This window comes from Mustela nigripes, chromosome 16 (assembly GCF_022355385.1).
Source record: "Mustela nigripes isolate SB6536 chromosome 16, MUSNIG.SB6536, whole genome shotgun sequence".
NCBI lineage: Eukaryota > Metazoa > Chordata > Mammalia > Carnivora > Mustelidae > Mustela > Mustela nigripes.
In genome coordinates this window covers 356720-419736 of record NC_081572.1, presented here as the reverse complement: position 1 = coordinate 419736, position 63017 = coordinate 356720, and the positions used below count along the sequence as shown (strand labels likewise).

The following is a 63017-nucleotide window of genomic DNA, read 5'->3' as shown; positions in this document are numbered from 1 at the left end:
GACACACAGCCCTCCCTCCCGGGACACACAGACCCCACAGGACACACAGCCCTCCCTCCCGGGACACACAGACCCCACAGGACACACAGACCAGCCCTCGAGGGACAAAGTCTGGACTTTCGGGCCCAGAGCAGCTGGACTGTGGTTCTGCTCCAACGTGAGGGGCCACAAAGACCAGAGTGGTGGCCCTCTGAGCCTCTACTTAGTCCTCTGGTCTCTCCCTCACAGTCCCCTGTCCATTTCCCCTGCGCCTGGATACCCACAGTCCAGGCACCATCCCTTCCTGCCTCTCCTACTGTCCTCTCCTCTGCACCCTTGGTCTGCTGACTCACCCTACAGGGTGATGACCTTTCTGCCCTGGGGCCCTGGGGTCTGAATTTCCCCACACACCCCATGCTGGCAGTGTCAAATAACTCAGTTCCCGTCTGTGGGGGGAATCTCGGGCTGAGGCCCGTGGTTTAGGACGGGGCCAGGACTAATCACAGACCTGGGGCTCTTCAGCACAGTCCATGGACTTGGAAAGAACCCTGCTGGTGGAGAGCCTTGCCCCGGCTGCACACAGTCTTCTGTGGTCACCAAAGCGGGCACTTGGGGGAATGAGAGTCTGAGCCCTTCCTTTGGTCCGAGGCCTCCTGAGGTCCTATCTCACCGCAGGTCCTTCTGTGACAGTAGCCAGCTGGGCGTGCTGGTGAGGGGGCCCCTTGCCACAGCTGCTCTATCTTATCCGCAGAAGCTCAAAGCTGTGCCTCCTGGAATGGGTTGACTGGTGACCCCCAGAGACATGCCTGCCCAGAACCTGTAACCCTACTTAGAGAAGCTTTGCAGATGTGAGGAAGGGTGCCAAGATGAGATCACCCGGACGGAGGGTGGGCCTTAAACCCGTGGCGAGTGCCATCCTTCGTGGAGAAGAACGGGGGTGGCCGCGTGATGGGAAGGCTGAAACTGGCGCCATGTGCCGGCAACTGCAGTCACCCTGGGGGGGGGAGCCCCCCCAGGGCCCCCAGATGGTGAGGACTTGGGTGTTCCTTGTTGGAACCATTTCTGGCAGCCCTAGGAAGCCAGCACAGCCTGTTGGTAGCTGACCTGTCTTGGAGCAGATGATGGGACAAGTGGCTCAAATGACCGCCAGGCTCCGTGCTGACTCCCTCTCCAGGTGGGGGGGCACGTCCTCCCCCTGGGCACACAGATTGCAGTTTGAGCCAGGGACGGAGGGCATAGGCATTACGTGTATTCCCTATTAAGGCCCAGCTTCCTATTTGTTGATTTTTTTTTTTTTTCTAGCTTCCTATTTGTAAGAGGAAAATCACATCCAGTGTGTTAACATAGGCCACAGAGAGAAATGCTTCGCAGAATCTCAGAACGCCCTGCTTGTCCCCATGAGCCAAGGAGGGTCTCCACTGGGGACAGGCTGCTCCGCAAGGTGTCTGTGTCTATTATGGGTTATTAAAGGTTTTCAGACAAGGGTGGAAATGCTGCCAGCCCAGGACCCAGCTGAGCCTCTGCTCAGAGAGCCCTGGGGCCCCATGCCAGGATAGAGAACTTCACCAGGCACCTGCCAGCCTGCTTCCATGAAGCCACCCCATTACCTACCACTGACTGGTCTGCCCCTGCCTGGCTGATGTGTCTGCTGATCATCCTGTGCCAAAACTCTGCTCAGCCTCATCCAATGCCTCAGTCGGCCAAGGGCCTCCAGTAGCTCAGCACAGTGAGGACAGTCCCTGAGGAGAACGTGTGCTGGGAGTGAACCAGGTGAGCACCAGGTGTCCCCCCACCCCGCCCCCCGCCCCCTGGCTGGGACCTCCTCCACCTGCTGCTTCGCAGCAGGAGGACTGCCTCCCCCATCCCCTAGCACTTGCTTTAATGGGGTGGTTTTCCAGCAAAGGGCAGCCACTCCACCTCTGACTCCAGCAGACAGATGTTACGGAGCCTGAAATGGATGCTTTTTTCCAGATTCAGTATTTGCCTATGTGGTCCGTCATCAAAGTTGTGAGTTCTCCGTCTGGAAGATAATTCTGCAAGGCAGTCATTTTCACAGGGCAGTTGAGGACATAATTGTACATAACATGTTTTGAATCTAGATGCTTAAGAAGAACATTACCAACATCTGGGGCATAATGTGGCACCCCTGTTTACACTTTGGGTGGGTTTTGTCCCCGGGGAGGGCCATGGAAGGGACAGACAACGTGTAAGAGCAGTTTTTCTAGGGTTCAGTTTCCATTTGATTGTGTTTTCAGTGTATTCACCACTAAAATATGCATGTTTTGCTTCATAACGCATTCCATAGGGATGCCTGGGTGGCTCAGCGGCTCAGGTCATGATCGCAGCGTCCTGAGATGGAGTCCTGCATCGGGCCCCCAGCTCAGCGGGGAGCCTGCTTCCCTCTCTCTGCCCCTGCCTGTCACTCGGCCTGCTTGTGCTCGCTCGCTCTGACAAATAAATAAATAAAATCTTAAAAAAAAATAATGCATTCCATATTTCGGTTTATTTGTTCCTCTTTCCTAGGAATGCCACTGGATTTGCTAAAGCACTTTGTACTGTGAGGTATAACCTCTTGCTGAGACATGTCCTGGGGCCCCCATAACAAAGTGCCCCACACAGTGGAGATTTATCCCCTCACGGCTCTGGGGGTTCTGGGGCCCGGGTCTGAGGTCCACGTCCGGTGACACCCATCCCGGGCACCCAGCTGTCCCTGCATCGATGGTCAGTGGGTCAACCTCTTTCTCTCCATCCACTGCCGGGTGGAGAGAAGGTGCTGTGGCCCCAGCAGGACCCCCTCCCAGGCTGCAGCCATGGCAGAGGCAAGGTCCCTTCAGGGTTTACCTGCTGTCCCCTAGCCCGCTCCCCTGTGGACATGGGTCCCCCTCATGCTCGCGGGGCAGGTAGAGCTCAAGCCTGGCCCTAGCCCTTCAGCAGCTGGGGGCACCAGCCTCATTTCTGCTCTCTGGCTCTGTGAATAGAGATATTGCTTCCAGTTCTCAAGCCCTCCGATTTCTAAAAATCTGTAAATGCTAACAGGAACTGAGGACTCGGCATTTTCTCACTGTTGGTTACTTTTTAAAGATTCCTCCTTGTACCCACCGGCTGCTGCAGGAGATGTGGAGCAGCTACAGCCAGTGAGGTGAGACCCTGTGTGTGGCCGTCTGTGAGCCTCTTGTGAATGGTGGTAAGGACCTTGTGGGATTGTCCGTCGGTCCGGGGTGCCTACCAGATCTGTGAGCACCCCAGGAGGTATCAAGAGCCCTGTCTGCTGTTGTCCCCGACAGGCGCACCTTACAGGGTCGCCCTTCACACTTCCTACTTCCGGCCACGGCCTTTCTTCCCAGGGAAGGAATCTAGAACCGCAGCCATGTTCAGGACGGGCGACGACCCACGTGAATACACAGAATCAGAAAGAGCCGGCCCACCGTCCTACCAAGAAACAAGTGTACATTTTATTGTCGAGAAACATTTTCTTGAGTAACAGTGTCCACTTCTTTCCTTACTGAAACGGCTCCGGGTGATAATTTCCTTGCCGGTCTGGGTCTGCTGTGACTATGCTGTGGCCGTCGGACACAACAAGAGATATCTTTGGCATTTTCTTCCCTTTGCTTCATAATTTGTGGAACATCTTGTACAAAAAATGTAGATTTACAGAAAAATATGCATGTAAACACTTATTAATTCCCAAACATGGTAAACAACATAGCAAAACCTTTATCAGATCCGTGTTGGACCCGCGGGCACCCCCTCTGGGGACTCGCACTTCACTGTAAAGAGGAGGTTTACAGAAAGGCCCTCGGCAGGTCGAGGACTGAAGTCTCTCCCGTTGCCTCCCAGAGTCCCTGGAGTCACACTCGTCACACGCGTGTGGCTGCTCCTGGAAAAGCAGTCGTGCTGAGGACAAGCTGTGCCGCTGTCCTCCAGAGCAGAGCAGACGGCCCGTCCCCGGGACAACATTTAAACACACGTTTAAAACGAGAGCTTCATGCACGTCCACAGGGAACCGTCGGTCGGGCTGTGTTTCCGCTGCACGGAGGGGCTCGGTCACCGCGACAGGTCTTACCGCGAGACCGGCAGGTGCTTTCCCGGGCCTGGGCCGGGCTCCCGGGGCCCTCCGACCCGTCCGTCCGCCCCGCGTGGGGCTGCTCCGTGTCTGTGCCGGCGCCGTCTTCAAGAGACCTTACAGCTGTTCCGGGGGCAGCGCTTGGGCGGGCTCTGGGGCGGCCGGGCGGCCTTCACTTTACGGAGGCCACTCCTCTTGTGCGCGGAGCTGGCGGCCAGCGAGTAGGAGCGGCCATGCATCATCCTGGCGTTGAGGCCGCTGGCCATGGAGAAGGACTTGAGGTGGCCCCTCAAGGCCATGGGCAGCGGCAGCTTGTCCACCAGGTGCACGGGCGTGCAGGACACCACTGCGCGGCAGCACAGGTCCTGCAGGCTGAGCACTGCAGGGAAGGGACCGGGCTCAGCGGCTCCTGGACGCCAGGGAAGCCCGCTCGCCTCCCCGCCTCCCTTCCCGGGACTCAGGCCGCGCTCTCCACCCACTGTGCCCATGCGTGGCCCGGGGCAGGGCCAGAGAAGGGTCACCCTGCTTTAGTCACCTGGGACTGGAGACCCGTCGTGTCTCCCTCTAGGCCCAAGAAGGGGGCAGACCTGGAGTACAGACATGGCCGGTGAAGTCCTCCTACAGGACTCTCCGGGCTGCGGTTTGTGGTGAGACAGTGAGGGTGTCAGGCATGACCTTGCAAACCAGACTGCTGGCACCAGAAGCACGTATGACCAGCTCACAGGGACACGCTTGAGAGCGCGGCTGAGAAGTGAATGTTTCAGTCTCATCCACACCGTCCCTCGCATGCGTCAGGCTCCCTGGATGGAGCCCTCGGGGGCCTGAGAGGGGGCCATTCCCAGATGACCCCATCACCACCCCAGACCCTAAGGGCTCAGGCCTGGGGGCTCCCAGCAGAGAGCTGTCTCCACACAGTGGCCCTCGGCCAGGGGTGGCATGGACTCCCCGGGACACGTGGGGTTCCCACCGCGGGGCAGCAGGAGCACAGCACTCTGAACATCCCACCCGCCCGAGCAAAGGGCCCTATCCAAGTTGGCAGCTGTGCTGAGGCCAAGGAACCCTAATGAGGCAGAATCCAGCTCCACTCCCTCAACCCTGCACTGCCCAATTCAATAACTAGATTTTGTCCTTTTTTTCTTGTAACGGTCACACACTACCAGGTCCCTGTGAGGAAATCCGTGACAGCGACCGTCACCATAAAGGCCCCAACAAAGCAGATGAAATCAGAGGACCCAGGGCTTTGGAGGGATTCACACCAAGGGGCCGGGTTCTAGGGCACCAGCAATGCTCCATGCGCCTCTGCCTCTCAGGTCCCCTCTTTGCAAACAAGATGAGCTGAAAGTGAATCATTCCTGAGAGGACATCCTCTTCCAAAACCGTGAAATGACACCTGGCCAGCCGGCCCTGGTGGGGGGGTCCTGCTCCATGGGGTGGTGCCACCCCTCACTCAGTGCACATGCTACCCCCCCAGCTCTGCCACATGCAGACCCAGAAAGGGCTCTGCGAGCTACCCGACAAAACTGTCCCTAGGGATCCCTCTCGAGTTAAACGCATTCACCCTGAGGATGGCCAGGACGCCCTGGCACAAGGCGAGTCCTGGGCCGCAGGCCAGGGGCGGGGGCTCTGGGACCGGACGGCCTCCCGGCTGCCTACCCTTGCTCGGCCTCCAGAGCCGGTCTATCCCGTGCCGCAGCAGCACGGTTCTGGCCAGCTCTGTGAAGGACTCGGTGATGTTGAAGTTGCACAGAGGGCTGACCTCGAAGAAGGTGACGCCCAGCCGCTCCGCGTAGGCCTGCGCTTGCTCTGTGGGGACCTGCCGCTTGAAGGCCAGATGCAGGCGGTTCCCCACTAGGATTTTAGGGACGCCAGGGGCGTGCTGAAGGGCGAGACAAAAGCAAAGGGGTTACTTGGGCGAGCTTTTGGAGTTGCTGATGCCTTCGGTTATAGGGTAAGTAGCCTTCTCCCAAAGTTCACCCAGAACATCAGGATGTGTCTTTGTTGGAAACGGGACTTTTGCAGAGTGTAATCAGTTAAGACGAGGTCACTGGAGTGGGCCCTGAATCCAGTCACCAGAGTCCTTGCAAGAAGAGGACACAGAACTCACAGCGGGAAAGCCACGTGCCAGCAGAGGCAGGGACTAGGGTTACGGTCCACAGGCCAAGGACCACTGGCAGACCCCCGAAGCTGGAGGAGGCCAGATGGACCCTCCTCGAGAGCCTCTGCAGGGAGCCGATCCTGCTGACGCTAGATTTTGGGCTTCTGGGCTCCAAACTGGGAGAGCGTACATTCCCGCTGTTTATGCCCACGTATTTCTGCGGCTGCGGGAAATAACACCGTGCACACGGTTCTGACCACATCGTGTCCACACCAGCAGCCCCAGGTGCGGGCAGTGGCCCACACAGCAGGTGGGGCCCAGCTCCAGCCCCCGGGACTGGGCAGGGCTCCAGGTGAGGGCCCGGTCCTGTTCTGATAGGGGCACAGCCCCCATGTTGCTGAGGCCTCGTGTCTTGGTTCACATGCCCGCCCCCCCCGCATGCCCACGTGGACGGTGCCTGGCACCACGTCGTACCTCGTCTATTTCCTTGATCCACCGGTCGATGCCATCAAAGGACCAGCGGTTTGCGATGTCATAGACCAGGATCACACCCTGGGGGAGAGACAGCAGACTTACCTGACGGGTCAGAGGCGAGCACAGGGACCATGCTGGCCCGTGTGCAGGCCACTCCGTCCTCGACCACTTGACTCATTTTAACAGAAACATATTATTTTGTTTATCTACCAACTGTAGTAGTTAAATAAGTATTTCTGATGATGTTTCATGAGCTCATTACTCAGCCCTGTGATGTCAAGGTGAGTTGGGGTCTGGCTCTCCGTCCCCCACAGCCACCAGCTGTTGTAGGGACCCAGGATTCAGAGGGACCGTGAGGATCACCTCCTCCCCAGCAGCATTCCCACCCGCCCGGAAAGCGCGTTCTGTGGAGCATGCACAGACACACACGATCACATGGGCACAGGTGCACACACGGCCCACCACACGCACATGTGTGCACAGACACGCGCAGACACGGGTGCACACACAGCCCACGTGCACACACAGCACGTGCAGGTGTTCACGCACACGCACGTTCCTGGGGCTGAGGCAGGCTCATGCGCCCCAACACCACGGGGCGCGGCCCTCTTGGACCAGCTCCTCTGTGAGCAGAACGGCCTTCTCCTCCAGGCAGCCGTTAGAGGACATTCCGAATGGGAGTTTCAGTCCGTTTGACCTCCTGGCTCAGGGGATGTTACCTGTGCGCCCCGAGAGTAGGAGCGGAATATGGTACAAAATCTTCCCTGCCCGGATGTATCCCTGGAAAAGACGTTAGGGCCAGTGAGAAGAAATCACTGCTTCTTCCCGACAACCAGGTTTGGAACTCGAGAGCCACAGCGAGAACATTCTAACTGCCAGTCAGTGGCCATCCCACTGCAGACACATCCCTGAGTTTATCAAAACAAGGAACGGACCCAGGGGTGCAGACACCCGGAAGGGCCGGGATGGAGCTCCAAGCATCCAAAATCAGGATTAAAAAAAAAAACATTCCCGTGGGGTGGATTCCAGCGGCCTGTTCGCATGGCGGTGGCTCCGAGCACTGGTGGGCGCTGATTCCCTTCCTGGCATCTTTGGTCAGGACAGCACACCTCTGCGTGGGCCACAAACACACCCACGCCCACAGGTGGTTCCTTGGGGGGGGGGGGGGGCGGCAGGTCCAGGCCTGTCACTACAAACAGTGCAGTTTCTCCCTTTTCTTCTGCAGGTGGTGACCTGCCCCTGCCTTCTGAGTCCCAGGGCGCTCCCTGAGGGAGGGCAGGGCCTGGGGCTCAGGAGGGCCCTGAGGTGCTGACCAGTGTGGTCCAGGACATGGGAGGAGCCTCCTTAGAGCTGAGGAGCAGATTGGGGGGGGGACTCCCAGCCTGCGGAGTTTCAGCTCCGCAGCACATGGAAGTGAGCAGGGAGCCTGCGGGCAAGGAGACACCTGAGAACAGCGCAGGGCGTGAATCACGAGCTCTCATGGGAGATGGGTGGCTGTCGTGAAGTGGGGCCGTCCCTGGACACGGGGTGCTGTGGATCGCGGCAGGGTGAGGCAGGGGGCCATGAGGGGTGGGCCCGTGACGGCTTTCATGAGGATGAGCCACTCGGACGAAACGCGCCATCAAGAGACCTCTCGCTGCTCAGGGGAGACATGGGGCAGCCTTCGGAGGCCGGGGCAAGCGTGGGCTGTGAGTGGATCCTTTGAGGGTCTCAGGGAGGGAGGGAGCCAGGACGAGATAAGCCCCTGCCCCACGGGCCTCAGGGCTGGGCGGAGTTTGCGAGGAGAGCCCAGGAGTCTGAGGACAGCAAGTGGGAACAGGAGGCCGGAGGCTCGCTGACCCACAGCAGCGGGCAGCCCAGAGGACAGAGGCTACAGGGAGGCCCCAGCCACAACCTCAAACATCCTGGGGGCGCGGGAAAGGATGGGTGCTAAGGGACGTTGTGGAGAGAGGCTCCCTGCTGACCGCCCCCGGGAAGGGGCAGGTGGGGACGGCGCCAGGACAGGCTGCCCACATCCCGAGGCTGGTGCGGCTGGGGGCTTGGTCACACGTGGGCAGAGAAGAGGGCCATGCAGGTGGCCCAGGAGAAGGATGACCCAGGGACGGGAACAGCGGTCAGGCAAGTTGCGTGGGGTGGTCGAAGCAGGAAATCCCAGTTCTCTATCCCCAACCCCCCCAAGAGCAGGGGGTGGGCAGAGGTCCGGAGGTGGGACCTGAATCTCAGAGCCAGGGCTGCCAGGTGGGACGTGAGAAAGAGACCAAGTCCATCCAGACCCCAGGAGAGGGCCTCGAGCTCCCAGCCTCCCACGCCTGCCATGGGTCTGTCCCCATCACCCTCATGGGCCCCTCCTGGAGCTGGGGAAGCAGAAGGTCTCAGTAAGGCCACGTTCTGGACAGACCCCTGGGGACCCACCAAGGCCCCAGCGTTCCCTGCCATGGATGAAGCCTCGGTGGCCCAGACAAGTGGGTCACCACCTCCTGTGGGGCAGCCCTGGGTCTGCTGGGCCGGGGGGGCGGTCCTCCCACAGGCGGTAAGGTGCACTCCGAGGGCCAAGAGAGCCTCTACCCCCGGGGGCCGGCGCATCCTGCTGAGAGCCCGGGGTGGGCCCCAACTCACCAGAGCTGTAGCTTCACCCTCCGGCCGTCCAGCAGGATGGTGGTGGTCTTGTAGTCGATGCCTGTGGGAGGGGGTAGGCCAGCTTAAGTGTTGCTGGCCTCAGAGTTACTCTCAAGCAAATGGCACCAGAGAGGAGAACTCTCCTGGGAGGAGAGAAAGGACTTCTCACCAGGGAAGAGTCATGGTTTTGAGGTAGACGGACTAGACCTTGTTTTGGGTCTCCCTGGATTCGCACGGACCCTGCCCACCAGGGCCACTGCCCACTCCGTGGGGGCCACTGCCCACTCTGTGGGGACCTCCCAGCTTCCTCTCCTCCCTCGGCACCAGCCACCTCGGCCCCGGGCCTCGGGAGGCTCTGGCTGCTGCATGCTGCCCCAGGCGCGGGGACGCGGCCTTGGGCTTCGGCCCCTGGAGTGTTCGGCACGAGGCCCCCCGTTTGCAGGCAGCTCTGAGCAGCCCCACGTCCGGCCCCCCCATCTGTGCGACTCTCCCTCCCGCCCTGGGACTGCTCCCTCTGAGCTCCACTCCCAGGCTAAAACCCCGAGATCGTTCCGCCAAATTATCACACTAAGAACGTCAAGAAAAATGTGTTGCGTATAAAATGAGATAGGAAGCATGACCTCAGCTAGGTAAAGAAAATACACGCGTTGTGTGTGTGTGGATGTGCGTGGAGGGGTGACGCGGGACCAGCCCCACGTTGCAACTGGAAATTTCTCAGTGGTGTTTGCTTTGTTTATCCAAACCTTTCCTTAGTTTAAGTTTCTTCAATGTGCATGCATTCTTTTCCTAAGATCAGAAAAAGCAATAAGCATTTTTAAAAAGGAAAAATATTCCTCCCCGTTCCATCAGAAACCAATTTTCTGCTCCTTTTAGAAATCAGTCCCGTGGGTGCCTGGGTGGCTCAGTGGGTGAAGCCGCTGCCTTCGGCTCAGGTCATGATCCCAGGGTCCTGGGATCAAGCCCCACATCGGGCTCTCTGCTCAGCGGGGAGCCTGCTTCTCTCTCTCTCTCCGCCTGCCTCTCTGCCTGCTTGTGATCTCTGTCTGTCAAATAAATAAATAAAATCTTTAAAAAAAAAAAAAAAGAAATCAATCCCGTGTTGACAGAGCAAGTCCCCAGAATGCTTCTGCCCCGTCTGTGGCCAAGCCGGCGCACTCAGCGGGACCCAGGGAGGGAGAGGCCGAGACTGACACCATGGCCATGAAGGGGCAGAGAAAGCAAGAGAGGAGTTCTCCCATCCAAGAAACACACCCAACACAATTTATGACCACAAGGACCCAGCCAGGTTTGGGGCGCTGGATTTAGGCCATTTTTAGACTTACTCAGGAATGTCTCTCAGAGCAAGCCCAGCCTTGGAAACATTCTGGGATGTGGCCAGACTTCAGCTATCTTGACAAGGAAAGCAGGATTAGGAGTTACAGATCTAAAGGGGAATGGGCTCCTGGGGGTCAGACAGAAGAAGAGAGAGGAACCCCTACCTGGGGGCCTTGCCCTGAGAAAGTCCTGGAACGGGTGTGAAATCTTACTTTCCACCAAAAGAAAACCCCCACAGCCACGGCTCAGAAGGAAACCCCCTGAATGCATTCGAAGGAAGGAGCCATTCCCAACTAGCTTACAGATCCTCTGGAAGGATCTGTAGCACTCGGCCTTAGCGAACCCCCCACCCGACACACCGTATTCATACACCCTCCTTTCCTTAAAGTCAGTTGAGGGCTGTGCAGCATGCAGGCGGAAGGCAACAACAGATTTGCTTCGCATTCTGAGGACATGCTGCCGAGGCTTTAGGGCAGAGCACAGATATTCTGGAAGCTGCTTAGGTCAGTAGCTTTGGGCTCTGGGAAATTACTTTTGGGGGCGACCCACCAAGGGCCTCTTCACAGTCCATTAAAACCCTACAGAACTATCTGGAAGGCAACTTCAAATGCCTGTATTCTTCCTTTTGCAGCGGCCAGCATTGGGCATATGTGATGTGCGACACACACGTGCAATAAAACAGGGTATAAGTGCCTGTAATGGAACATGGATACACACATACATTGAATGGAATATATGACACAGAATACAATGTATAATTACATAATAAGTAGAATATATACACATATAATCAAACATACATAAACACATGAAGACATATACAGAGAGCAACTTCAAAGTTAATTTTGGAGATATCTAATCTTCCCCTGCGAACACTAAAGGTTTTATACCATCTACGTAAAGCAACAAATGAGCACACTTGGGAACCTATTTTCGAGTCCAGAGAGAATGTGGCTTCGGCACGTCCGTTTCCAGACAGCAGAAGAGAGTTCTCACCATTCACAGGCTGGAGAGGGTTTTCATTTTTAACCTTTAGGACAGTAACTCACTGTTTGAAATGGGTTGGCGCCTTTGATTTACAAGGCACCCTCACGTACCTTATTTTTTACTTATTTTTTAGGTCCACAGTAAAAATAAGTTTTCATAAATTTAAAAGAACTCATTCCTAATGGTCTTTTTAAGTCCCCATAAGGGTTTTTTTTTTTTTCCAGTTTATTTTTTTATTTTTTTATTTTAGTAATCTCTATACCCAACACGGGGCTTGAACCCACAACCCTTAGATCAAGAGTCCCATGTTTCACCAACGGAGCCGGCCAGGCACCCCAAGCACCCTATGAGTTTTTAAAACTATACTTGACTTTTGTTTTCATCACTCACAGATGCACATGGTTTTAAGTGTCAGAAACTTAACATGGACAACAGGACCCGATGCACACCCCCGCAGCACCGCATCCATTTTCATCCTCTGGGTACTTGTCTGCTTTGTGTCTCCCAATTTGTAAGCGACATACGTGTATTCCTACTTTCTGACTTTTCAGGGTTAGACATTAATCAAATTCCCACTGTGGAAAGTGAAAATGTAGTTCTCTTTCACCAACATGCTCCACATGTCTCTCTCTCTCTCTCTCTCTCTCCCCCTACACACACACACACACACACAGTACAGTCATTTGTCGTCTTAGCTAGACCAATATCCAATTTTATATCAATATGACCAAGTAAACACTATCCGCAGCTGGAACGCGTCTTCATTTGTCCTTCACGTACAACTTTTTGTTTTTACTGGAGTTAAAAATTGCCTTTTTGTTTATTTGCTTAGTTTTCGCTGCACGTATCACTAACATATCCTTAAAGTCTCCTCCAGTTATCCAGCCTTCCCTTAGTACTTCCAAACATGCGGGTGTCTCGCCTTCTTGGCAGCATCTTCTCAGGCTTCTGTCCCGCCCCCTCGCAGACTAGGAGTGCGCTGACTTCCTGGACCTCTTTTCTCCTGCTGTGGAAGCCCACGTCTCCCTCTCTGTCGGTTTACAACCGCATTTTTCTTCCTGAGAACGGTGTGTGGAAGATAGTTTTCAAGACTCTGCAAGTCTGTAATGTCTGTAGTCTGCACTCGTTCTTCAGTCAGAGTGGATGGGCACCCAACTGAAGCAGGAAATAGTTTTTACTCAGAAATGTGCAGGTCTACCTTCTGGAGTTCCTGTTGAGAAGTCAGATGTCAAACACTGATTCTTGATCCTTTGAAATGCAGTCTGGTCTTTCCTCGTATAAGGTATGGAGGGTCTTTGCCTAGTATGCTGCAATCTCATGCATTATTATGGGGCACTTTCATTGTTGGGCGGCCCACTCAACAGGCTCTTTCAATCTGATAATGCAAATCTTTGAATTCTGGGAAATAGTCTTGGATTGTTCACTTTTTTCTTCCTGCTGGGGTTTTGTTCATAAGATGTTAGGCCACCTGAACGTACTTCATGATTTTCTTACTTTCTCTTATTTTGCATTTCTCTTTTTTCCTCAACATTCTGGAAAATGGTCTCCGTGTTATCTTTTATCCTTCCTTTGAAATTCTTATTCTGCCATCACATTTTAAATTTCCAATATCTTTACTGTTTTTGGATTTCTTTCTTTCTTTCTTTCTTTCTCTCTTTCTTTCAGATTTTATTGATTTATTTGACAGACAGAGAGAGACACCAAGAGAGGGAGCACAAGCAGGGGGAGTGGGAGAGGAGAAGCAGGGTGCCTGACACAGGGCGATCCCAGAACCCTGGGATCATGACCTGAGCTGAAGACAGATGCTTCACCACCACCGAAGGAGCTACCCAGGCACCCCTCAAATAAATATATGAAATGTTTTTTTAATGGGTTTTTCTCTTTAAGTTGTAATTTTCTTTCTTTTTTTTTTTAATATTTATTTATTTGACAAGGAGAAAGATCACAAGTAGGCAGAGAGGCAGGCAGAGAGAGGGAGAAGCAGGCTCCCCGCTGAGCAGAGCCCCATGCGAGGCTCGATCCCAAGACCCTGGGATCATGACTTGAGCCGAACGCAGAGGCTTAACCCACCGAGCCACCCAGGCGCCCAAGTTGTGATTTTCTAACTAAACCTCAAATTAGTGGACATCAGTTTCAGAATTCAGCCTTTAGGGTCACTCAGAAGTTTTCTTATCTTTCGTTTGTTTTTCTCATAACCTCGCCCGCAATTTTTCATTTGCTCTTTTAATTTTTTCATTTAATTTCACATTTTCCTCCTGAAACGGCACTTCAGAAATGACAGCAAGGCCTGGTTCGGGGCAGTAAGGTGAACAGTCTGCTTTCTCTCATTTCGGTGCCCTGTTGTGTTGCTAAGCCTGTTTGCTCTGAAGATATAAATTCACAGCTCAATCCCAGGACCTGAGCCAAAGGCAGATGCTTAACAACTTAGCTACCCAGGCGTCCTGCTCTCTTTCTTTTTAAAAAAATATTTTATTTCTTCATTTGAGAAAAAGAGAGCACATGAGGGAGGGAGGAGAGGCAGAGGGAGCAGCAGACCTCCTGCTGAGCCGAGGGCAGACACTCAGGCACCCCTGGATTGCTCTCTGTGGAGACTCTGCTTCTGGCCATGGCTGCACAGGTCCTACCGGACCAGTCCTCCCGCAGATAGCAACTCTCAGTGACAGAAATAATCTAAAGACCAGTGACCCCAAAACACCGGAGAGTGACTGGCTGTGTGGGAAGGGTCCCCCCACTTTCTCCACTCTGGTGTCGCACCTCGCAGCAACCATACAGTTCGGGTTCACCAGGGGAAGAGGAGCTGGGACGGAAGCTGACGGACGGAAACACAGACGGGGGAAAAGAGCAGTAGAGAATCCAGGAAGGCTCAGGCACCAGGACCCAGGCTGGGCTCAGAGACCTACCCTCCAACTGTCAGGCAGGTAAGGCCGTAACCTCCTGTCTGCTGAAGCTGCTTGGAGCTTTGTTAAAACTCAGCTTAGTTAACATAGAGTGTAGTAGTGGCTTCGGGAGCAGAATTTAGTGATTCGTCTCTTACACGCACTACTCAGTACTTATCCCACCAAGTGCGCGATTTAATGCCCGTCACCCACTTTGTGCAGCCCCCGCCCTCCCCTCCAGCAGAACTCACTGTTCTCTAGAGTTAAGAGTCTGTTACGGTTTGCTTCCCTCTCTGTTCTTATTTTATTTCCCCTTCCCTTCCCCTATGCTCATCTGTCTGGCTTCTTCAATTCCCCACTAGTGAGATCATATAATTGTCTTTCCCGGACTTACTTCAGTCAGCGTGATCCCCTCCAGCCCCACCCACTTGGTCGCAAAAAACAAGACTTCATTCTTCTGGTGGCTGCGTGACATTCCATTATACACATGCACGTGTGTGTGTAAACACACAGCACACACCTATATGTACACATGTGATACACAGATACATGCCTGCACATATAATGGGATATAGTATATGTGTACACACACACACACACACACGATAGCTTCTTTATCCATACATCCAGTCAGTGGACATCTGGGCTCTTTCCATAGTTCGGCTGCTGCGGACATTGCTGCTATGGACATTGGGGTGCACGTGCCCCCTCGGATCACTGCATCTGTATCTTTAGGGTAAATACCCAGTAGTGCGATTGCTGGGTCATAGGGAAGCTCTATTTTCAACTTTTTGAGGAACCAACATGCTGTTTTCCAGAGTGGCCGCACCAGCTTGCATTCCCACCAGCAGTGTAGGAGGGTTCCCCTTTCTCCGCATCCTCGCCAGCATCTGTCGTTTCCTGACTGGTTAATTTTAGCCGTTCTGACTGGTGTGAGGTGGGATCTCATCGTGGTTTTGATCTGTATTTCCCTGATGCCGAGTGAGGTGGAGCACTTTCCCATGTGTCTGTTGGCCGTCTGGATGTCTTCTCTGCAGAAATGTCTGTCTGTGTCCTCTGCCCATTTCTTAACTACATCATTTATTTTGGGGTGCTCATTTTGATGAGCTCTTTATAGACTGAATGCCAGTCCTCTGTCCGCATTGTCATTCGCAAACACCTTCTTCCATCCTGTCGTCTGCCTTTTAGTCTTGATGACCGTCTCCTTCGCTGCACAGAAGCTTTGATCTTGAGGAAGTCCCAGTAGTTCATTTTCACCCTTGCTTCCCTTGCCTTTGGCGACGTTCCTAGGAAGAAGTGGCTGTGGCTGAGGTCGAAGAGGTCGCTGCCTGTGTCCTCTAGGATCTGGACGGCTTCCTGTGTCACACTGAGGTCTTTCATCCACTTGGAGTCTGTTTTTGTGTGTGGTGTAAGGAAATGGTCTGGTTTTGCTCTTCCGCACGTGGCTGTCCTGTGTTCCCGGCACCATTTGTTGAAGAGACTGACTTGTTTCCATCGGACGTTGTTCCCTGCTGTGTCGCAGATGCGCTGGCGGCAGAGCTGCGGGTCCAGGTCCGGGCTCTGTTCCGTTCACCGGGTCTGTGTGTCCGCTTCCGGGCCGGTACCAGGCTGCCGTCTGCAACTGACTTTTTTGTTTGCACCAGAGGCGTCCAGTATGACAGAAACCCACAGAGTACCGTGAATGGAGAATGTCTGACATACAAATCCTAGAAAAAGCTACAAAAGATACATTTCAACACCTTCCCAAAGCAAAGTACAACGACCCGTGTCTCCGCACTGCACTAAGGGACAAGCACTGAAAAGCGCGACCGTCGGGACTTGCCTATCCGCCAGCCTGACGCAGACTGAACGCACTGTGCAGCTGGTAGTTCCCGCCGCGGTGCAGAGGAAGCTGTCCTCGGCGAGGCTGACCCTGACCCCGGAGCCCCGGGAACGCACAGCCCGTGGTCTCCACTGCGGCTGGCTCGTTGAGAGCAGCGAGCGCCCCCCTTCTCCAGCCCGTGGGCTCCGCTGCGCGTCCCTCTGCCACCCACGGCACCTCCCTTTCGCCCCGCGTGGAGACTCCGGGATGGGCCGGGGCCAGGCAAGCGGGGTGGGACAGGAGACCAGGCTGGAGGAAGCACTGCTTCGCGTGTGAGTGTGCCTCGGTTTCCCCAGCTGGGGAGAAGAGAGGGGTCACAGCCACCGGGCCACCTGGGTTCCCACGGTGAAGGCCCCACAGGGAGGAGCTCTGAGGGATCCAATCCCAGTCCTGACAAGCAGCAATATCCTCGTGCTCCCCGAGCCTCGGTCTCCCCCGCCACCTGGAGGAACGCACTGGCCACAGCGGTTCACAGACTGCCAAGCGCGGAGAGAGCCTGGCCGCCTGGGAGCCCCGGTCTCCGGAGACGACCCACTGCTCACCAGCTCCACGCCCCCCGCCCACTCCTCGCAAACTTCCTCACTGAACCCTTGCCCTCAGCCCTGCGCTGCTTCCTTTCTCCTGACTCAGTGTTTGCTCTTCTCTTATTCAGTGTCTCTCCGCCTCCCTGACGGCTGCTGGCTGCCGGCCAGTCCCCGAGAACCAGCGCGCTGACGTTAGCAATGTCATGGTCAGGATCAAAAGGTGTAATTCTGTTCGCTGCACAGAACGAATTCAACGAAAACTCTGTCCATCAAAATGCAAGAAAAACATGCGAAAGCTCCTAGAGCAAAGCCTGCAGGAATGCTCATTGAGTCAGAATAACCGAGAGAAGAGGAGATATAATTTTAGCCTTCTTAAAACAAAACAAAACAAAAAAGGAAGCATCAGATGCCAAGCCGTTCGCTCCACTTTTAGCTCCGCGTGAGGAATAGATATTTTAGCTCAGCTCAAGCAGCACCTGCTTGTGTCTATTTTACGGCCTGAGCAGGTGAAAATGTATGCCGTCACATAGAAGAATGCTCCTCTGGTGTAAATACTGGTTAAAATCACTTGCGAACACATTCATCTTCGAGCAGCTGACTTCTGAGAAATGTGTCTAATGCTGAATGAAAACGTCAGAGAGCAGACCAGGGATCGCCAGAGGCTGGGACGAGGGGTTCCCTCTGCAAGTGGTAGCGGTTGGACAAAATTGTGGACGTACTAAATGCTACTAACTTACTTTAAAATGGTTCATTTGGGGGCACCCGGCTAGCTCAGTCAGTGGAGCGTGTGACTCTCGATTTTGGGATTGTGAGTTCGAGTCCCACATTGTTGTAGACATTACTTAAAAATAAAATCTTGAGGGGTGCCTGGGTGGCTCAGTGGGTTGAGCCTCTGCCTTTGGCTCAGGTCATGATCCCAAGGTCCTGGGATCGAGTCCCGCATCGGGCTCTCTGCTCAGCGGGGAGCCTGCTTCCCCCTCTCTCTGCCTGCCTCTGCCTACTTGTGATCTCTGTCTCTGAAATAAATAAATAAAATCTTAAAAAAAAATCTTGAGGGGTCCCTGTGTGGCTCAGTGGATTAAGCTTCTGCCTTCGGCTTGGGTCATGATCTCAGGGTCCTGGGATGGAGCCCCACATCAGGCTCTCTGCTCGGCGGGGAGCCTGTTTCCTCCTCTCTCTCTGCCTACTCGTGATCTCTCTGTCAAATAAATAAATAAGATCTTTTAAAAAAATAAAATAAAATATTGAAAATATAAAAATAAAAACAAAATGATCATTTTATATTATGTGAATTTCACCCCAAAGAAATTGTGTACATGTGTGTCCTTCCCAGAACTAGGTCTGCTTGGCTCTTTGGATCGGAGGACAGTCTGCTAGATAGTCTGCTAGACAATGCGGGGTGTCTTGCAGGGCCAAAGGGTGGGCAGGGTTTGGGGCAGGCACCCTGCTGCACCCACAGCCACAGCCAGCACTGGCCCCTCGGGGCACCCTTGCATTTCTGGATGCTCTAAAAGAAAGTCCCATTCTAGACAGGGATCTGAACTGTGTTCATCACCTTTAACGAAGGGCACTACTGAAATTAACACCAACTCTCTCTCTGCAGATCTCCTTTTTGAGAAGCATGATCCCTGAACCTCTCTTTCCTCAATTTCTCTTTGAAATGGCAAAGCAGTGGATTCAGGTGCCCCCCCCGGTGAGGGACAGTCCAGGGGCCTCCGGTCTCCTCATGGCCTGGCTGCCCCAGCTTGTCCGCGCGGCTCCCACTTCTGGCGGCCCTGAACTACTCATTCCCTACTGTGGGAGCTGAATCTTCCCACCTGCCTGGCAGGGACGGGACCACCACCATGCTACCTCAGCCCTGGGCACCCAGTGCTCTGTGCTGACCAGCCGTGTGCAGGAACACTGAGTTCTCAGAGTGGGGCCCAGTGCCCCAGCACGAGTGAGATCAGGGCATAGCCTAGAGGGTCTCTGGACCATTGTTTGGGTGTGGCCAGACAACAGCCCTGTTTCCAGAGGCCCAACACTTTCAAATCATGGGGCTCCCCTCCCTGTGTCTCAGGGTCACCCCTGAACTTGGGACACTGCTGGAACGTGGACTCAGGCCACCGCCAGGGCCTGGCAGGTCCGGCCAGCAGGGGCTCTTCCCTGCTCTCACAGGCCTGCTCTCACAGGAGACACAGCTGGGAAACCCTCACTGTCCCCCAGGGGAGGAGAGGGGCAGCATCTCTGATGTTCAAGGGCACAGTTCTCGATGCTGTTGGCACCGTTTTTGTAAAGCCCACTCAGCCAGGGGCTGCCCACCTGGCCCATGAGGCGCTGGGGACTGAGGCCAACACCTCCTCTGTCTAGGACACTCTGCTCACGTAGGCGGTCAGTTCAGTCAGCCAGCGGCACTGTATTCTAGCCCGTTCCCACCCCCTGGGGCTGCATGTGTCCCCAGAAGGAGCCCTGAGCCTCCCCGGATCAGCCTCCTACCTCTGCAGCTGCAGAAGATGTGGCGAGAAGACAGCTTGGGGAAAGGCATGCCCTCCTCACTGGTCGTGCCCATGCCCGGCTAAGGGACTGCCCCACGGGCACAGTAAACTGTTCACCTGTCTGTGCTCCTGAAGACAGTTTAGGATGAACCACTGGGAACTAGGACTTATTATCCCCACTCACCTGAGAGAGGCCAGGGGCCTTCTTATACAGTAAGTAACCATGATGTCAGGCACGAAGCACGAGAGGTGCCTGTGTGTCACTATGGCTAGAGGGAAAGGAAGTGGGGGACCAGCCAGGGAGGGGAAGGGCACATGGGGGTCCCTCTGCTGAGCAGTTATCATCACAGGACAACCAGAAACAGCCACACTGGCTTCCCTGAAAAGCGCACAGAAGAGGCAGATGTCTGCGGGTGGCAGCAGGGGCTCTGGGATGGATGCTAGGGGAGGCCACATGGCTCTGCTGGGCACAGAGCACCCACGGCCCCAAGCTGCCTCCTAGGTTCATGCTCAACCAGGCCCTCACTGCCTATGGGAGTGGTGGGCGCCCTGAGTTGGGTCGCCGAGTGGGACACCTTTGAGAGCAGTTTCCTGTCTAAGGGAAGAGGGTGGTCTCTTCAGCTGGGCCAGCCCTGATGCCACCATTCTGCTTAGCTAGGAGGTACAGTGCGGACTCAGCCAACATCATTACCAGCTGGGCCCTAAGCTCGAGGGCTGGGCAATTTTTCTCATAGAGGCCATGACCACCCCAGAGACCTCAGCAGGGCCTGGGTCACTCCCAGGCTTCCCCATGCCCAGTGGCACCTCCTTTGGGCCAAGTGTGATGAGCCCAAGACAGTGTGGGAGGGCAGGATAGAGTCCCATAAGTCATCTCATCTGGCCCAGGAGGGCCAGGGGCCAGCTCCTGGTGACCGCCACCTGCCGGGGAGGAGCAGAGGATGAGGGCGCTTGACCACTCAGGAGACAGAGCACGACGGCAAGGTCCATTCCCTCCCTCACTCAAACCTCACACAATGGCAGCCACCAGCAGCTGGCCAGAAGATTCCCAAAAGGGTTCTCACTGGCAGCCCTGGCAGTGGCGGGGCAGGGGTGTGGGCAGCGTGGCCCTGCCCACACCTCAATTTCGGACCACTGGCCTTCAGAGCCTAGAGAGAACAAACATCCGTGTTGTTAGGCCCCCGGCTCTGGCTGTGTTACAGCTGCATCCAGAAACGGACATGCGTCCGCGGCATTCCCGTACTGCTCCTCCAGTGCCCGCCCCACCCGTGCCCACAAACAGCTCCCGGCTCGGTGCGGGTGCCCAGCCTCACAGGATGGGTCCCAGGCCTAATGCCTCTGGCCTGGCCTCTCCCAGACATCTAACCAGCATGACACTATTTAAACCCATGAGGCAATGGTCTACCTTCCAGAATGAACACATCACTCTAGACTGGAAGAAATAGATTCTACTCCCACATGAAGTTTCTTAATCTAAAAGAGAGTTTAAGGGGTGCCTGGGTGGCTCAGTTGGTGAAGCCTCTGCCTTCAGCCCAGGTCATGATCCCAGGGTCCTGGGATGGTGCCCCGCATCGGGCTCCCTGCTCAGCGGGGGGCCTGCTTCCTTCTCCCCCTGCTCCTTTCTCCTCTTGCTTGTGCTCTCTCTCTCTCACTCGCTCTCTCAAAGAAATAAAATATTTTAAAAAAGAGAGAGAGAATTTAATGTTCCTCAAATTTACCTATTTATTTTCCCCATTAAGATAATACCTTTCAGCCTACTGTATTAGGGTTCACTATAATTTAATACGCATATTTATGATTCTGCCTCTGTAAATTTCTTTTCCTTCCTAATCAAACAAGATGCTATGCGTCAGGAGTCCCAGTATTGTTCAAATCCACAAACAAACTCGCTGAGTCCCATTTCGGGGAAGTAAATCCATCAATTTTTATCTGCAAGAGGAGGGGACACACAGTCCACAAAACCCAAAAACAGCCTGAGGTTCACATTCAGCCAAGGAAGCCCCAGGACAGTGATGACAACCTTCGTGGCTCTCCGCTGCCACTTTATGGGACTATCTCCCAGGGGACGACCGTTGGCAGGTGGTTTCAGGCATGAAACTCAGGTGTCCGTGGAGAGATTGGGAAACCAGGCTGAGTCCCAGCTGGATCCTGCTGCGACAGGTGGCAGAGAGGTGGCTCCACGGGCCCAGGGCACCTGCCTTCTTCTCCCACCATGCGGGTCCAGCAGCATGGCAGCCTCCCGCTCTCCCCGGCAGTGTCTCCCAACACAGTCCCGGGTGAGTTCCCCACGAGCCAAGGACATGTGCTGGGTTGCTCACGGCCTGGATTCCAAACTGTGCGCTCCGCTAAACAGACCTAAACTCCTGGAATGCGGGCCTGCTCAGGAAAACATGGACCACATGGCCAGCTTTCCGCCCTGGGGCTGGGGTCACTGGAAAGTCCGCGAAGGGCGACCATATACTTGAGCAAATGAAACCGTCCAATACCCATACAGTCGCTTGAGGTTGGACAAGTCTCTGCGCGCGACCAGAACAAAGAAGAGTCTGCTTCCTCATTGATACCCTCTTCAAAAGGTTTATACCTTAATCAGAGCCACAGAAATGATGCACACTGGGTCTGTGTATACGTGCGTGTGCTTACGTACACAAGTACTGTGCACACGTGCATGTGCTCTGCCTAGAGAGTATATTATGTAGACACGTGTCAAACACACTCGGATATGCCGTGTTTCTGAAGTATGTGAAGTCGAGCCCTGTTTTCTCTAAAACCTGTAGCTGGGAAGTCTCCCACTGCGGGGAACGTGCCTCACCTCAGTGGCTGGTGGAGACCAGAAGGAAGAAGTGATTGTGAACCAGAAGACATGCGCCACCGAGGCTAGCCCTCCAGTCCTGCTGGGGGGGGAGGCGGGGGGGGGGTTGGGGCAGGCAGCACCCCAGGAACCCAGGTGTTTACAAACGAAGGGGCAGTGATCTGCTCCCAGAAGCCTGAAGGGTGGCAGCCCAGCAGGGACGGGCAGCGGGTGGCGCAGGCCAGCGTGGGCCAGTCCCCATCACTTCAGTGGCTCCCACAGCCTGCGGACGCGCCAGGTCTCGGCCGGAATCCGGGGGCAGCTCGGAGAGGAAAGCAAAAGCAAGGCCCTCTGAGGACGGTAGCCCTGGGGACCTTGGTGCTGTCTCATGCAGTGACTGCCTTTCCCGTGGTTTTGCTTGTGGATCTGATAAAACAACATCTCCGATGTTTTTATGCCCGATCCCCTGGATATGGCGACTTCTTTCAGTTTTTGTTTATGCACAAGTCCTTCTCTGAGGCTAAATAAGCTGAAGAAGCCAGGGAAGAAAGCATCAAACAAACTTTTAAAAAAAAATCTCTTAACGGGAAATCAGTTCACAGCCTGTGATGGGAGTGATGGGCTCCATCGCCTCGAACCTTGCTGCTTCCCTCACCCCAAAAGGCCGGATCGAGGAGTAAGCCAGTGTAGCCAGCAAGACTAAGGCAGGACCAAGGCCGTCATCCTACAGCCACTGAGGCACCCAGAGCTAGTGACAGAGGATATGGTGGGTGCTTGGTGGGTCTCCAGCCAGAAGCTGACCCTCTGCCCAGCAGGAACCTGGCCTGGCTGGATCTGAGCCCCTCCTTGCCCATCACCCCAAATCAGGGCCACCTTGAGTTGGAGTTAGAGGCTGAACAAGAGGGGAAGTCCCCACTGCAGGGAGGAGGCACCACAGGACACGAGTGGGTAGAGCTTAAAGACTGGCTCTTAAGGAGAAAATCTGATACAAAGGCAGTTTTCTTATTGTCAAATACATGGAAGCACTTACACGTAGTTTTAAAAATGGATACATTGAAGAAAGTTACCATATGCTCTTGGTGGCACCACGGGAGGTAAGGAATAGAAGAGGGTCTCCGTAAGGAATTACAGTGTAAAGAACTAGAAAGGACTCACCACCTCTCAATTCAAACTTGAATGTGATGGCTTTATAAATCGTGTTTTAAATCTTGAACTGGTTGCCAAGGGAAACCGCAGAGTAGCTGCGAAATCAGCAAATCTACCTCTCTCTGATGAAGGCAGCGCGGTGGGGAGGGCGTGCATGGAGCTCCTGGCAGAACACTGGTCAAAGGCAAACAGAAAGGCAAAAAAAACCCCATAACAAGGTCAGTAAGGAAAAGCATTTTGATGGTTCTCACAGGGAAGAAAAGCCACTGCTCTGAGCCAGAGGGGCCACGGAGCCAACCACACCATCACACTCCGGCTCTCACTCAGGCTGTGTGATCTTGAGAGAGTAACTCACCCTCTCCGGGCCTAACAACATAACCTACCTCAGGAGATGGTTCTTCTACACGCTCAATAAAAGGGGTGGGCAGTACTACAACCGGCTGTCAGCAGAAATGAAACAGAGAAAGAAAGATGGGGTTTTCCTGCTGGCAAAAGGAAGCTGGAGGTGTAGCCAGGAGAAAGTAACCAGAAAACAGCTGCGAGGCAAGAGATTCCTCTCCCAGCAATCGGAGGTGGACGGGTAATGCCGTGCTGGCAACACCACCAGCTGGGCCACGGGGAGAGACCCTGACCAGGGACCAGAGAAGAGGAGCCCAGCAGCGGCCTGGACTGCACTCTCCTCACAGAGCTGAGCTGTCCAGGCCTTTCTCTCACCACTTCTTCCTGGGAGAAGAGGCCAAACGAGGTACTAACCCTCCAGATCCGAGGGAGGCTCCGGGGCCAGAGGCCCCAAAGTGGGAGATGGGTCCCTCAGCTATTCTGCGTGCATATCACACTTTAACAGAAAGTTATACGAGGAGAAAGAGACAAAGAACCCAACCTGAAAGGACACAGGACCCAGGGAACAAAAGGACGTTCGTCCCAATTACTTCATGCAGTGGAACAACTTCATGAAGTTGGCAAAATAAGAGATGTATTAATGAAATAAATTATTTAAAGAAAAATTTTAAAGATTTATTTATTTACTGGAGAGAGACAGAAAGCACAAGCAGGAGGGGCAGAGGCAGAGAGAATCTCAAACTGACTCCCCACTGAGTGTGGAGCCCAATGTGGGGCTCGCACTCATTACCCTGAGATCAGGACCTGAGCGGACACTGAGTCAGATGCCCAACCACCTGTGCCACCCAGGTACCCCATTCAAAGAAATTTTTGAAAGTTGTAAATGAGGGGCACCTGGGTGGCTCAGTTGGTTAAGCAACTGCCTTTGGCTCAGGTCATGATCCTGGAGTCCCAGGATCAAGTCCCGCATCTGGCTCCGAGCTCCATGGGGAGTCTGCTTCTCCCTCTGACCTCCCCAACTCATGCTCTCTCTCTCTCAAATAAATAAATAAAATCTTTTTTTTTTTTAAGATTTTATTTATTTATTTGACAGACAGAAATCACAAGTAGATGGAGGCAGGCAGAGAGAGAGAGAGAGAAGCAGGCTCCCTGCTGAGCAGAGAGCCCGATGCGGGACTCGATCCCAGGACTCTGAGATCATGACCTAAGCCGAAGGCAGCGGCTTAACCCACTGAGCCACCCAGGCGCCCCAATAAATAAAATCTTTAAAAAAAAAAAAAGAAAATTGTAAATGAGAGTTGTAGAAGGAAAAAATTGCAGAACACAGCAATATCATTTACTAAACTAACAAGGAAGTTAGAAACAGCTAGAAACAGTTTACTAAAATAAAAATTACCAACAAATCAGAAAGGCTTGAGATATCCACAGAAATTCAGAAGAGAGAGACGAAAAGGACGGCCGCAGCATCGCGGCGCCCCAAAGGTGACCACGTTGTGATCCTCAGAATATGTGTCTCCAGGAGGTTATGGCAAAGGGGAGTGAAGGCTGCAGAAGGAATTAGGTCTGCTACTCAGTTGACCTTTTTTTTTTTTAAGATTTTATTTATTTATTTGACAGAGAGAAATCACAAGTAGATGGAGAGGCAGGCAGAGAGAGAGAGAGGGAAGCAGGCTCTCTGCTGAGCAGAGAGCCCGATGCGGGGCTCGATTCCAGGACCCTGAGATCATGACCTGAGCTGAAGGCAGAGGCTTAACCCACTGAGCCCCCCAGGCGCCCCTCAGTTGACCTTTAAGTACAGAGATTATCCTGCATTAACAAACGGGCCCAGCACCATCACAAAGGCTCCTAAAAGCAGAAGTGGGAGACCGAGTCAGGCTGGAGTGGTGCAGTGTGAGACGGGCAGCATCACCTTTGCAGGAGGGCTCTAGAAGCTGGAAAAGGCAAGCAAAGCAGACTCACCACTGGCACCTCCAGAAAGGACACAGCCCTACCAACACCTCAGTTTCATCCCAGGGCCCAGTGGCCCTCTAGAACTGTCAGATAATAAATCTGTTTTAAGCCACTAAGTTTGTGGCAATTTGCCCAGCAGCACTTGGAAAACTGACATCAACACCAATCAATGTAACAGAAGTTTTAGGGACATGAAGTAAATTTCCCTGAAATTAAATACAAAATCTACAAATTCAAAGAGTGCACCGTGTACCAGAAGTTCAACACCAAGCATCCAACTTTGAGACACGGTCCGCTTGAACTGAGGGTCTCTGAAGAAAAGGCAACTCATCCACAAGGAGAGACTTTCTGACCTCAGGCTCTGAGGCAGCTCAGAACAAGCGAGAGAGCCCAGAGGGGTCGTTGGGAGGAAGAAAGAACGTGCGGCCTCAGGATACATGCTAACCTGCACAAGAGACTGCTCATGGGTAAAGACAGTGCACAGACACTCTCAAACATGAACACACTCAGGAAATACTCATGACCCCTTCCTGGAGAATGGCCGGAAATGAAATGTAGCTAATTGGAGGGACAGCAAAATACAGAAGACACAGACACATTGGTGGTCAGCGCCGAAGCCAGGTAAACATCTAAGACTGAGGGACTGCGGACACTGTACCCCCAAACCTGGGCAAAGTCAGAGCAACAGGGCATGCGCACTCGGAGTGGGGGACGAAAACAGGAGGCTGGAAATGCCCTCTCCTTCCTCCAAGTATTATGAATAATAACAATACTGACCATGATTCCAACGTCTTACAGTCTCCTGAGAAGTGCCTTTTTAACCTAAATCCTTTAGAAGAAAGAGTTAACTAGTTGCTTGAACAAGTGCTCAGTTTGCATATAAAAGGGAGTAACACAACAGAGGGTACCCAAGCCTCTGTTCAAACAACCCAGTCTGGAGCAGACTGCGCACATTCCTGCCATCTGCGCCTGCGCACGTCACTTGCCCACTGTAAGAAATCAGAACTCCAGCTTGTCCCCCCCAGGCGCACAGTTTTTAAAAGCAGGTGCTTGATTTCTTCCTCCACCGCTGCACCCCCGGCCCTGGGGACCCTCTGCCCTCCTAGAGCTGAAGCCCCAGAGCAGAGCTGTCTGGAGGGGCTCTGCCACACCCCTCACAAACCAAGTGTCAGTCAGGTGTCACTGCTGAGCATTTGAAATGCAGCTAATACAACCCTTTCATTTTATCTCATTTTCATTCCTTTAAATTTAAAAAACTGTCATGTGGCTGATGGCATCACTTTGAATAACACAGATCTGGGACTAGAGACACAATCCAAACGCAATTTTCCCAAGTGCCCTGGGTGACTCTCGGGCTGGCAGCTTCAAGAAGAGCCCAGGTTCTTGGCATCAGTTCTCCAGAACCAACCAAAATTCTCCCAAACTTTCTCCCCACCCCCACGCCTCCAATCTTTTTTATTTTTTTAAGATTTTATTTATTTGTTTAACACAGAGAGAGAGATCACAAGCAGGCAGAGAGGCAGGCAGAGAGGGGGAAGCAGGGGCTCGATCCCAGGACCCTGAGATCATGACCTGAGCCGAAGGCACCCATCTTAAAGGCCTGTCCCAAGCCATGCCACTCAAGCTGCTCACATGCCCGCACAGAAGCCACAGGCTCCCTCCCTCCGCCAGCTCTGCAGACCCACTTTCTCTCTTTACATCGCTCACCCCCAGAGAGCCCACCTTGCTTCCCGCCCTAACCTTCGCCCTGCACCTCCTGCTGCTCTTGCCTCAACCCAAGTTGATCCCCCCAGTGAGGCCCGCTGGACCCAGAGCTTCCTTCTCTGCACTTTCCTCTCCAGTCCCTGCTTGCGGATCAGGGCAGAAGCACACCTGGGCTGGCTTGAACATCAAGACTGGACTTCTGGACTGCCCTCCTCCGTTTCTGGAGAGCCCAAACGCAAGCCCAGGAGGCAGAAAGGAGCAAGACCCTGAGCAGTCAGTTTGCTCTGGAAGTGCGCCTGGAGCCCCCAACGTGACAGCGAAAAGGTGATCGCGGCGGGGACCCCTCACAGCCCCAGGACCGGACTCTTCCTGCCTGCTGGCCCAGCTCTGCCCACCTCACTTTCCTCTGCTCTCCCCGCCCTTCTTTCTTCCTAACGTCCACCCCGTCTTGGGGCCTGCGCCCCTCAAACCTCAAACTTCAGGGACCCTCTGCCCACTGTCCTCAAGCTCTGAGTCCTCCGGCTCCACCCCGCCCCTGGAACCCACACTCCTTCACTTTCTATAGCGCTTCCCTTCCTCGCCCTCAGGCCGCATTTTCATGGGTCATTTGGGTTTCTTGCCGTCCCGGGCCTTTTCGCCAGGATGAGGAGCCCCTTCCCTTGGACACGCCAGGAACCTCGGAGAACCTTCCGGACTAGTTCTCTTGCTCCCATTCACGCTCCGCTTCTATCTCGCCCACGCGCAGAGCCACCACCTGGGAGCCTCTGCTCGCTGCGCTCGGATCCCGCGCACCGTTCCCTCCCGCCCCCTCCGTACCCCCCACGCATCCTTTCCAAACGCGTCGCACGCGCTGGTGGCTTCCTGGCTGGGCCCCCCCGCAGCAGCCCGGCTACCTCCTTCTCAAACTCCACCTGCGTGATCCGTGCGTTCCCCTCCGCCTCGCGGTCATCGGGGTCAGCAGTACCCCAGCACCCTGCTCAGCCGCGAGCTCCCGCGGGAGGCGGACCTTGGTGAGACTAAGGAGGACGCTCTGTGCTCCCCACGTGCGGAACTGGGGGTGCAGCGGGGGATTCCCTCCAAGCGCGCGCCCGGCTCACGCAGAGGGGCGGGCGGTGAACCCCGCCCTCCTTGATCCGCGGCCCTTCGCACACTCCACAGCTTCTCCTCCCAGCGCCTGGTCGGGCTCGCTCCCAGTCCCGGCACCCCCAGCTCCTCGCCGCGCTACTCAGGTGCCTGCGTCCCGCTCCACGGTGCCCACCGTGCGCTCCCCCTGGTCTCCTATGAGCTCTCTGGCTCGCAGCGCCCTCCCCTGATCCCGGGGGCGCTCCCAGGCCCTCGGCTCGCTCCCCTGGTCCCCCCTTGCGCTCCCGGGCCCGCTGCGCCTTCCTCAGCCTCAGAGCGCTCCTCCGGCCCCTCTCCTCCCGGCCCACTGCGCGCTCCCCCGTGCGCTCCCTGGCCCTCTGCGCGCTCCCCGGGTCCCCCATCAGCTGCCTGCCCCGCTGCGCGCTCCCTTGGTACCTCCGGAACTCCCCGGCCCGCCGCACACACCCCCGGCCCCGCCCCCACCCCACCCCACCCCCAGCTCGCCGCGCGCTCCCCCGTCCCCCCGACGCTCCCCTGGCCCGCCGCGCGCTCCCCCGCCTCCGCGGTGTTCCCCCCCGCTCGTCGCGCGCTCCCCTGGCCCCCTTGCGCTCCCCGCGGCCCACCGCGCGCTCCCTGGGCTCTGCTGGCCGGTCCTGGCCCCGCGCTCACCCGCCGGGTGGCCGTACGGGGACTCGGCTGCGCCATCCTGCAGGCTCGCCAGGATCTCCCCTTTGCCCACGTCGCTGTCGCCCACCAGCAAGAACTTGAGCAGGAAGTCGTAAGCGCGGACAGGGCTGCCCAGGGTGCTCATCGTGCCGCCGCCGACGCCTGCGCCCATGCCCGGCTGTCCGGACGGCGCGGAGGCGGCGGCCGGCACCGAGGCGCGAGCGAGCCCTGCGGTCCGCAGATCGCCGCGGGCCGGCGGCCCCCGCTGCTGACAGCGCGTAGCCCCGCCCCGGCCCGCCATTGGCGACCCGCAGTTGCTAGGGCGGCTGCGCGCACTCATTGACTGAGCTGCCCGTCCATCTCCCTTTCGTCTCCGCCTCCAGGCCACGGTCCTCCCGCCCCTGCCGGAGGATCCGGTCTTCGCAGCTGTAGCCAGGTTGGGGGCGGAGACCAAAAGCGACACGGTTGCGGCCACAGCCAATGAGGCCCCGAGGCGGGTTGGGGCGGAGCCAGGGGGCAGGGAGTGAAGGGGCTGGTCTTGTCCCCGAACTGCCCTGGAGCCTCGAAGGCCGCCCGGCCGGGGCGTGGGTCGGGCTGCAGGGGTGGCCACCCCGGTGCCGCGTCCTCCACGTCCTGCCACCTGGAGACGTCGCTGGGCCGGTTGGGGGGCGGGGCGCAAGGGCGGGTTCCGTTCTCGGACATGCAGCCGGGAGGCTAGGGCCAGGTCGCCTGGCGTCAAGCGTCCCTGTCCGGGTGAGCCTTGGCACGCGGTGTCCCACACGGCTCCTCCAGAACCTTGTCTTTGTCCCAGAGCGCGTGGGTGCGCGTGTCTGTGTGTGCGCGTGTGCCTGTGTACGTGTGCACGTGTTCGTGTGTGTGCCTACGTGCGCCTCCGCTTGTGTGTGTGCGTGTGCATGTGCCAGCACACGTGCGCCTGTGTGCGTGTGTTTCTGCCGGAGCTGGGGGAGAGGCCCATGTGGGGACCCTCCAGTTCCCAGACTTCTCTCCCCTTCTAGGGAGTAATGGGCGATGGAGAGAGATTGACCTGATTGGCTCTCAGATCCAATACCAAAATTCCCAGATAGGATCAGCCAACTGGGTGGGAATCCATGCCCACCTCTGGACCAATCAACTTGTAGTAGGGGGCTCTGGCAGCATCCCACAAGGAAGATCTCTTCATATTTGGCAACCTTGTATCCAATCATCTTAGAATATCCTCTGAGTATGCATAATCAAGGTCCCCACCCCATTACACCAGGCCTCCACCCTTTGCTGTGAGTGAGCCTGGGGGTACCCTCAGAGCTGGACAGAGGGGTCTGGGGGCACTCTTGTACATCCCATCCAATTAAAATGACCTCCTCGCACACCTGCCTTCTCCACATTCTGGACTATCTGCAGCTCGGGAGAGGCACAGCAACTCTGAAAATGTGCTCCCTTGTCACAAGCAGCAGGTACAGATTTCACGAACACATACAAACAAGAGAAGCCCTTGTCATTCGTGAGCAGAAGGGGCCTGTCTTCATCAGTTTGGGCTGCTATGACAAAATACCCCGGGCTGGGGGCTTAAACCGCAGACATTTATTTCTCACTGTTCTGTAGGTTAGAAGTCCACGACCAAGATGCTGGCTGTTTTGGTTCCCCGTGAGCAGGTGGCTGCCTTCTTCCCATGTCCTCACAGAGTAGGGGCCAGAGCGAGCGCATGCAAACTTTCTGGTGTCTGTCTTCTGAGGACACTAACCTCATCACAAGGGCCCCACGCTGATATCTAGCTCTAACTACCTTCCAAAGACCCCGTCTCCGGGTATTATCACACTGGGATTTAGGGCTTCAATTTATGGATTGGGGAGTCATATTCAGTCCACAACAGGGCCCATGGTGGGGAGGGGCCCTGGGCCCACCCTTAGCAAAAATGAGTTCTGGAGTGAGGGGTTCTGCCCCCTGAGAACCGGGGCTCGGAAGTTTGTGCCCATCAATCCTTCAGCTAGCCTTTCCCTGTGCCCTTGGATGGTCTTGGGACCAGAGCAGGATGTCTGAGCCAGCTCGGGAGCTGGATCATTCTCTGTGGTGGGTTGTTCTGTTCACTGCTGGATGCTGAGCAGCATGCCTGACCCCAGTGCACGCCTCTCCCAGTTGTAACCTCTCAAACATCTCCAGAATTGCACATGGCTATCCTCACCTTGAAATGAAAACAGGTAGGCCTCCTCCCACCCCCACAGCTCCCATGAACACATCTTGACAGATTGTAACTGATCTCAGTTTCCTTAATGTTGACAATGACAGGGCGCCTGGGTGGCTCAGTGGGTTAAGCCGCTGCCTTCAGCTCATGATCAGGTCATGATCTCAGAGTCCTGAGATCGGGTCCCGCATCGGGCTCCCTGCTCAGCGGGGAGCCTTCTTCCCCCTCTCTCTCTCTGCCTGCCTCTCCATCTACTTGTGATTTCTCTCTGTCAAATAAATAAATAAAATCTTAAAAAAAAATGTTGACAATGACATTAAGTGGTAAGTGCAGGTCATATGTGACTCCGAGGAAAAGGGGAAGAGACTCTTGCTACACTGTCCCTGGGGCAAGGGGCGAGGGTGTAGAGCAGTCCAGGCCCATGGTGAGAGCCCCGGGACCGATGTGGTTGCCCACTCTCACCTCACTGCAGTCCTGAGAGGTGGAGCTTTTCATTACTCCTACATGGAGGAAGAGAGGGCTCAGAGAGACTGAGAGTGCCTGGGCCTGAATGCAGCTTCCAGTGCTGGAGCTGGCCAGTGCAGCAACACAGCCCCAGTTTTGTTTTGTTTTGTTTTTATTTTTAAATTGTGGTAAAATATATATAACACCCAATTTACCATTTTACCCATGTTTAGGTGTGCAGCTCAGTGGCATGAAGCCCATCACCTTGCGCAACCATCACCACATCCATCCGCAGAGCATTTTCATCTCTCAAGCTGAAACTCTGTCCCCCAAGAAACACTAACTCCCCCATCTGCCTCCCCAGCCCCTGGAACCTACTTCTATCTTCTATGAATATGATAGTTCTAGGAACCTCGCATAAATAGAGCCGGGCGACATTCATCCTCTGGTGCGTGGGTTATTTCACTCAGCACGTCTTCACTGTTCACCATGTTGTGGCAAGTGTCAGAGTTTCCTTCCTTCTGAAAGCTGAATAGTATCCCATAGTGTAATGGATCACATTTTGCCTATCTATTAATCTGCGGGTGGACATTTGGGTAGTTCCCACCCTTTGGCTCTGAGAATAGAGCCAAATTTGGCTCTGAACGTTTGTGGACTAGTTTCTGTGCAGATGTATGCTTTTACGCCCCTTGCGTCGGCGTGGGGCAGCTGGGTCCGCGAGAGGAATGCGGGCCACCTCTGGATGGTACGCAAAGAATCGTTTTACATAACGTGAAATTTTTATCCCATTTGACGGTGGAAAAGCATTTCTTAAGTTTCTTTCTCTGATGCTTAAATAAAAATAGGCCGAGGAACTAAAAAGGGCCTGACCATGTTTTCTCCAAAGCCAGGCGCTTGCACACACCCGCTGGCTCTTGCTTCTCTCCGCGGCTGACAGCTGAGCACAGCTTCACGCCGGTGCATGTTTGCGGATGACTCGCCCAGGATTCACAGCCAAGGTGCCAGTTGTTCTTCCTGCTTAGAAAGGAAATCTATTTCAGGCAAAACTGTAACCTCATGGATGCTCCGGAAAGTACTGAGTCGCAGGACAGATTCCTGTAGGTGTCCTGCCAGACCCCGCCCACTGTCCCGCCCGCTCCGTCCAAGCCCGCCCTGGCCCCGCCCACCCGCCCCGCCTCCTGTCCCCGCGGCGCGCGGCCGGCCGGTCCCTTTGCGCGCCGCCTTCCGCGTCCGGGCGGGGCGAGCGCCTGTGCGCGTGGGTCCCGGGCGCTGGGCGGCGGTGCTGCTGCGCGGGACCGCTGGCCGCAGCGCTCGGGAGAGGAGATGCGCGGCGTCTCCGTGACCCCTCCGCCGGCCTCCCAGGCCCGCCCCGCCGCCCCTCTCTGTCGGGGAGGTGCAGGGGTGGGATGCTTGGGGCCGGGCGTCCTGGAGCCCCGGGAGCCGCCCTTCCCGGCCGCACCGCGCGCGCGCAGCCCCCGGCTCGGCCCGACCCCTGCCCGACCCGGCGGGGGGTCCCCGCGGCACCGGACCGCGAGGGGCCCACAGGAGGGCTGCGTGGTGGGATCCCCGGGAATGGGGCCCCCCGGACCCGCTCCGTCAGGACCGCGGGGCGGCCGGGAAGTGCGCGGCGGGACCCCCGCAGGACAGGCGCGGCCTCAAGGACCCGCGGCGCCCCTGAACCGACCCCGCTCCTGGGAAGGCTCCGCGGTGTCCCCGCCGGCGAGGCGCGCGTCCATGCCCCCACCCGGAGAGTGCTGTGAGTTGCGCTTTGCACTTCGAGGTCAGAGCGCGTCGGAGGTTTTGGCGGAGGTGGGATTCTGATCCCGCCGGTTCCCACCTGGATGGCCTTGGGCAAGCGACCACCGTCCCTGGGCCTCGGTGTCCCCATTTGTTAGGCGAGTAGGGTTCCTTGTGAGAAGTCAGGAGTAGCGCACATCACTAGGGTTTGGGGAAGTGCTCGGTTGGGCCTGAGCTGACGTCCCTGTGGAGCGCCTAGGGCCACGCGCGAGGCACCTTCACCCTCACACACACTGGGGTCCGGCCGGGGTTTGTCCCCTCGTTCATCAGTGCATCACGGCTGCCACAGGGAGGGGGGAGGCACAAAGGCGCTGTGTCACAGGAGTGGGCCTGGGGCTTGCCCCGGAGGTGGGCCACTGGGTTGAGGTGCTCACGTGTGTGCACACGTGTGCAAACACAGGGCAGACCGCGGGCAGAGGATCAGACAGGGTCCCCACAAGGAGGTCGACCTCAAAGCGGCTGGGGCCGTCCTCAGGAGGATGGCCTCAGGGTGCAGGAGAACCAGCCCCCAGCGGAGGAAGAGGCTGGACAGAAGCAGAGACTGCTGAAAGGCAGGATTTCGACCCAAAGGCCAGAGAGTCCCGGAAGAGAGGGGAAGCACTGGGCTAGCCAACGTCGTCTTCCAGTACAGAACCAGCATGGAGCATTTTCTCATGGTCGGACAGACACAGACGTTTGGTCTCATCTAATACATAATTAATATCCTTGTTTCTAATAACACAGATTTTTAAATATTCGCTAGAACAACACATGATGAGATTTAGATCTTTATATTTCATTCAGGAAATCCTGAATCCTAGGTGACAGAAATCCTGGTCTCAAGAGACCATTTGTAACGGCAGGTTCAGAGTCTATAAGATCTTATGGGGATGAAACACGGATGGAATAGGGACACTGGTATGACAAAAAGAATCTCATTCGAATGAAATCTGGAAAACAATTTATAAACCGTCTCAGGGAGGTCAGGAATTAAAATGATATAAAACCCACTTTCATGGTAGTTCCGATGGAAAGGCGTGCTCCTGGCCCAGAGAAAGGGCAGGGACCTCAGGATAGGGTGTAACCACCCTGTCCAGGACAGTGACGGTGTCATGATTCGCACACCCACTGACCTTCAGAGTATTTTAAACTCTCCTCACTGTCCCCTGAAGTGTTAATTAGTTCACTTGCTGCCATTTGTAGGTTTTAATGTGCTTGTTTTTGCTTTTTACAATTGGGAAATGCAACATCCATGTGCAAAGTGTACAAACACACACACACTTTTAATCAGTAGCCCTAAAGTGAACACTCAGGTTATAAGTCACCCCCTAGGTCAGGAAATGCAACATGTCCAGTGTGCCTGAAACTTCCCATGTGCCTCCCACCACTGCCTTGGGGGTGGGCCCCCCCACACACACCAGAGCCTACAAGGTGCAAGTGGTTTACATGGCGTGACCCTGGGGAGCCCCAGTGGGTTGGGGAGAGACTCAGGCGCACCCCTTTGGGGGACTCTTGGCCTGCATTGGACCAGAAAGCTCTCAGAGCCCCAGGAACAGCAGCCTGGGAAACTCAGGCTGGCCTGTTGGGAGTCTGTGACAGCTGAGGTCACACCATCAGGGCACTAAGAACGTCTGCTCCAGCCACCACACTGCCTTCTGTGAAAGACCATGAAGTGGGACCGAACCGTGCCACCCCTCTCCCCCATTCAGGGTGGAAGCCCGAATCTCCATGTGACCATATTTGGAGATAGGCCCTTAGTTAGACATAGGGCCAGGTCCTAATCCCATAGACACCAGAGCATCTTGGCATGTACACAGAAGGGAAGCCATGTGGGGACAAAGCAGGAAGGTCCGCAAGCCGAGGAGACTGGTCTCACCAGAAAACAATACTGATGACAACTTGATCTTGGAACTGGCCAGAAAATGCTCCTTCTTGCATTTCAGCTTTACAAGCTGTGATCATTTTTCTTTTAGCTGGAAACCCTCCTTTGGTTTTCCTTTGGGAGGGTCTGTTGGTAGAAAATTGCATCACTAGAAATAAAAGCAAATGGTTCTTCAGTCTGAATAATGCCTTAAAAGTTCCAAGTGTTAAGCCCCACCGACTGTATGAACTTGCGAAATTGTGACCCTCTGGTTTTCATGCTGGTTCCCTGTGCCTGGGGTGGCTAGTGTGAGGGTCTGGCCCTCTCGCCCTTTGGAGCGCCTGCATCCCTCCCTGCTGAGGACAGTCCCTTAGTCTGTTTGGGTCCCTACTGAATCTCTGCTCTTCTTATTTTTTTCTATGTGGCCTCTACTCTACATTTAGGTGCGGAGAGTCTGTTCTGCCAGTCTTCAGGTCATTTTTAGGTCTACACTGATGTGGGTGTTCTCTAGCTCTATCTGGGATGAGGTGAGTCTAGGGTCATCCTACTCCACCATCTTCCTGAACAGCATCTTTATTTCATCTTCATTCTTAAAAACTTACTTGCCCTGGGCAGTCATATTCCTTTTCCTATTAATATATAATGTATTATTTGCTCCAGGGGTACAGGTCTCTGAATCGTCAAGCTTACACATTTCATGGTACTCACCATAGTGCATACCCTCCCCCATGTCCATAACCCAGCCACCCTATCCCCCCCTTCCCCCTGGGAAACCCTCAGTTTGTTTTGTGAGATTAAGAATCTCTTATGGTGGGACACCTGGGTGGCTCAGTTGGTTAAGCAGCTGCCTTCGGCTCAGGTCATGATCCCAGCGTCCTGGGATCGAGTCCCACATCAGGCTCCTTGCTCCATGGGGAGTCTGCTTCTCCCTCTGACTCTGCCTTCCACTCTGTCTGCCTGTGCTTGCTCTCGCTCTCCCTCTGAAAAATAAATAAATAAAATCTTTAAAAAAAAAAAAATCTCTTATGGTTTTTCTCCCTCCCAATCCCATCTTGTTTTATTTTTTTTCCCTCCCTTCCCCCCATGACCTCCCCGACCCTGCCTCTCAAATTCCTCATATTAGGGAGATCATATGATAATTGTCTTTCTCTGATTGACTTATTTTGCTAAGCATAATACCCTCTAGTTCCATCCGTGTCGTTGCAAATGGCACGATTTCATTTCTCTTGATGGCTGCATAGTATTCCATTGTGTATATATACCACATCTTCTTTATCCGTTCATCTGTTGATGGACATCTAGGTTCTTCCCATAGGTTGGCTATCGTGGACATTGCTGCTGTAAACATTCGGGTGCACATGCCTCTTCAGATCACTACATTTGTATCTTTAGGGTAAATACCCAGTAGTGCGATTGCTGGGTCGTAGGGTAGCTCTATTTTCAACTTTTATTTTTTAATTTTTTTAAAGATTTTATTATTTGACAGACAGAGATCACAAGTAGACAGAGAGGCAGGCAGAGTGAGAAGAAGGGAAGCAGGCTCCCTGCTGAACAGAGAGACCCATGCGGGGCTTGATCCCAGGACGCTGGGATCATGACCTGAGCTGAAGGCAGAGGCTTTAAACCACTGAGCCACCCAGGCACCCCTATTTTCAACTTTTAATGGAAAGTCCATGCAAATGGCAAGATTTCACTTTCCAGAGTGGCTGCACCAGCTTGCATTCCCACCAACCGTGCAGGAGGGTTCCCCTTTCTCTGCATCCTCGCCAACACTTGTCATTTCCTGACTTGTTGATTTAGCCATTCTAACTGGTGTGAAGTGGGATCTCATCATGGTTTTGATTTGTATTTCCCTGACGCCAAGTGATATGGAGCACTTTTTTATGTGTCTGTTGGCCATCTGCGTGTCTTCTTTGCAGAAATGTCTGTTCATGTCCTTTGCCCATTTCTTGATTGAATTATTCATTCTTTGGGTGTTGAGTTTGATAAGTTTTTAATAGATTTTGGATACTAGCCCTTTATCTGATTTGTCATTTGCAAATATCTTCTCCCATTCTGTCAGTTGTCTTTTGGTTTTGTTAATGGTTTCCATTGCTGTGCAAAAGCTTTTGATCTTGATGAAGTCCCAATAGTTCATTTTTGCCCTAGTTTCCCTTGCCTTTGGCGATGTTCCTAGGAAGAAGTTGCTGTGGCTGAGGTCAAAGAGGTTGCTGCCTGTGCTGCCTGTGTTCTCCTCAAGGATTTTGATGGACTCCTGTCTCACACTGAGGTTCTTCATCCATTTTTTTTTTAAAGACTTTATTCACTTATTTGACAGAGAGAAATCACAAGTAGGTAGAGAGGCAGGCAGAGAGAGAGAGAGGAGGAAGCAGGCTCCCTGCTGAGCAGAGAGCCCGATGCGGGACTCGATCCCAGGACCCTGAGATCATGACCTGAGCCGAAGGCAGCGGCCTAACCACTGAGCCACCCAGGCGCCCTCCTTCATCCATTTTGAGTCTATTTTCATGTGTTGTGTAAGGAAATGGTCCAGTTTCATTCTTCTTCATGTGGCTGTCCAATTTTTCCAACACCATTTGTTGAAGAAACTGTCTTTTTTTCCATTGGACATTCTTTCCTGCTTTGTTGAAGATTAGTTGACCATAGAGTTGAGGGTCTATTTCTGGGCTCTCTATTCTGTTCCATTGATCTATGTGTCTGTTTTTGAGCCAGTACCACAGTGTCTTAATGATGACAGCTTTGTAATAGAGCTTGAAGGTTGGAATTGTGATGCCACCAGCTTTGGCTTTCTTTTTCATCATTCCTCTGGCTATTTGGAGTCTTTTCTGATTCCATATAAATTTTAGGATTATTTTTTCCATTTCTTTGACAAAGTTGATGGGATTTAAAAAAAAAGATTTTATTTATTTATCAGAGAGAGAGAGAGAGAGCACAAGCAGGTAGAGTGGCAGGCAGAGGCAGAGAGAGAAGCAGCCTCCCCATCAAGCAAGGAGCCAGATTTGGGACTCGATCCCAGAACCCTGGGATCATGACCTGAGCCGAAGGCAGCAGTGGCTTAACGGACTGAGCCAACCAGGCATCCGAGTTGATGGGATTTTGATAGGGATTGCATTAAATGTGTAAATTGCTTTAGGTAGCATTGACATTTTCACAATATTCGTTCTTCCAACCCATGACCATAGAATGTTTTTCCATTTCTTTGTGTCTTCCTCAATTTCTTTCATGAGTACTTTATAGTTTTCTGAGTATAGACTCTTTGCATCTTTGGTTAGGTTTATTCCTAGGTATCTTATAGGTTACTTTCTTAACTTCTTTTTTTTTTTTTTGAAAAGATTTTTATTTGACACACACACAGAGAAATCACAAGTAGGCAGAGAGGCAGGCAGAGAGAGAGGAGGAAGCAGGCTCCCTGCTGAGCAGAGAGGCTGACGCGGGGCTCGATCCCAGGACCCTGAGATCATGATCTGAGCCGGAGGCAGAGGCTTAACCCACTGAGCCACCCAGACACCCCTTAATTTCTCTTTCTTCTGTCTTGCTGTTGGTGTATAGAAATGCAACTGATTTCTGTGCATTGATTTTACATCCTGATACTTTACTGAATTCCTGTATGAGATCTGCTTTGGAGTGGAGTGTTTTGGGTTTTCCATCTAAAGTATTATATCATCAGGCAGTCGTAGTCTTTTCGTGACAATCATTGCACTATTTTTTGGTTCTCAGTATTTGTGTTGGGAAACCAGATGTTAATCCTTTCAAAGCAAACTGACTTTCCTTGCTGGCTACATTAGGGATTTCCAGTGCCTTTTGTGATCTGCAATTTCACTGTTACTTGACTATGTGTGAAATTTTAGTGTATCTAGCTTAAAATTTGGGGGGAACTTGGATCTGAGGGTTGGTGTATTTCATCAGTTCTAGAAAGTTCTCATCTATTTTCTGTTCAATCATAGCCTCTTCCTTTTCCCTTTTCTGGAACTCCAGCTAAATGTCTACTATTTTCCGTGTGTCTTACCTTGCCTGTAAGTCCCCTCTTTGTCTCCTTGTGCCACATTCTTGACATCTATGTTTTTTTTTAATTTTAAAAATATTTTTCTGAGATAGAGCAAAGCACAGAGGGAAATACAGGCTCCCCGCTCACCAGGGAGTCAAGTGTGGCGCTGGAACTCAGGACAGCAGGGTCATGACCTAAGCCAAAGGTAAGTGCTTAACCGGCTGAGCCACCCAAGTACACCCTTCACGATTTCTCTGATCTCTTCCAGTTTGCTATCTCTTATTAAGCTGTTAAATTGGCTCAGTAGCTCTACATTTTAATTTTAATGTAAGATTAATTTTTGTTTTGAATTTATAAAATCTCCTTTGGTTCTTTTCAGAGACTGCTTAACCCTTTACAGTCCGCTGTGATAATCAGTCAAGGAAAGCCTCACCAAAATGGTGTCAGGAGGCCGGCAGGGGGCGCTCTGTGGCCAGCCCTGGGTATCACTACAGACCCAACAGGAAGAGAGGCACCTCGCAGGTGGGTACCACTTCACTAACCCAGCTCCGGGGCCGAAGGTTTCCTGCTGCCCCGGCAACAGCCCCGCCAATGGAGACCGGCAGAGCCCAGCCAATGGGAGACGCGCGCAGCCCGCGGCTCCCGCTCCGTGCTTCCGGGTTGGCGCGGGAGGCCGCCGCGCGGACGTGCACCGCGGGCGCGCGGGGCTGGGCGGTCCCTGCGTCGTGCGGCGGCCGAGTCGGCGCGTCCCGCCGGTGAGCGAAGGGCGGGCGAGCGGCCAACGGTCGCGGCCACGAGGCCCGGCCCCGCGGACGAGCACCCTCGGGCGTCGCAGCTGCGGCCCAGCGCACGGAGATGCCGGGCCCCCGGGGTTCGCGCCGCGCCCGTCCGTCGTCGCTGCCGGCCGGCCCGTCTGCGGAGCTGGCGCCCCCCGGCTGCGCGCACGGCGCCCGAGAGGGAGCCCCTCCCTGCTGTGCGGGCCGCCGGGCCGCCTGTCCCGGGCGCGGGCCGCTGCTGCTCCCGGCGTCCGTCTCTGCCCGCCAGGCCGCCGGCCGCTTGGGGCTAACGGGGCCCAGCCGCGAGCTCCGCCGCGCCTTCCCCGGAGCGCTCCGTCGGGCCGCGGAGCCCGGTGCCAGCGGTCGTCACGTGGGAGGAGCGAACAAGAGAAGCCGACGCGGACGCGGACGCCGGCCCCGGGCAGCCGCTCTCCCGCCGGGTCTCCGGGGTGAGTCCCAGAACCCACCGCCCCTCACCCAATCGTAGGGTGTCCTGGCGGCCCGGGCCCGCCCCTCGGCGCCTCACCCAATCGTAGGGTGTCTTGGCGGCGCGGGCCCGCCCCTCGGCGTCCCACCCAATCCCCTTGTGCTCCCGTGACCAGGCTCCGCCCCTCTCGAGCCTCACGCAGTCCGCGTGCGTCCCCGCGCCGGCCTTTCGCTGGCCGGAAGCAGCCGGCGGCCGGGCCCGCGGGAACATGGAGGCGCTGCTGAAGCGGGAGCTGGGCTGCGGCTTCGTCAAGGCTACGGGTCACTCGGGGGGCGGGTGCATTAGCCAGGGCCAGAGTTACGACACGGACCAAGGACGCGTGTTTGTGAAAGTGAACTCCAGGGCGGAGGTCGGGGCCGCCGCGGGCCGGGGCGGGCGGGGCGGGCGGGCGGCGTCTGGGGCGGCTCCGGGCCCGGGTCTGGGGTCGGAGGTCGGGGTTCGGGCTCTGCACGGCGGGGCCGCGGGGCGCTGGCGCTTGCTGCCCCCGGGCCGTTGGGCCGTGTCCGCGGCTCCTGGGGTCGCGCCCGCGGCGGAGCCTGGAAGCCCCGCGGAGGGGGCGCGCCCCGTGGGCCGCCGTCTGGGGACACCGCGCTGCGCGGGGACGGCGGGTCTGAGCGGGCCGGGCCGGGCAGCGTCTGGTTCCCGTGCGGCGGCCGGGGCGGCCGTGCTGTTGGGGTCCTCGAGCCGCTGCCTCTGGCGTCGGGGCCGCGGGACCGCGGATCGGCGGTGCCGGCGTCTCCGCTCCGGGAGCGCGTGTCCGCCGAGAGCCCCCGCGCGCGAGGGCGCGTCTCCCTGCTCTCCGCGTCGGGGGCGACGGCGCGCCCTGGGGTCTCTGGGTCCGAGCGCCGACCGCACGCAGCGGGCTCCGGCCCCGGGGGCCCCGTCACCGCCAGGGAGGGTCGCACTGGGACGTGGGTTTGGGCCGAGGAACCGGGCGGGGGCAGCGGCCTTGGCCGCGGGAGCCCCTCAGTGCAGGAAGCTCCGTCTGTCCGTGACCCTCGCGCAGGGCCCCGGAGTCGGCAGGGGAGCCTCGCGCTGCAGCCGCACGTCCCGCGGCGGTCCCTCGTGCGCCCCTTTGGGTGGGTCGCGCCGGCGCTGTCAGCGGGGAAGCCGGGCTGGCCCCAGGCGGCAGCGCGTTGTTTCAGACGGGGCGGCAGGGGCTCCCCCAGGACCCCGTCCCCGGGTCACACCCGCGCTGCGCTTTCTTTCTGCCCCAGAGCGTCCTGGCCGTGGTTGCCGCGCTCTTCCCGGACGTGCGCCCGCTGTCCGCGAGAGCCGGAGCTCGCTCTGAGCCGACCCCTCCACGCCCTGCTCTGCGGGGCGAGCCTTCCTGCGGGAGTCGGTCCGTTGGTGCTTGGAGCCCCCTCGGCAGCTCTCACGGCTCGTGCTGGCCTCCCTGCGTTCTCCTGCGGGCTTCTCGGCTTTCCCGCCTCGTTGTCCCGCGTGGGCGGCATCTGGCCCCTTCCTGTGCGTTTCCACCTTCAGGGTCCTCTCTGCGCCCAGCCTGAGGCCAGGAGCCACCCGTTCTCCCGGCGGAGGTGGCCTGGTGCCCTAAAGTCCACGCTCTTCTTGCTGACCTTTCTCCCTGGAGTTCCTTCTGGTCCTGTGGCAGGTGGTTCTGCACGCGCACTCTTGGGGCTTTGTGTGGACGCTGCTGGGAGTGGCGGTGCCGTGGCATAAGCATCTGCTGGCCGCGTGAGAACAGGACTTGCCTCGGTGCTCTCCCGCGGAGGGCAGGGCGTGGAGATAGCTCCCACCCTGCTGACCTGCTTGAAGCAAGATTATTCTTATCTGTCTCTGCCTGTGCTGGGTCCTCCTCCTCCCTTAAGCTCCAGAGCCTTTTTGGAGCGCCTGCGTCCCTCCCTGTCCTCTCAGGGACCCACAGACACTTCTGTGAGGGAGGCTTCACCTCTGGCTGCGTTCCCAGACCCCTGCGCCTGTCCCCCGGAGGTCACCGGTCTTCCTCTCCCCGTGCTCGGCTTTTCCCAACCAGTGCTCTGGTACGAAGCAGCCAGTGCTGTCAGCTCTCCACGGTGGTGGGATGACGATGACGTGTTTGCAGAGTGTCCAGAACGGGCTGCACCAGTGTTCGCGGCCAGCTCAGTCGCTCAGGGCCGTGAGCCTGGGAACTTGGTCCCCAGTGTTAACCCATCTTTACGGGGGAGGGGGCAGGCGGCAGGCGCGGGGAACGTGAGCAGCTTGGCCGAGGTCGGAGACCCAGTCCTGAGACTACAGAGAGGAACATTCCCGGCAGCACTTCCTTGTAGCCCCACGAAGCTGCCCGGCTGCCAGTCAGTGCCCTGGGCCCATCCGTTCTGGGGGGCTGTGCACGGCGGTGAGAGTGAACTCTGACTGTCGGTGCACCAGCAGAGCAAAGGCAGCGGGACAAAGCAGCCAGACGGCTTGCTCTGCACGTAGAAGGACAAAGCAGACGTGATCCATCCGTGGTGATGGGGATGCGAGGGGCTGGGGAGCCAGAGGGGCCTCGGGGCGACAGCGTCCTGTGTGTGGGGGCGCAGTCCTGCAGTGCGCAGCCTTGGTGAAAACTGGAGTCACGTGCTCCCCTTGGTGCCTCTTTCTTCTCATACTTCTGTAGCATTTTGACGGGGGAAAAAAAGCTACTAAAAAGGAAGTAGTTACTTAGTCTGGGAAGTGAGGAAGATTTTTCTGAGAAGTCAGAACATATTAAGTTGAAATCAGGAAGCATGATGAGGAAGGGTCTACCTTGTCAAAAGGTGGGGGTGGGCTCCGGGCAGAGGCACATGGCTGCTCTGAGCTGTGGGGGACTAGAAGACCACAGTCGAGGAGCACGGGGGTGTCTGCGCGTGTGCTGGTGTGTGCACAGGTGGGCGTGCAGGTTGTAGGAGGGAGCCCAGGGGAGCACAGAGAGCGGGCAGGGCCAGACCCTGTGGGTGTGGAGGTGTAGGGGGGAGCCCAGGGGAGCACAGAGAGCGGGCAGGCCAGACCCTGTGGGGCTCACACAGGTTGCTAGCTCAGGCGTGTTCCAGGCAGGGATTTGCCGGCCGTAACGGTCCCTGCCAGGATGAGCAGGGAGGTGAAGGGAAGGACAGTTGCTGCCGTCTGGGGGAGACTGGACATGGTGGTTATGATGGGATGGTGAGGTCAGAGGTGCCCTCGAACCTGGGGAGAGGTGACCTCAGGTGCGTAGCATGTGCAGGTGGAGGGCCAGGTGGCACAGGACTGTGGCCAGGGTACCGTCAGATGATGGCCCGCATGCGTAGTCCAGCTCTGCAGCAGATGTTGGGCGGAGTATTCGAGGCCTTCCCCTTCCCTCTAGAGAGACTCAGCGAGAGCGTAGAAGAGGGTCCAGAACAAGACCGTGCGACCCCGCTTCCTCCTGGGCCCGTTCAGTGCGCAGCCTGCTCTGCTGGAAAGTCCAAGAATCTGCGTCTGGCGGGTCTGCAGTCAGGTGGCCTCTGCTTCAGATTGCGACGCTTGGGGAAACACGTCCGCTTGACCCCTTCCAGAAGTCATCTTGCTCTCCCTTCTCTCCCCCTCCATTATTTCTCGGAAAGGCCAAAAGAATGTTTGAAGGCGAGATGGCAAGTTTAACTGCCATCCTGAGAACGGACACCGTGAGAGTGCCCAAGCCCATCAAGGTCCTGGACGGCCCGGGAGGCAGCAGCCTGCTGGTGATGGAGCACGTGGACATGCGGTACCTGAGCAGGTTTGTCTGGGCAGTGCCCCCCCAACTTGGCTTTGGTTCTCTTTTTTTTTTTAATACAGATTTTATTTATTTATTTGACAGAGAGAGATCACAAGCAGGCAGAGAGGCAGGCAGAGAGAGGGGGAAGCAGGCTCCCTGCGGAGCAGAGAGCGCGATGCGGGGCTCGATCCCAGGACCCTGAGATCATGACCTGAGCCGAAGGCAGAGGTTTCATGGACTAAACCCCCAGGCACCCCATGGCTCTGTTTCATTTCTGAGTCTAAGCCCCTTCATACCTGAAAGCTCGCATTGGGGTATCACTTTGAGGGACCTGTGACCCCACGCATCACGGGCTGTGGACCTAACCTGAACTCTAACCCTCGGCTGTGCACGCTGAGAGCAGATGGGAAAGGAATTTCCCAAGAGGAGACGTGGACAAGGGACCCAGCTGCCCGGGAAAGGCTGGGAAAGAGCACCAGACAACCGGGGCCCTTCATTCCCCTTTCGGTCACTGAAGCCAACTTTATGTCCCCTTGGCTTGCTTTCCGTGGCCTGAGATTGTGCATGAGGCCGTGACCCCACGATGACGTGCCCCATGCTTGACTGACGCTCTCTCTTTCACAGCCATGCTGCCAAGCTCGGAACCCAGCTCGCAGACCTACACCTAGACAACAAGAGGCGTGGGGAGACCCTCCAGAAGGAGGCCAGCACCGTGGGTACGCAGCTGTGTGGGCGTGAGGGCCCCTCGAACACACTGGCCGGCGTGGGCATGTGGGTGGGTCTGTGTTGATGCTTGAGGAGAGGAGTGTCCCCCCGAAGGCTAGGGACACAGTGGACACAGGGAACGCGAGTCTGTACTGGAATGTAGCGTGTTTGGAAGAAGAAGTATTGCCCCCGTCCTGTTACTTCCTTTACGCCTCCTGCCCCAGAGGAAAGCCTGTCAGAGCTGCAGTGGCTTTCTGTGCTGTGCCTCCTCTCCTGAGAACGGCCGCACGTGAGGCACAGCCCAGTGGCCCTCTCGTCCAGCCTTTGTAGAGCTTAGTGCTTCCAGCGTTCTCGTCTTCTGATGTTTGGTGATCTGCATGCGCCCTGGGGTCACTGTGCCAGCGGAACAGCTGACACACCAGGGGTGGACGGCCAAGTCTGCTGTGCCAGATGGGTCCTGTTGGCTGCACCCTGCCCCTGCCAGGCCCACGGTGTCCAGGCCTTCGGGGTTTTTGCCTCGTTTGGGGGAGCCGCAGGGGACACCCAGGAGGCCATTTCAAATCCGTTTATTCTTCACAGATGGCCAGGGCGAGGCTGGCCACTGGGGGCCATCCTTTCCCAAAGGTCACAGGGTGAGCTGCCTTCCTCCGTTCTCAGATGCAGCGTGGCTGGCGCCTCTGGCGCCTCTCCCGGGCGGTGTGGGTGTCCTGCGTCACTGAGTCCAAGCAGAGCAGGCTGTTCCCGGGCCCTGAGGGTTTGTGGAGACGGGGGCCCTCACTGGTCTCTGGATGAGGACGTGAGGGGAGGGGCTCAGCAAGACAGACCTCAACGCCGCGCTGAGCTCCAAGAGCAGCCAGAGCGGGGTGGGAACCGGTCATCTTTCTTGTCTTCTTTGCTTACAAGGGAAAGGAGCCGGGCAGGTGGTGCGACCCTTCGTGGACCAGTTTGGGTTTGACGTGGTGACGTGCTGTGGATACCTCCCCCAGGTGAGTGACACCAGCACGTGGCCTTCTGCGTTCCCATCAGGTCAGGTCACCCGCCCAGGGAAGGAACCCACCTCCCCCTTTATGAAATTTAGTAAAAGCCTTCGCTCCCTTTTTCTCTTGGCTGATTTGGAAGCGGTTGACTTGAGGTTTACCTGCTTCACACGCTAGGTAAGCTCAGATAAACAGGACCAACAAGTCAGGGTGCTGGGTCTCGAGGTGTGGAATTTGGGCCCCTGGGAATTTGGGCCCCGGGGCTCGACCCAGTGCCCAGCAGATGTTGAGTGGGGAGGGGTGGGGGCTGTGCTCCCGGGCAGTGCTGGTGGCTTCTCAGAAGAGGAAACTTTCAGGGATTCCTGGAAGGTACCGGGGCACGGGAGACAGTGTTCAGGTTTTGGAGTGTGGGGAGGGGTTGTCCAGACACCTGCTCTGGGTGGCAAGTGCCCGAAGGCTGGTGTTCCGTGGTCCCACCTGCTCCGTGGAACTCTGGGGCCGTTCCGCTGGCTGTGCTCCCTCCTCGCAGGCCTGTGGCTTGCCCAGTGTGCATACAGACACCAAGGCCTGCGCGTCCCCTGCCTGGGGGAGGGGCTCTTGTGTAGTCAGGTGGTGCTTGCTGCCTTCAATGGTGTCCTTGAACCGGGCCTCATGCGACCCCTCATGTCCTCACTCTGGGAAGGGCAGTGCTGGCTGCCTGGGTGGGGGCCCCAGAGGGGTCCTTGTGGCCAGTGGATGGTCAGAAACAAGCTTGGGGTAGGGGCAGGCCAGCTCTGGGTGTGCTCCTGCGTGAGTGCAGGTGGACAGAATGTGCCCTAGAGCTCTTCAGAGTGGCCTGTGTTGTTCTGCATGGGAGGGTCCCCTGCTTCTGCAACAGGGTGAGGTCCCCGTCTGTCCACGAGACACTGTCTGCCTGGTCAGCCACCACGCCTTCCCCAGCCTGCCCTTAAAAGCGGGGCCCTGCGGCTTTGGGCTTCTTCCTTGGGCTCTGCCCCTCTCCTCTGTGCACGCAGGTGAACGACTGGCAGGAGGACTGGGTCGCCTTCTATGCCCGGCAGCGCATTCAGCCCCAGATGGACATGGTGGAGCAGGGCTCTGGGGACAGAGAGGCCCGGGAGCTCTGGTCTGCTCTGCAGGTGAGCTCAGCCAGGGCCCGACTGGGGAGGCCCCGAGGCACCGGGGGTCCAGGCCTGGACAGGAGATGGACTGGGCTGGCCAGTGGGGTGACTGTCAGTGTCCCTCCACCCCGTCCAAGCCGTGTGTGTCCCTGTGCATCTGTGTGCCACACTCTGCTGGGGCAGTTGGGCCACACAGGAAAGCGTCTGTGTCCCTCCCACATGTGCTGGTTACTTGGCTGAGGATGGGTTTCCTTCCTGCAGTTAAAGATCCCTGACCTGTTTCGCGACCTGGACATCGTCCCAGCCCTGCTGCATGGAGACCTCTGGGGAGGAAACGTAGCCGAGGACTCCTCAGGGCCCATCATCTTTGACCCGGCCTCTTTCTACGGCCACTCGGAGTACGAGCTGGCGATAGCCGGCATGTTTGGGGGTTTCAGCCACTCCTTCTACTCCGCCTACCACCGCGCAGTCCCCAAGGCCCCGGGCTTTGAGGCCCGCCAGCAGCTCTACCAGCTCTTCCACTACTTGAACCACTGGAATCATTTTGGGTCGGGGTACAGAGGGTCGTCGCTGAACATCATGAGGGATCTCACCCAGTGAGCGTCCCTGCTTTGGACAGGTCCCAGCCAGACGCCTGCGGCCAGCGCCTCCTGCTGCCCCCAGTCCTGTCCGGCAGGGCTTCTTCCCCGAGTCTTCACACTAACCTTTTGCTCCATGGCTGGGTAAAACCACGCTGGGGTGGGTGTGGGCCCCATCGCGTGGGCCCCGTGGAAACACTGTTGCCCGGAGGCTGAGCTGGAACTGGCCGGCGTGCCGGCTGCTGCTGAGCCCGTGTTCCTCGGCAGCCCCTCCCGTCTCCTCTCCGGGAGCGACTCTGATGTGGGGAAGATGCCTCCCGGTGGGTTAGACGTGGGGGTAGACATGAAACCGGCACCGCGGTCGGCTTCTTGCGGCCGGTTTCACCGAGCTCATTCCCTTCCTTTCCGGGCCCGCTCTGCGCCAGCCACAGGCCGAGCAGCCTGGAAGCTCATTCTGGGAGTGACCAAACTGCGGGTCCTGGGTAAGTTTAGGAGCCACTGCATCCCTCCTGTCAGCACCCCGTCTTGCCTGCCCTCCTAAAGCTCGTGAGCTGCTCCTTTGTGTAAAAGCGCTAACCCCACGCGGGACTGTTCTGATTCCGTCGAAGCTAAGAAAGCCTTTTGCATAAACATTTGAATAAACTTTCACTGATTTCAGTCATGCACAGGACTGTGTATTTCCTTCATTTGCATCGGAACTCAATGTTTATCTTCGGTGTTTGCCAAGAGACCTCTGTAATGCCTTGTGACAAACAGAACCTTTGTTTCTTAGGAGCAGTTTTTTTTCTCGACTGTTCTGTAAGAGAATAGCGCAGAGTTTCCCCCCATACGGACAGCCTGAGGACTGCTTCTCCTGTCTGGGTGAGGCTCGTGGGCCGCTCGGGGAGGCCTGGTCACCAGTGGGCTGTGGAGAGAGGTTCCCAGAGGCCCCTCCTGGGAGCTGTGCCATCAGTGAGGGTGTGGCCAGGCCCCAGGCAGGAGGTGGTATCACAGCCGTGCACCCGTGTCTCCTGGCTTTGGTGGTAGTGCAGGACTTGCCAGCTTTTTAAACTCGGCTGCTTGTACGATAGCTCATTCTAAAATACCAACTTTCGGGGGCGTCTGGGTGTCTCAGTTGGTTAAGCGACTGCCTTTGGCTGTGGTCAGGGTCCTAGGATCCAATCCTGCGTCGGGCTCCCTGCTCAGCAGGGGGTTTGCTTCTCCTGCCTCTCCTCCTGTCCTGTGCATGCTCTCTAGCCCTCTCTCAAATAAATAAAAGAAATCTTAAAATTTAAAAAAAATAACAACTTTTATACCTAATTTTGCACCTATAATTTTTTATATGTGTATATATTTTTATATAAAGAGTTGTTATGGGGCACCTGGGGGGCTGAGGTGGTGAAGTATGGGCCTTTGGCTTGGGTCATGATCCCAGGGCCCTGGGATTGAGTCCCACATCAGGCTTCCTGCCCAGTGGGGAGCCTGGTTCTCCCTCTGCCCCTCCCCCTGCTTGTGTTCCCTCTCAGTCAAATAAATAAAATCTTAAAAAAGCTGTGGGTGCCTGCGTGGCTCAGTGGGTTAAGACTCTACCTTTGGCTCAGGTCATGATCTCAGGGTTCTGGGATTGAGCCCCGCATCGGGCTCTCTGCTCGAGGAGTCTGCTTTCTCCTCTCTCTCTGCCTACTTCTGATCTATGTCTGTCAAATAAATAAATAAAGTCTTAAAAAAAAAAAAAAGTCAAAATTGTATAAGCTGCAGACCCAGAAGCCCGGAACCTAACCCAAGCGCTGGTGGATGGGTTCGTGAGATCCCCTCTCAGCACATGTCATCCCAGCACAGAGATTGCATTGTTCCCTGGGGGTAGGTCTGGGCTGACTGGGAGCAGAGGGGATGAGGTTCTGACTGGGGGCCGCACTTCCAAGGGCAGCTGTGGGATGGGGTCCTGGCAGCAGCCTGCCTCCTGTCCTCACCAGGGCAGCCTGCTGGCCTCTGGACTATCAGGGAGATTTGGCTAGACACAGGATGGACTTCGGATTCAGCTCCTTGACTCCTTGGCAGCAAGACATTCGAGCCCTTCAGGGCAGCCGTGAGCACCCAAAGGGCTGCCAGAGGCAGGGGTGAAGGGTGTCTCTGGGGCCATTATACTTCTTACTGAAATGGGAATGTTGTATCCAAACACATCATGGTCTGCCCCTGCCAGAGTACCACCGTTTCCACAGAAGGAAGTCCTCAGATAACCGAACTTGACCTTCCCACCTCAAAGCTGCTGCTGCTTTTCTTTTTTAATAGTTTTTTTTTTTTTTTTAAGATTTTATTTACTTGACAAAGATCACAAGTAGGCAGAGAGGCAGGCAGAGAGAGAGGAGGAAGCAAGCTCCGTGCTGAACAGAGAGCCCAATGTGGGGGCTGGATCCCAGGACTCTGGGATCATGATCTGAGCCAAAGGCAGTGGCTTTAACCCACTGAGCCACCCAGGCGCCCCCCGCCAAGCTTCTGAGCATCCTTTTGATGAGAATGGCCCTGAAACTTTGATGCCTCTGCCTGAAACAGGACGTCAGTTCTGTGCCCTCGATGTGGTCTCTGGCTGCCTGTTCTGTGTCTAGGGGCCTCCGTCAGTGGTGTCCTCCCAGTTTTTGCCCTGTATGGGATCGTGAGTTCCGTTTACCATTACCACAGTAATGGTAGGGCCCAGGACCAGCACAGGAGGCTCTTAGGTTAGCCACTCGAGCTTTGGTTCCCTCTTTCATAAAGGGGGCTGATGACACCCACACGCTGTCCCAGTGCCTGCCTGTGGCTGCTGCTCCTGGCTCCCCACTTGCGGGGGACACTTCCTCGTCCTTCCAGTGGAATGTGCTTCCAAGGCATCTTGCATCAGATAGCCTGTCTGCTGCGTGGGTTTCCTCTTGGGCAGAAGAATTGCTCACACTGAAATATGTGCAGAAACAGCACAGAGATGAAGGCATCTGAGTTCTGAAGAGGTGGCAGAATTCCCCTCCCTTTCTCAGAGCAGTCATCTGCCTGAGGGGCATGTCCTCAGCACAATTCCTGGTGGAGGCCAGAGCGATGGACCAGAAGGGACACCTGGGCAGTGTCTCTGCTGGCTCAGGCTGCAGCCAGGGCCTTAAGACTCCAACCCCCAACCCTGCTGCCTTCCTGGGGTCCTTTTTCTGAGCAGTTTTGCAAAAGCCCTACCCAGCTGTGGGCTGTTTTCCTTCTTGGTGTCACTGGACTCTGTGTCACGGTAAGGGTTCTGAATAGGCAGGAGAGTCCAGTGTATGCGCATGACCTCATCATTATCTCAGTCCCCCTGCCTCAGAAAGGGGACTCAGTTCATGGGGTTGCTTGGATGTCCCTGATCACATCTCCCAACTGAACTTCTAACCAGCTGGTGACCAAAACTCACACATACCTTTGAGAGGAGGCCAGTTTGCAAAGTTACAGTGCTCCCTTTGGCATGTGTCTTCACATGGAGGATTTGGCTGCTCAGACAGGAGCTGGGAGGTCTGGGAAGGGACCCCAAGTTCCTGGGGTCCCATCTTACAGCACCAGTAAGATGTTGTGCCACTGTCTGGCTGCCATCTGCCACATTCAGACCCTGCTTGGGCAAAACCATGCCCAAGGCTCAGTGAAGACCTGCATCTCCCCCATGGTGCCTGCAGGCTCATGGGTGCCTAACTCTGGCAGCTTTGGGACCTACTTTAGGCCAATATTTGTAATTCTGAAAAAGAGAACAGAGAAGACAGGGAGGAAACCCTAAAGAGCTGAAGACAACCTCAGAAGGTAGAAGGACCAAGTTTCTGTCCTGAAACAGCTCACCTGCACTGCCTTGGGGATGGCAGGAAACTTACCCCAGCCACCTCTTGGGGGAAATCGTCAGATCCTGGGGACACAGAGAGGACCCTAAAAGCCTCCAGAGAGAGAAGAGTTTCCACACAAAGAGGAGGAATCAAAAGTGGCCTCAAACTTCTCAATACCAAATGAGCAGGAAAGTAGTGGAGCAGGACCTTCTTGTTTATGAAGGAACAGGACCTCATTTCCAACCTGGAATTCTATACCCAGCCAAAATGTCAATTGAGAATAAAGACATTTGCAGAAGTGTAAGAGCTCACATCTCTCCCTCAGGAACCCTTCCTCAAGATGCAATAAGAAGGTGGGCTTCACCAGGCTGGGAGAAAAAGTGTAGGAGGAGGAAGACATGCAGGGGTAGATGCCTTTTCCACAGATGGACACAATCTCTCCCATCCCGCCTGCGGTTCTGCAATGACCTTGTGCATGTGTGTGCATGTATATTTTTAAAAAGATTTTATTTATTTATTTATTTGACAGAGAGATATAGAGCGAGAGAGAGCACAAGCAGGGGGAGTGGCAGGCAGAGGGAGAGGGGGAAGTAGGCTCCCCTCTGAGCAGGGAGCAAGGCAGGGAGCCCCTATCTCAGGACTCTGGGACCCTTACCTGAGCTGCAGGCAGAGGCTTTACCAACTGAGACCCCAGGCGCCTGCAGCATGTGTGTTTTGAGGGCAGCAGGTCTCTTACCAGGGGGTTCCATTCTTAGTAGGGTGGGCCACTTGGTATCAGAGCCCCCAGGGCACCCTCGACCTGTGATGGCCACCAAGTGCCCGGATGAACAAGCCCAGCACCGGCGACGGGTTCACTGGACAGTGTCTGGGCCAGGGGATGTGGTCAGGACCCCCAGCCGTGTCCCGACAGTGCGAGACCTAACTGGGCCTGTGACCCGTGTCCCAGGGACAGCGGACCCTACCCTGAACTGTGCCCTGCGTCCCGCTGGGGCTGGGCCGACGTCCAGCAATGGTTCGTGCAGCCTCTGGCGGGAGGTGCTGGCAGGGCGCCCCGTGGGTGGGCACCACCGAGGGTTGTCGGGCGCCCGGCGCGGACGCAGGCGGAGGGCGCCGCTCCCACTCCAGTCCCCACGGAAAGGCCCCGCGGGCCCTCGGCCTCCGGCCGGCTCGGTCCCCCCACGGCGCGAGCGGGCGGGGAGCGCGGGGACCGGACGCCGCGGAGGACCGCGCGGAACCTGCAGGCCGCGCAGCCCCGGAGCCGCCCCCTTGGACAGCGGCTCTGCAGCGGCGGCTCCGCCCCGGGCCGCGTCTGCGCCCTCCGGCCCCGCCCCGCGCCCTGCCCGCCGCCGCGATGGAGCAGCTGCTGCGCGCCGAGCTGCGCACCGCGACCCTGCGGGCCTTCGGGAGCCCCGGCGCCGGCTGCATCAGCGAGGGGCGCGCCTACGACACGGACTCGGGCCCGGTGTTCGTCAAGGTCAACCGCCGGACGCAGGTGCGGCCGCGACACCCCCGCGGCCTGAGCCGGAGGCTGGAGAGGGGAGGGCGGGCGCGGGGCGCGGGGCGCGGGCGGTCCTGCCGGGAGCGGGCACCTGCGGGGCCGCGGGGCTCCAGCATTTTCTAAGGACGCGGGGCTTTGTCAGCGGGTTCATAACCCGCGTTCGCTGTTATTTCTCTGCCCACCGAGCGTGGGGGGCGCGAGGCTCGGCGTCCTGGAGCCCCGGGCTGCGTCTGCTTCTCCCCCGGCCGGCCTCAGGCTCCGCCCTCCACAGCGCGTGGGTCCGTCTCACCAGGCAGGAGGAGCACCTGGAGACCAGGCTCGGTGAGGGAGCGCGAGGGCCCGACCCAGTCCCCCCGAGTCCGGGCCTGTGCTCGTGTTTGAAGCTGGGTAGTTCCTGCTTAGCGTTTGCTGTTAAGTAAACTTTCCCGAACGGAAGTTAGCCTGGGCAAGCGCACCCCGGGTGCCGAGGGTGACTCCGCGAGGTTCCCCCGTGGCCCATGAGCCAGGGCCTGTGCAGGAGTTGGGGGTGCTGGCTACGGGCTGAAGGACTTGCAGAGAGGCTCCTCCCTGTCCCCCTGCAGCACTGCCCACCTGCGGTGGATGACGGTTGGGTCTGGTCCAGGGAACCGTCAGGGAACTTCCTTTCAGAACCAAAAGCCCTCCAAATAAGCCCCACCTCCTGGGAAGCACTTTGGGTTCAGGGTCCAGGCAGGCTGCAGAACCCTCCTCACTGAGTGCTCCCCCAGGCCAGGATCCCACCATCTGCCCTTGAAAGCCTAGGTGCCGGCACACAGTAGGTGAGCAGACGGCAGCGGAGGCCCTCGGGACACAGGCTGTCTGGAGCCCAGGTGTTCTCTGCTCCTGTATGTTTGGGGGTTCGCTAGCCCTGGGAGCGCCGCTGGGATTGCTGGGGACTGCGGAATGTTCCCTGACACCAGCCACCCCTTCCTTCAGAATCCTAGGTGTGGGCTGGCGGTGTGGAGGACGCCTCGCCTCAGTTTCCCCTTGAGAACTCCGAAGTAAAGGGTGTGATTCTCTGCCCGTGTGGACGTAGTACTTTGGCCTCATGAGAAATAATTTTAGCCAGATGTGTTCACATTAATAACCACACTTCTAACCAACTAATAGTGTATGTGGGGTGAGAGTTCGCCTGGTCTAAAATCGGGGTATTTGTGGGAAATGTTTCAGAAATGGGACGGCTCCTGCGTCCCAGCAGAGGCTGTTCCTTCTGTCTTGTTCCTGGGGGGTGTGAGGCTCCTTCCCACCCCCAGGCCCTGCTGCCTGCTTATCTCTGGGGACAGGCCCTGGACCCGAGCCAGGCCCTGCTGGCCTTCTGCCCTGCCTTCCCTTGCCCCCAGTGTGTATCCCAAGCACTCAGAGATGCGGCCTCAGGCCCCCCTGTGGTGCTCCTGCCCTGCTGGGATTGCCTGAGGCTGTGAGGTGGGCAGGAAGGGGACCAGGTCCAGCTTCAGAGTCTCCACTAATCCACACTCTGAGGCACCCCACTGTACTCCCTGGCACACCCGGCCCTCCCACAGCCCCCCCATGGCACCGCCCAGAACCTCCACAGCACCCCAGCTTACCCCCAGGACTCCCACAGCCCCCTGAGGTACCTCACTATCTCCATTGCACCCCATGGTACCTGTGGCCCCGGCAGCATCCTGCAGGACCCCACTGTACCCCCAAGCACACTCGACACTCCCATGGGCTCCCCGCACCCCACCATACCTCCAGCACCTCCAGCACCTCCTCTGCCCTGGGCTTCCCTCCTCTCAAGAGGAAGCACTGGGTGGGGGGGCATCAGCGTCTTGCCCACCCCCGGCCCCAGGCACAGCCTCATCCTGCAGCCCCTTCCTATAGGAAGTGGCCCACTTTGCACTCCACTCTCGGAGAAGCTGATATCTTGCTCTCCAGCTAGTTTTCCGTAGGTGCAGGTCCCAGGTGCTTGGGATCCCGCGCAGCGGCTCCTGTCCAGGGCGGCAGAGGCCCCTGCTGGACTCACGGTGCCTCTTTCCGACGCAGGCCCGGCAGATGTTTGAGGGGGAGATGGCAAGCCTGGAAGCCCTCCAGAGCACAGGCCTGGTGCGGGTGCCTCGGCCCATCAAGGTGATTGACCTGCCTGGAGGTGGGGCTGCCTTCGTGATGGAGCATCTGAAGATGAGGGGCTTGAGCAGGTGCGGGAGTGTGGGGGGAGGGAGGAGGAGGATAGGGAAGGGGGCAGAGCGGAGTGTTTCAGGCCCCACTGGTGCGGGATTCCCTGCGTGAAGCCGTGGCCTCGCCTCTTTCCTCAGTCAGGCGGCCAGACTGGGGGAGCAGCTGGCCGACCTGCACCTCCACAACCAGAAGCTCAGGGAGAAGTCGGAGGAGGAGGAGAGCACAGTGGGTACGTTGGTGCGCTTCTGAGCGCCCTTGCCCCCATCCTGGTGTGCCCCGGGGGGTCGCGCGCTGAGTTTTCCCGGAGCTGAGCGGCACCCCGTCGCCCGCGGTGCTGCTGCGCAGGAGAGAAGGCTGGGGGCGCCCGCAGGTGGGTCGTCGGACTAGCTCTGGACGCGTTCCTGGCCAGCACTTTGGGCCGGGGTGCGGGCAGGGGCGGGTCGGGGACGGCGCCCATCCGGGCGTCTGCTGGGCTCTGGCATCGAAGAGAAGGACAGCGGCTCTTTCTGCCCACAGGCCGCAGGGCTGAGGGAGCCGAGCCCCGGCACGTGACCAAGTTTGGCTTCCACAGGGTGACGTGCTGCGGCTTCATCCCGCAGGTGAGTGCCGGCGTCCTCTGCGCACCAGGAAGGCGCGGACTTCCGAGCTCCGAGCTCCGAGCGCGAGCCTAGATCCTGCGATGGGAAGGCGGAGGCCAAGTTGGCGGGGCGGGGCTCGGAGGAGGGGGCGGGCTGCGGGGCGGGGGCAGAGCATCCAAGCAGAGGGCGCCTCAGTGCAGAGACCTCACCGCAGGAGGTTGTGTGCTGAATGTGGGGACTGAAGTGGGCCGAGGTGAGGGAGCGCTCCCGTCAGGGATCAGGTCCTGGTTCCCTACTCCGGGCCGTTGTAGTTCTCCTGACGCAAACTCTCTTATTTCCAAGTGGATGGAGACATCTGGGCAGCTCAGTGTTAACCATCGGACTCTTGATCTCAGCTCAGTTCTTGATCTCAGGGTCACGAGTTCAAGCCCTGTATTGGGTTCCACACTGGGCATGCAGGCTACTTGAAAAACCAAACCAAACCAAACCAAAAACCGAGAGAAACACGTACAATTCTGTGGTTTTTAGTATATCCCCGAGTTGTGCAGCCATCGCCACTGTCTGATTACTGCACATCTTCCTCACCCCCAGCAGAAAGCATTTACCAGTTAGTAGTCACTCCCCAGTCCCTGCCTCCAGCCCTGGTAACACATCACCTCTTCCTGTCTCTACGGATTTGCCCATTCTAGGCATTTTGTGTACAAGAAAGCCTGTACTAGTTACCCTTTGGTCCCTCCCTGTCTCCTGTGTGGGCAGAGGGCAAGTCTCCAAGGTGAGTGGTACTTGGGGTAACATCCTTATGAAGCCTGAGCCAGACTTAGGGCTCCCAGCCACTGGGCGGCCCTTGCATCTGGGGTCCTGTGGCCCACGGTTGGGTCTCGCATCCGGGGTCCCTCAGGATCTGTCCACACAGTGCTTTCCCAGATTTGTTAGGACTTCGTAAGCCTCTGCTGAAGCCAGCTCCCCCGGGTTACACATCTGCCTGGAGCTGGGGGCCAGAGGGGCCGGATGGAGCTTGGTGTCCTGCTTCAGATGTTAAGAGCTGTGGGCTCCCCAAAGCCCCACTTGACCTTGCACAGTGACTTTTCAAGAACCAAGGAATGAAATCACATACAAAATCCCAATCTGTGAAGTCGGTGAAAATGGGGCTGGTCCATTAGGGACCCAGACTGCCCCCGTGTGCCCCTTTAGACTCCAGAACCAATGAACCTATTTAGCTCAGCTTCAGCTGGCCAGAAAGCGGTGAGGGACCTGGGTGGACACTTAGTCCACCTTAAGGTAGGACAGATGGTCCTGCCTGGAGTGCCTGGACCAGCCCAGAAGTTCCAGGAGGGTCCTGCTTTTTGGGAGGGATGTGTGGGCCTTCGGGGCTTGCAGCCATTGGTGGGTCAACCCTGAGCGGTGGCAGCGGGCTACTCAGACAGCTGTGTGCTAAGCCCCCTTGGGACCACTGGCATTTCGTGCACGGCCACTCCCTGGGCACATCTCTAAGTGCTTTATCCAACACCAGTCCCCCAGTTGCCATAGCAACCTTAGGAGGTAGGTGTTGTTATTGGACTTTTTATAGATGAGAAAACAGAAGCACTGAGAAGCCAAGAGGAATAGGGAGGCCATGCGGCTAGCGAGTGGGGGGCCAGGATTTGACCCACAGCCCGGCTTCAGAGTGTGGGCCCGACCCCCTCACTGCCTTGCCCCTCTGTCAAGGTGAAGGCTGGCTCCCACCAGCGGTGCCCTCAGGTGGCCCTGCCTTTGGCAACTCAGGCCCAAGTCCTGCCCTTTCTGGGTGAGGGGATCACAATCCCTCTGTCCAGGAGGAGGGACCATGCTGGCCAGTGCTGGTGTCCTGCTCCTGATACTCAGTTTGTGTCTTTTATACCCTGGCCATCCAGAAGGGAGATGGAGCCTTGGACAGACAGATGGGGAGGGAGGAGCTGCCGTCCCATATGCCTCAGGCTGTTTGGGGAAAGGACCTCCCCGCCTGCTTTCAATTTTTTTTTTTCCAAAGATTTTACTTATTTATTTGACAGAGAGAGAGGGAGGTCACAAGCAGACAGAGAGGCAGGCAGAGAGAGGAGGAAGCAGGCTCCCCACTGAGCAGAGAGCCCGATGCGGGGCTCGATCCCAGGACCCTGAGATCATGACCCGAGCTGAAGGCAGAGGCTTTAACCCACTGAGCCACCCAGGTGCCCCTGACTTTCCTTATATTTAGGTTCTTTTCATCCCTGAAATCTCCTGTCTGACACTAGGACGGCCGTTCCGGCTCTCTTTTGACCAGAGCTAGTATGGCGTAGCTTTTCTATCCCTTTAACCTATTTCTGGCATTCTCTGTAAAGGGCACGTCTCGTACAGGGCTTGGAATTAGTCTTTTGACTGGGGTACTTAGACCCCTTGCATGTAATCCTTTTACTGATATGGTTAGGGCGAATCTGTCTTGGTCTTTGTTTTCTACCTGTCCTATCTGTTCTTTGTTTCCCTTTTCCCTCTTTCTCCGCACTCTTTTGGGCTGAGTAGCTGTAATGACCCCATCTATCTTCTCTGTCGGCAAGCTGTTGTGTTTGCTGTGTCTTTTCATGGTTGTGCCTGGGTGTGGGCCGTCGCCTTGCAGAGCTGCAGCACAGCCCCATCTCATCGTCCAGGTGAACGAGTGGCAGGAGGACTGGCCAACCTTCTTTGCTCGGCACCGTCTCCAGGCACAGTTGGACCTCATCGAAAAGGACTATGCTGACCGAGAGGCACGAGAGCTCTGGTCACAGCTGCAGGTGGGTACAGATGTTTACTCTTGGGGACAGGGCCTGTCCTTTTCTGAGCCCATTGCATTTGTGTGGGGTCCTCTGGTGGAGTGGAGCCCGGGAGCAGAGCTGGTCAAGTGTGGACACATCAGTACCTGACTATTGGCCTGATGGGGAACCTGGGAAGGGGATGGTACCTGAGGACATACTTGGCCCTTGAGTGCAAGTCTCATGGGCTCAGTCACCAAGCACCTAGCCTCAGGCTTTGCTCATGTGACACGCAGGAGCATGGCTCATAAGCGATGGTGTTTACTGTTGCTTTCTTATCCACTCTTACCCTGTTCTTTCTCAAAGCAGGGATGTCTCACCTCTTAGAGATGTGGGCAACAGATGCCCTGGAGTGACTAGTTTGAGAATGTAACTCTCCAAATGTGAAGAACAGAATTTTCGTGTCAATCCAGGGTGAACATGCAGCGGGACATTTTATTTGACTCACTAATGAAGTGGCCCGTAGTACTGGGAGGAGTTGGCCCGGGTGTGCTGAGAAGAGAAGGGGCAGTAGAGAAAGGTTGCTGAGGTGCCTGAAAACCCCTCCACTCAGGTTATTCGGCTGGTAACCTGCTGGGCCACATCCCCTGAGGTCTCTACTGAGTGGACATCATTAGGGCTGTGGAGCGCTCAGACCTACATTTGTAAGAGTAAGATAAGGCATTCTGCTGGACTCAGGGATCCTTGTTCCTGGGCTTCCCAGACCAGGCTGTGGTTGGACCCTGAAGAAACATGAGGTCATCTTTGCCTTATTTCCAAGTATTGGATGAGGCAGCCGTGGCTCATAGTCCCATGGCAATCTTTATTTTTCTTAGGTGAAGATCCCAGATCTGTTTCGCGGTCTAGAGATCGTCCCCGCCCTTCTCCATGGAGATCTCTGGTCGGGAAACGTGGCTGAGGACGACGCCGGGCCCATTGTTTATGACCCAGCTTCCTTCTATGGACATTCGGAGTTTGAACTGGCAATTGCTTTGATGTTTGGGGGGTTTCCCAGGTCCTTCTTCACGGCCTACCACCGGAAGATCCCCAAGGCTCCGGGGTTCGACAAGCGGCTGCTGCTGTACCAGCTCTTTAACTACCTGAACCACTGGAACCACTTTGGGCAGGGGTACAGGAGCCCGTCCCTGGGCACCATGCGGAAGCTTGTGCAGTAGTCCCCAGCCTGTACTCCTGCCGCCTTGCTTCGCAGATGAGGGACGGGGCAGCACCAGAGATGGCTTCGGGGACCAATAAAGTCAGGGGTTCAGGGACCACGGTGTGAGTTGTCTTGCAGTTGGGCTAATGGACAGGGGGCCCAGGGCACCTGACAGGTTCCCAACAGGCTCATTACATTCGGTGATCTGGGGGAATTCGGATATTTTCATGGTAACTGTTGCAGAAATCACACAGGCCTGGGATTTGTGTAGGAGGAAGTTGGGGTCACACGTCCCTGTGGACTCGGGCTTAGACAGAATTGGGGACCAGGAGATGGGTCTCACCTCTGGAGCCACCTCTCTGGGGCTGAATGGATCTGTGAGTTCACCCTCGCCGAGTGGAGGCCCTCAGTATCCGGGCTGCGGCGACCGGTGGTGTGCTTAGCTAGCACCCCGTTCTTCATCTGCTGTGTTGGCGGCTGGACGGCAAGAGAACCTCGGGCAGTGGGGTGGGCCCTCTGGGGTGTCAGGGGTGTCCCCTGTGCTCAGGTGGCCGGGTTGGCCGGTTGGTTGGGGACATCGGGGCTGACATCCTTGAAGGGGGGCTGGGGCAGGTGGCATTGGGGCGGGGTCTATGGGGCACTGGCCCTCCGCGCTGAGTCCTGAAGACGTGGCCACGCCTTTATTACTTCTTGCAAAATTTCCAATTTCGCGGGGTAGCGGTGCCCAAACCTCTCTTCTGGGGGTGTGACTGCCCAGCGGGCCTCCCGTCAGGTGTGTCGGGGTGGGGTAGGGACGGGGTGTGGGGGGCGGGGCTCAGGGCCTGGGTCTCTCCCCGCGAGGCCGCTCGCGTGTACGGGGAGTCGGGGGTAGCCCGGCGCGGGTGTGGGTCTCCCGCGACTCTGGCTGCGACTCCGCTCCCAGCGCGGGCCACTTCCCCCCTCAGCCCACCGACCCGGGGCTCAGACCCGTCCCCCACGACAGGCTCAGACCCCTCCCCGACTGAGACCCACCCACAGGCCCCCGCCCAGAGCTCAGACCCCACCCCCAGGCTCAGACACCCCCGCAGCCCCCCCAACAGACTCCGTCCCTCCCCCCTCCCCCGCCCTCAGACTCTGTCCCCGCCCCACCTCACCCGCGAGCTCAGACCCCCGCCCCGCCCCTCGCGGGCTCAGTTCCACACCCCTCCTGGGCTCCACCCACGAGCTCAGAGCCCCACCCCGCCGGCTGGTGGGCCCCGCCCCCAGCCCGCGCCGCAGTCTTCGCCTGATCGTCTCCCTTGACGCGGGCCCCGCCCCCCGGGGCTCGGCCCCGCCTCCCGGGGCTCGGCCCCGCCTCTGCGCTCGCTCTTTTGGCGGCCGGCGCGCTCCGTAGCGGGTCCGAGGCGCGAGGTCGGAGGTCGTGGGGCGGGGCCAGCGTCGGTAGCCGCCGCCTGTGCTTCAGCCGTCGTCCCTCAGCCGGCAGCCGCCCGCCTTTCCCACCCGGTGCTTGCGCGTAGCCGGGCTTCGAGCCCACGGGCGCAGGCCGGGACGCCAAGGATGGCCCTGGGCGAGGAGCCGGCCGCGAGCGCGCCGGAGGACGGGGCGGAGGAGGAGGCGCTGGCCCACGGCGGCGCCCTGGAGGCGTTCGGCGAGAGCGCGGAGACCCGTGCGCTGCTCGGCCGCCTGCGGGCGGTGCTCGGCGACCGGGCGGCCCAGGAGGGCGCCCTGGAGCGGTTCCGAGGTGCGCGCGGGGCCCCGGCGCGGTGGCCGGTGTGCGCGCTGTCGGGCTGCAGCTCGCTCCTGGCGCGCACCTGTGGGAGCCGTGGGGCGGCGGGGCGGCGGGGCGGCGGGGCGGCGGGGCGGCGGGCGCTCCCTCTCCGCCGGCCGCTGAGGAGCGGTGCGGAGGGCCGGGCGTGAGGGCCCTGGTGTGCACCTCCGCGGGGCGGCCGGAGTCCTCGGAGTGCCCGCCGAGACGGCTGTGCGGACCGGGCGGCGGCGAGAGGAGGCGCCGCCGCGCACCCGCGGGCCGCAGACAAAGGCGCCGGAGGGCGGGGGAGCCGTGCGGTCCGGGGGCGGCCCCCGTCGGCCTGCGCCCCGCGGGGCCCGTCGGGGAGCGCGCAGGGCAGGTTCCTGGTGTCCAGCCGCGGAGAGCCAGCGGCGGGCGGCGCCCTGGGCGCCCGTCTCTGATGACGGAGGAGGCAGCGACTCCCGGGGTCGCAGGGTGGGAGCGGAAGCGTGTTGTGACTCGGTAAAGCCGTCTTCGCGGGCCCTTCGGCTGAGGGAATTTCCGCCGAGGTTTGCGGCGCCGACGCTCCGACTGCAGGGACGGGCACGGTGGCGGCTGGCTGCACGCGCGGCGCGGTTCGCAGGCACCGCGGGGGTGACGCGCGCTCGCCCCCTGGGCCCGGAGCTGCGTTGCGCTTCGGAGTCTGTTCCCTTGGTTGTGGGCGGGGGGTGGCAAGCCCGTGTCCCGTGCACGGAAGTGTTGTGGGGTGAGGGGCGTCCCCGCGGAGAGCCGGCTTGCGGTTCCCGGGACGCTGGCAGGTGTGGCGCTGTGTGGGCCTCGGATCTGGACGGAGCCCCGCCGGCTGCTGGAAGGGGCGGAAACCAGGCTGCCTGGGATGGAGGAGCGTGGGCTCCGGGGGGCTGGACCCGCGGAGGGCACGGTGCTTCGTGCGCCCTGCGAGGGTGGAAGGATGGACGGGTGGTGGGAGAGGAGGGTGTGGGGAGCGGGCGGAGGGCGGGGGGGGGGGCTGCCCAGGTGACCCGTGCTCTGAAGAGCAGCACCTGGCAGTCCGCTGGGGCCTGTGGGTCAGTTCCCCTGTCTTTCTTTTTAGTAATCATGGACAAATACCAGGAGCAGCCTCATCTCTTGGACCCACACCTCGGTAAGAACAGAGGCTGATGATGGATCAGGAAGATCACAAAGGCCTTGGTGTGTGGTGCTGGGGTGTGTGTGTGTGTGTGTTTGCGGGCAGAGGGTGTCAGGATGAAGTGGCCTGACCTCGCTGGTGAGCAGGGCTAACTAATGCTAGCGGACTGGGGTGGTCCTGGGAGTTCACAGTGTCGCCCTGGGCTGTGGGCAGATGTCTTGGAGCTTCTTTCTTCCTTGCTGTTACTTAAGAGCCTCTTTTTTGCCCGTCGTGTGTATTTTTTTTTTTTTTTTAAGAATTTATTTATCTGACAGACGGAGATCACAAGTAGGCAGAGAGGCAGGCAGAGAGAGAGGGGGAAGCAGGCTCCCTGTGGAGCCCAGAGCGGGAGGCGGGACCTGAGATCATGACCTGAGCGGGAGGCAGAGGCTCAACCGTCTGAGCCACCCTGGCGCCCCCATCGTGTGTATTTTAATGTTTGTTTTTCAAGCACATTTTGTTATCATCAAGTGCTTTAAGGGTCACCGTTTACTCCTCCCAGCACCTGAGGATGCTGTGTAAATGCGGGATCCCTGGTCGGCTCTGTTCTGTACATGGAGACCGTGAGGCTCAGCTTTCCTTAACTTAGTTTAGGGGAGTGGCCTTGTTTTGTTTAGTTTCTCATTGTTTATTTTTGACCCATTTCATACTGATAACTTTTTCTCTGTTTTCTGTCTGCAAAAGTAACACTGCAGGCAGCGGACTTAGGAAGGAGGAAGCAATAG

At 57.0% G+C, this 63017-nt stretch overlaps 4 protein-coding genes across 10 annotated transcripts in view; 3 read left to right on the top strand and 1 right to left on the bottom strand.

Annotated features, from left to right (window-relative positions):
- Positions 1-3011: 3011 nt before the first annotated feature.
- On the bottom strand, positions 3012-29178 carry RAB40B (RAB40B, member RAS oncogene family). Of its 2 annotated transcripts, XM_059381098.1 has the most exons (6): positions 28940-29178; positions 9228-9288; positions 7331-7391; positions 6612-6689; positions 5696-5918; positions 3012-4421 (listed from the first exon to the last, which is right to left on the bottom strand). In XM_059381098.1, the coding sequence occupies exons 1-6, from the start codon at positions 29106-29108 to the stop codon at positions 4150-4152; spliced, it is 864 nt and encodes a 287-aa protein (XP_059237081.1). In that variant the 5' UTR covers positions 29109-29178; the 3' UTR covers positions 3012-4149. The 2 variants fall into 2 exon arrangements, with proteins under 2 accessions (XP_059237081.1, XP_059237082.1); XM_059381099.1 differs by lacking the exons at positions 3012-4421; positions 5696-5918; positions 6612-6689; positions 7331-7391; positions 9228-9288 and adding an exon at positions 14600-16120.
- Positions 29179-40204: 11026 nt separating this feature from the next.
- On the top strand, positions 40205-48146 carry FN3KRP (fructosamine 3 kinase related protein). 2 transcript variants are annotated; one of them, XM_059380908.1, is made up of 6 exons: positions 40205-40400; positions 43975-44126; positions 44730-44821; positions 45714-45796; positions 46801-46923; positions 47167-48146. In XM_059380908.1, exons 2-6 carry the CDS (start codon positions 43984-43986, stop codon positions 47503-47505), a joined length of 780 nt encoding a protein of 259 aa, XP_059236891.1. In that variant the 5' UTR covers positions 40205-40400; positions 43975-43983; the 3' UTR covers positions 47506-48146. The 2 variants fall into 2 exon arrangements, with proteins under 2 accessions (XP_059236891.1, XP_059236890.1); XM_059380907.1 differs by lacking the exon at positions 40205-40400 and adding an exon at positions 40587-40787.
- A 4430-nt stretch (positions 48147-52576) lies between these two features.
- FN3K (fructosamine 3 kinase) lies at positions 52577-59516 on the top strand. 2 transcript variants are annotated; one of them, XM_059379162.1, is made up of 6 exons: positions 52577-52751; positions 54780-54863; positions 55053-55140; positions 55428-55510; positions 58126-58248; positions 59082-59516. In XM_059379162.1, the coding sequence occupies exons 1-6, from the start codon at positions 52611-52613 to the stop codon at positions 59418-59420; spliced, it is 858 nt and encodes a 285-aa protein (XP_059235145.1). In that variant the 5' UTR covers positions 52577-52610; the 3' UTR covers positions 59421-59516. The 2 variants fall into 2 exon arrangements, with proteins under 2 accessions (XP_059235145.1, XP_059235144.1); XM_059379161.1 differs by having other exon boundaries at positions 54780-54931; positions 55049-55140.
- A 1286-nt stretch (positions 59517-60802) lies between these two features.
- Positions 60803-63017, top strand: part of TBCD (tubulin folding cofactor D) — a 163667-nt gene continuing 161452 nt past the window's right edge. For 3 of the 4 annotated variants that reach the window (XM_059379943.1, XM_059379944.1, XM_059379942.1), the window contains exons 1-2: positions 60803-61121; positions 62218-62268. In XM_059379943.1, coding sequence (XP_059235926.1) covers positions 60938-61121; positions 62218-62268 — 235 coding nt within the window. In that variant the 5' untranslated portion in view covers positions 60803-60937. The remainder of the gene's footprint in view (positions 61122-62217; positions 62269-63017) is intronic. The other variant, XM_059379945.1, reaches the window with a different exon arrangement.

Excerpts from the sequence above, each read along its gene's own strand:
- FN3K (XM_059379161.1), top strand. The coding sequence starts at position 52,611 with ATGGAGCAGCTGCTGCGCGCCGAGCTGCGCACCGCGACCCTGCGGGCC. Across the intron at positions 52,752-54,779 it reads AGGTCAACCGCCGGACGCAG|GCCCGGCAGATGTTTGAGGG; the intron begins GTGCGGCCGCGA and ends TTTCCGACGCAG. Across the intron at positions 58,249-59,081 it reads AGCTCTGGTCACAGCTGCAG|GTGAAGATCCCAGATCTGTT; the intron begins GTGGGTACAGAT and ends TATTTTTCTTAG.
- FN3KRP (XM_059380907.1), top strand. The coding sequence starts at position 40,647 with ATGGAGGCGCTGCTGAAGCGGGAGCTGGGCTGCGGCTTCGTCAAGGCT. Across the intron at positions 44,822-45,713 it reads GAAGGAGGCCAGCACCGTGG|GGAAAGGAGCCGGGCAGGTG; the intron begins GTACGCAGCTGT and ends TTTGCTTACAAG. Across the intron at positions 46,924-47,166 it reads AGCTCTGGTCTGCTCTGCAG|TTAAAGATCCCTGACCTGTT; the intron begins GTGAGCTCAGCC and ends TCCTTCCTGCAG.
- RAB40B (XM_059381098.1), bottom strand. The coding sequence starts at position 29,108 with ATGGGCGCAGGCGTCGGCGGCGGCACGATGAGCACCCTGGGCAGCCCT. Across the intron at positions 9,289-28,939 it reads CCCGTACGGCCACCCGGCGG|GCATCGACTACAAGACCACC; the intron begins GTGAGCGCGGGG and ends CCCCTCCCACAG. Across the intron at positions 4,422-5,695 it reads GCTCTGGAGGCCGAGCAAGG|TGCTCAGCCTGCAGGACCTG; the intron begins GTAGGCAGCCGG and ends CCTTCCCTGCAG.